This window comes from Nuphar pumila, chromosome 17 (genome assembly GCF_984573655.1).
Source record: "Nuphar pumila chromosome 17, dmNupPumi1.hap1.1, whole genome shotgun sequence".
NCBI lineage: Eukaryota > Viridiplantae > Streptophyta > Magnoliopsida > Nymphaeales > Nymphaeaceae > Nuphar > Nuphar pumila.
In genome coordinates, this window is record NC_143265.1 from 67,987,812 (window position 1) to 68,059,900 (window position 72,089).

General features: G+C 38.5%; 1 protein-coding gene across 1 annotated transcript; it reads left to right on the plus strand.

The window, feature by feature from the left end:
* The first annotated feature begins 10,766 nt into the window (after positions 1–10,766).
* LOC149812108 (uncharacterized) lies at positions 10,767–39,106 on the plus strand. Its single transcript, XM_089992981.1, has 8 exons — positions 10,767–11,069; positions 11,851–12,219; positions 12,352–12,611; positions 19,873–20,014; positions 20,350–20,721; positions 20,874–21,005; positions 36,514–36,642; positions 36,728–39,106. The coding sequence occupies exons 1-8, from the start codon at positions 10,947–10,949 to the stop codon at positions 39,104–39,106; spliced, it is 3,906 nt and encodes a 1,301-aa protein (XP_089849107.1). The 5' UTR covers positions 10,767–10,946.
* Positions 39,107–72,089: the final 32,983 nt, after the last annotated feature.

A 72,089-nucleotide genomic window follows, 5' to 3' on the forward strand; every position in this document is an offset into this window, starting at 1 on the left:
TACAAATGTTTTTGGCTTCTTTTTTGAGCTTCCTGGGATTTTTGATCCTTGGTATCCCTTGTTTACTTCAAGGATGGTAAGGAACTCGAACGAAGATTCAGCTGATGAATGGTCAAATATTGGAGAAAATTACCCTGGCTTGTATTTTTACTAATGTAGGCCAATGTAATTTCGCGGACGAAATTCTTTTAAGGAGGGTAGGATGTAATAATCGGAAAAAAAAAGTTTGGATCCGGGCCGGATCCGGACTCGGATCCGACCCGGGTAAATCAGTCGGCTGCGTGCTTTTAAAAGCACGCAGCGACTGAGGAAGGAGGTTCTGGAAACCTCCTTCCCGCTCTCGCCCTCTCGTCTCTTCCTGACTCTCTCTCTCTCTTCTCTCCCGTCTCCGCTCCTCCCTGCTCCCTGCATCTCATGACGGCAGGGAGGGTTGAGCCCTCTCTGCTGCCTCTTTTGGTCAGAGAAGGGGTCGAGCCCCCTCCCTGTACCATCGTCTTCTTCTCTCCTCCTTTTCAGTCGGCAGGCTGGCAGGGGCAACGCCTTCTATCGCCTGTATCTGACTGGTTGGCAGGGGGTGATGTCTCCCTACCGCCTGTTGTTGATCGACTGGCAGGGGTTTCCAGCCCCTGCCCCTCACTCTCTCTCTGTTATCGTTGGCGGGTAGGGGTTGTGGCCCCTACCTAACGTCTTTTGACAGGACGAAGAGGCATAGACCCTGTCGCCTGAAACTTTTGGATCGGCAGGGGCTAAAGCCCCTGCCTGTCGTTTCTGGGAGGTCGGCAGAGGCTGGAGCCCTGCCTATCCTTTGTCGACAGGGGCGACGTCTCCTGTCGCCTGCATCTGTTCTTCGATAGTAAGGGTCGTTGGACCCTGCCTCGTATTTCTTCAAGGTTGGCGGGGACCGTTGCTCCCTGTACCTTGTTTGTTTTCCGGTAGGGGGTTTCGCCCCTCTGCCTTGATCTTGCTGCCTCTGTTGCTCTTCTGCATTCTGCAGGGAGTTGAGCTCCCTGCCTAACCTCGTATCGGGGTCCGGTACTGCTGCAGGTCTTACCGGACCCACTTCTCATTTGTATTTTGGCATGCTAACCTTTTTAGCATCACTGGTTGAACGATGGATCCTGCTCGCTCTTTATGGCTTGAGCTCGTGCTTACCTACGCAGCTGACATACGAGGACCGTCACCCCTTAAGGTAGGGAAAGATTGCACAGAAGACTTGCAAAATTGAATTAAGTTTAATTAACTAAAAAGGGACCATTAAATAAATATATATATTTATACGAGTACGCATTTAACTCAATGGTGCAGTTTCGCGATCCTTGTCTTTTACTTTATCGTCGTGCATCACACAAAGGTTCTGCGTTGCACTCCTGCTTACAGTTCCTTTACTTTGTCGTCGTGCATCGCACAAAGGTTTTGCGTTGCACTCTTGCTTACGGTCTTTACTTTGCCGTTGCGCATCGCGCAAAGGTTTGGCGTTGCACTCCTGTTTACACTCTTTACTTGCCGTTGCGTATTGTGCCGAGGGTTTGCGTTGCACTTTTGCTTACCGCCTTTACTTTGTCGTCGCGCTTTGCGCCTAGGCTCTTGCTTTTGCATATGTGTTGGTATTGCCTTGCTACTGCAGATGACGTGTAGGTTCTTGCTCTTTGCGTATGCCTTAAAGGCATGCTCGTGGAGGATGCAAGAGGCATTTACCACTCTCCCTCTTGCGACAAGAGTTCAGTCGGGAGCGAGCGACACATCCTCGTCTAAGGAGAGGAATACCTCGCAAGGATCTTGGCTATTCGTGTGCGCAGTCCTGCAGAGTCGACTTGAGATTTTAGGGAGCTGCGCAAAAGCATCAAAGACTGCTCCAAATTGAAGCATTTGGAAGGATGTGACTGACTGGTTTTGCTCGCCTTCTTGGCTTATCTCGGGTAATCCCGAATTGGGGGTTCGAGCGAACTTCTTAGCAGGTGTTCTGTTGAGAAACCCGTGTCTCGTCTATCGAGGCCGATATCGAGTCATGCGAGACATGTAGATACCCCTATAGCGGATGTGATTCGAGATAATCACGTGCATAATGTTGGCAGAAGGTACTGCTGTTTCAAAAGATAAAGTAAAGTTGATAAACTTTACATCTTTGTGAAACACTATTGTTGAGGCTTCTATTGAAGAGCTGTACCCCCTTCATCCTAGAGTACTTGTAGTCGTGCACGACACGTCTAGTACTGTGATGATCGGATGAGACGGTCTTGCGACCTCGAACAACGCTAAATGCAAAATGTTGTAATCACATAAATGGCCTCACATTCGCCTTCACAGGCAAGATGCTCGAGTGGTTTAAAGACCACAACATAGAATGGGTCATTAGTTAAGCAACCCCTAACGTACCTATTCGCTTCTATGTGTCTGTCAAGGGAGAGGACAAAGCGGTACAAACTCCAATGGACAGGTTGTTAACAACCACCCTACGGGCAACGATCCGGCCTCCCCAGTCATTGGAGTTAGGGGAAAGGGGCTATATTAGTTAGCTCAACACTTCTGCAGAAGTTGGATGCGTCAGTGGCACAACCTCCTTTGAGAAATCCTCTCTCGGCTAAAGTCATCCCTTTAGAGCGAACTCAACTAGCTATTCGGGTTACTGAAAATACATAGAATAACAGATGCCCGAACTAGTCTCAATTGGTTCTACGTTTTTGCTTGCGCGTACCCGCAGGTTCGTAATTATCGAAACATAAGGTCTGTTCACACTGGTCGTCGGGTCGTGAGATTCGCTTGCACTACGAATTCGCTTGCATTACTGATTCGCTTGCACTACTGCTTCGCTTGCACTACTCATTCGCTTGCACTACTGCTTTGCTTGCACTATGGATTCGCTTACACTACTAATTCGCTTGCTTGCTCGATAGTTCAGTATGCTACTCGTTGAGCTGTGCATGCCTGTCAAGGAGTTACTCTAGTTGGTTAAACTGCTTACGCAGTTCTTTGCGGAGTAATAAGGAGCTTCTCATACTAGTTAAATGCTTATAATAATAGCATTATGCCAGTTGCTACATATTAGCATGTGACTTGCTTTACCCTTTGGTCGAACTGTTTGGTGCTTATTGTAGCGTAACACTTGTTGGCTTGCATCTCTTATGATTGATGTGATTGCATACAACTCGTATGCTACGAACTAGTGGCAACTAGGATTGATGTGGCTGCTTGTCTTATAAGCTGCTTACATATTGTGATATAACTGCTGCCGTATGATTCCTTATGAATGGCTTGTGATGCAATGATTTATGCCTTACGATTAATTTAATTACTTATTGATGAACTGAGACATTTTTGGTAATTATATGTTTTACGAGCATGGTTATGAGTGCTTGTTTTATTCAGTTGTTTTGTTTGGCTGACGAGTAGAGTTAGTTACCCTTCGCCTATAGAATCAACTGGATTGTCATATCTGCGCGTTCGCATGTGTCGTTTACACATGCTTTGAGGGCCTATTTGAGGATTGCAATATTCCTTGTGGCAATAACACAATGCGTAGGATTATATGCTTCTATGTGAGGTGATACGATGCATATTGCTAATATGCATGCTTGTGCCCATATTGTGGCTACCGACTCCGAGGCGGTCAATGGTTCAGAGCAGTCGATTATTGATGCATGTATGACTGAGTGGGGTGTCTGTCGAGCACCTGATCTCCAAGGGATTATCTGCGGGGGCGTGTATGATCAAGACCAGGTACCCGGCTAGAGTGGTAGATTCTTTGTGAGGATATACACTGTCCACAAACCGGTAGCCGCAAAGGCGGTGAACTCCTGTGAGGATGTGTATGGTCCAAGACCAGGTATACCATCTAGGGCGGAATTCCTTGTGAGGTTATACATTTCCCAGACGAGGTGATCCGACGTTGATCTTGTTGTTTGTATTAGTGGCTATCGACCCTTAGAGCGGTCATTTGTGTGGATGCGTGTATCACAATGATTTTCATTGGATATGGCATTTGTTAGGGACCAGTCTCCCAAAGGCTTCGCTGTGAGGTTATACATTTCCCAGATCAGGTGATCCGGCTAGAGTGAGAGTTTTCTGTGAGGATGTACACTGTCCACGAACGGGTATCCGCAAAGACGGTGAATTCCTGTGAGAAAGTGTAGGGTCCAAGATCAGGTATACCCTCTAGGACAGTAATTCCTTGTCTAGTCGTATATCTCTCGGATCGAACGATCCGACGTGGATCTTGTGCTTTTGCTTACCATAAAAAGTTATGGTAAGCTATGACGATCTTCTGGGATTGCTTGTGATAGCCAACTATGAATTCATAGTTTCGGCTTTCTGTTTTAGCATGATTACATGCATGACTCAGATGTGAGAATCAGATCGTTAGTGATTTGAGTTAGTGATCATGTTTTGGACCTTCTACGGAAGGGTGAGCTTCTCAGAGGAAGTATGATGCCTTAGTGCATCATAACTGGTGACAGTTAGCCGCGTAAGACTTTGAGAGATGAGAATAGATTAAGGTTGTTCAGGACAAAGCGTTTGTTAGAAGTAGTGAGCGACAAACGATGCCCTGATGGTGATTAGATGCAGAGACCTCGTTCTAGGAACGAGAACAAGCTAGTTGTGTGGTGGTTCATAGCCTACGATCAATTGAATCATAGGCTGCGTTTGTCAGTTGCACTGCTTGCTTGCTTTGAACTGCTTACTTGTTGTGAACTGCTTACGCGTTTGCACTGCTGACTAGCTTGCACTACTTGCTCACACTATTTATTTGCTTGTACTACTTACACGTTTGCACTATTTACCTGCTTACATTGCTTACCTGTTTAACTGCATATCTGCTTTAAACTGCGTAACCTACTGAATTAAATGTACTTAATTCAGTTTCTTTTAGTCTCTCTTGTGCACCTACTAGTTTTTCGCGAAACTAACCCATTCTATGGGTACATGTGATGATTAGGTACACTACGGGTGATGACGCGATTGCAAGATGATTTCAAGAATTCTTTTTTCTACTCTTAGCTTGTATCTAGGATGCTTGGGTTTGTATCGGATTTTCCTTGGGATATCTGAATCTTGCGAGTTTTGGTTCTTTTAGCTAACGTGCCCAAAGTTGTCAGCTTGCCTTATGATTTATTAAAAGAAAAATCTTCCGCTGATTTCATAATCAAACTTTGAAGGAAAGAGATATTTCTAGTCTCTTGCCTGTTTTTCTGAAAAGGTTCGCAAGTTTGAAATTTGGGGCATTACACCGTAAACCATTGTGGCCACAAATGGCCCTGACTTTGGCGGGAGGGGAAGAGCGATGGATATAAAAAAAGTTCCTATGTCAACCTGATATAAGTCTAGAGAGTGCTTCCCAAGGATGAGTAGACCTCCCGCATAGTTAATCGCAGGCTTGAAGAAAAAATTTGCACCACGTCAGATTTCAGAGACGATAGAGCATGAAATATCCTCTATCTTTGTTTCACAAAGGGCAATGAGATCGGGCTTTTCTTGACGAATCCAACTTGCCAGGAAAAGACGCTTAGAGGGGCAATTCAGGCTCTGAATATTCCAACACAAGATCTTCATAACTGATAATCTGGAAATTCTCTCGGAGTGCGAATCCTCTCAAACCGCCTCGGAGAAACCCCCAACTCGCCAGATGAAGAATGCAGAGGCCGCCGACGTCTTATAATTGAAAGACCACCCTGCCTAGTAGGAGATTGCCCTCGACCAAATTAGGAGCTAGGCTGACGTCACGGCTATGCCACTCAGTCGTGACCAAGGATGGTAAGACATCTGCAATAGCGCCGAAGGTTTTACGCATAACTGATTCGACGCTTAGTAGTTGTGGTAGAGGAAGCGATAAGTCTAGACACTGAGCAACTTCGCCCACAGACATACCCATATAGGAAGAGATGAGACTGCTTGGTTCTGCCGTAGCCGCAAGAGAAGGAGAGACTGAGGAGTGGTCGCTCTCTTGGCTATCAAAGGGGCACTCCCCGAAGGAAGATGAATAATCCACAGTAGTCAGAGCCCTGCAACTCATAGATAATGGAGGAGGATTGACAATACTGCAGGAGACCAGGCGAAGCGGACAAACTATGCCTTTGACAGAGAATGACGAAACCAAGGCTGCAATGCCATCCATGAGCCTGCAGAAAAAGTGATTCCGGACCGAGACTCCAAAAAAAGGCAACATATTGGTCCATGCAACAAATAAAGCCTCCGCTGAATATAACCTCTGCTATGTGAAAGGCCCAAACTCAGACCCCCATAAGACAGCGCATGCGAAATTGAAGATGTGCATCGAAAAACATGCTGCCAGAGCCGCCTCGCGCACCGATCCTGATCACCAAAAAGGAAAAAGGCGTTCCCTAAAAAAGAAGAGAATCTTCGAACGACAAGCTCCGAAAGGAGGAGACGACATTGGGTGATGACGACGATGAGCTCTCACCCAGAGACAAAATATCCGCATGCAGACTCAACAACACAACGACCGCCAAGTTGCCGAGCATGCCCGTACGCCACCGCTTCCAAAGGAGAGCAAAAGGTCGACAAAGGATGTTGAAAAACCTCGCACACCCATGTGGACCCCGCGACGTCGGACAAGGGCCCCACCCTGGCCATAGAAGGTCGACGAGCACATAAACCGAGGGGCCAGTGCATCCACCAAAGCAAAGAAAGTTGATGACACAACCTAGGCAACGTGAGGAGACTGTCTGCCTTACCTATATCCTTAACACCACCTCAGAAAATGAAAAATGAGAAAGAACCAAAAAAGTACCTCCACCGAATAGAAAAAGGAGACTCTATCACAGCCACCCTAGAGCACGCAACCTGCAACCCTGACCTGCCATAATCACCGAAAGATGCGCCCTCAGATACAGTGCCAACACAAAGATGGGGGGGGGGGGGGAAACCGACAAAGTGGAGCAGGATCCGACCTGACCCAAAAGTTTGAGCGAACCACCGGGACGGTCGCGACTAAGAAGGTTACGATCGAAACACTTTCCTGAGAATGACATCAGTGCAGCCGGCGACGAAAGTGTCTTCACCCAAAAAGAGCCGATCTTGATACCCACAAACGACGATGAAGGATCTTGCAAATTGCCTATCTGGACCCAAGGCGAGAACGAGGTTTTGCGAGGGAGTTGCGAACTTCGCGATGAGGCCCGACCGCAGGAAGAAGGAGAGGAAGCCGTCGCAGAGCGCCTGGATACCGGCTGCCTCCTAGACATGAACGGCGCAAAACAATGGAAGCAAGCACGACGCCTACGAAAGTTGAGAGACAGACAGTCCACGCACCACCAGTCACCCTGCAAAGCCCGGTGAAGATGCAACCTATAGAGTTTTTTGGAGAAAGAGCGCTGCCAGGATGCGATCACCTCCTGTCAGCCCGACCGACAACCGAACTCGGAGAGATGCGGTAGAAAAAAGGAGCCTGAAGCATAGCGCCAACAAAGCACGCCTGAAGGGATTCAACCCTAACGGCCCGCAAGAAACACCCGACGTCGCTTGGGAGCAACGATCCGGAGGAGATACAGGACACGAAGGCCTTCGAGAGGGAGAAAAACACCCAGAAGGATAAGCGAAACGGAAGGGCAACAAAAGCGCCTTGTCGACGAAGAGCGAAAGCGAGCCCCCAATCGTTCAAAACCTTCTTGATCGAAGAAAGTGCGAGCTGATTGACACGTAGGGGATGTGATGGGCATAAGCCCCAAAAGAAAGGGGAAGAGGGAGGCATTGGTCAAATAGAGGAGAGAGAGAGAGAGGCGAAGGTGATTGTTGAACGAAAGCTCAAATCAACATTGGAGAAAGGTCTGTGGAGGCAAAGTTGGAGCCGAATCTTGCTACAAACTCATACGCTGAATCACTAGATGTCTGCCCTGTGTGTTGAACCAAACCTGCTCTACTGTCTTTCTCTGCATCCTGAGTTGCCTAAATTGCAGAGATTTGAGGCTGTTGAGAGAGGGAGAAAGAGTGTTGATCTGGCCATGCTCTTCACGTTGCGATGGATTGATCGGACAACAGCACCACGACAGAATCTGCACGACTGTGTGCTGATGATGCCTCAATCACCCATTTAACACACGGTTTAGCACAAACAGGTTTCTCTCTCTCTCTCTCTCTATATATATATATATATATATATATATATATTTTGCACGGACCCAATAAAAAAAGTGCAGATGCTAGGAATTTGATCCATGTTTTAAACTTTTGATGGAAAAGGCATCAAGTGATCTGGGCAATCACCCTGATCACTTATTCAACAAATTCGGTCAAATAATGTTGGGCCTCCCCTGGTATCGGCTGGTCTTTGATCTCTTGTAATTTGCTTTATTCTCTATGCTATCAGGCTTACCTATTAATTAACAAAAAACGGTGCCTACTACAAGGATACCCTTGCACGCGATTGTTTGAACAAGTAATTGTGTGATCTGTGGTAAAAAAAGGGCATTTTGTGATCACCCCAATCGCTTGATGCTCTTTCGTTTTCACGTTGCGTCCGAGACCAACCAAGGGTGAGGAGACGCATGGTTGCCATGACCAAATCACAATTCATAGGGCACACTAACCAAACAAGTGGAGCACCAGACCACAGTTCAAAACACAATTTTTTTTCATTTGCCTAAAAGAAAGCCACAAACTAATCCATGCCTTACTTGATCTTTAAGTCCCTTTATTTCAAACAAGTTTGGTACCAGAAACCGTGAGCCATAAGAAGAATCCAGTGAGACCAATATCACGTTAGGCTGCACCCAGCTGTATAGCTACACGGACCCACCATTCGACCTTACCCACGCAGAGTTGTAAAACAACAAAACCGCCGGTCCATGTTACCGTAGTCTATTGTCTCAAAGACAACTTGTCTGGCTCATACCACCGAGGTGGTATCCCATGTGGTAAGCGGGGTCGGTCCTGTGTCAAGCTGAAGGCCCACTGGCCCAGGATCGAATTTCTCTGTCACATGGGGCGGCTGTTGTTCTGGTAGGGGTCGGCTTGACTGGCTCACATAATTTTTTTGATAGGCAAGCTGGGGTTAGGCAGACCCTTACCAATTGTACAACTATACTATTGGGTTTTGAACCTGCAAAGGCCCAACACTGACGTGCATTAGCTGCTCCTACCAGACAAGCTGATCCCCTTGGCTCGCATAATTTAAAGTAGGGGTGGCAATTTCTGACACGACCCGCCAACCCGCCTCTTAGGCGGGTTCGGGTTGGGCTTAAGCCAACCCGTTTAATAAACGGGTCGACCCGCATAACCCGTTTATTAAACAGGTCGGGTTCGGGTTGGGGGTATGCCAACCCGCCAACCCGGCTGACCCGTTTAATAAACGGGTTAGGCGGGTGGATCAACCCGCCAACCCGACCCGCCAACCCGTCTGCCCGACCCGTCTGCCCGACCCGTCAACCTGCCAACCCGATCCGTCAACCCGCAAACCTGAAAACCCGTTTACCCGACCCAACCCATTTATTAAATGGGTTGGCGGGTCGTGTCGGGTTACTCGTTTATTAAACGGGCCGGGTTCGTGTTTGCCACAGCCGACCCGTTTAATAAATGGGTCGGGTTCTTGAGGTATGCTGACACGCCAACCCGCCAACCTGACCCTATTGCCACCCCTAATTTAAAGGAGCCAAGATCAGGTGTCATCACATGGCACACTTTAAAGTGTACCGCTGCACCCCGATGCCCTTCATCTTTGACTGACGGTCTACCAGTTGTAGGGCCCAAAAGCAGATGAAGGGCAGTCAGGTGGAGAGGCACACTCAAAGTGTGCCATGTGATCAGGCTCAATTCTAAGTAATGTCAAACATGAAATTCAAAGGTCGGACTCATGGTTACCGGAATCGCGCTTCCCAAACCAAAAGCGCCACACCTCTCCCAAAGAGGGGGTGAATGGTAGTTGTAATGTTGGGGAACTGAGGTGGGCATAAGAAGGATGAACTATATCGGCTTTAATTGCTAACCATGTGACCGTGTCTCTCTTGTCCTTTTGAGAAGAAAACCATTTGGACTTGACCGCGCGCGTGCGTACGCGCTGATAACGTGGTGCTTCACATCCACTGGAGCCAACTCTCTTTTTACCATTCGGGTATTTTCTTTTAAACCGCGTGCTCCGCAAGAGATTATTCAGAACGATAGTATAAGGAAAAAGTCATCAAAAGGGTTATTTCTGCTGTCGACTGTACACACTATCTAGTAGAACATATTATATTGATTTTTCTTGGGCAAATCCAATCTCAAAAATACAATCTGTCTAATAGAAAAAGGGGTTGGATTATGAGACTGTAATGCATACACAGTTACAAAAACAACAGCTTATAATGTACAAAAACGTTACAATTCAATCAGAAAAAGAAAAAGTGAAACCCCAATTCATAACCAGCCAACCATGCTTAGATGATCGAGTCAATACAGCCGTAGTGACAAAATCTTAAAAGGGGAAAATATTGCCAATTACCTTTTTCCCACGAAAAAATTGAAAAATTTGCCAATTTCAATTTTGATAAAGAAAAAAAACAGGACAGTATTTTCTGCTGACATGTACATTTTATCGGATATATATATATATATATATATATATATATATATATATATATATATTTCTTTTTTAGCAAAAAAAAAGTGCAGATATTTGCCACGAAAACAGCTTGTACCCTTGAATTGTTCTAAATAAACTGTACGTAATGTCAATAGTACAAAATAGACATAAAAATTAAGGAACGAGATAGCGACCTGTCTTCCCAGACATGTAACGACATAGTTACATCATCGCCACCACTATCGGCCCAAATAGAAGAAACCTCTCCTCTCCTCTCCTCCTCCTTCGATCTCCGTCGATAGTTTTCCGACCTGCGGCCTTGCGTATCCCGACTGACCGATCCGATCCTTCGAACGAAGCTCAGACGGCGGGGGATCGGTTTGAGTCGTTCCGGGGATTAATCTGGCGGGGGATGGAAGCGATCCTGACCGATTGAAAGATGCCGGGAATTGCGCGGAAGAATGCTCAATTCGGCAATCCGTCGAGCGTATCCGGATCGGCGTCGTCTAATGGTATCTGGTCGAAGCTTCGAGACCACGTCTCTTACGATAATCTCCAGAAGGTAAGTGAAAAAAGCAGAATCGCCATCGGTCTCTCTTTTCTTTTCTCTCAAGCTCCTTTTTTGATACATATTGACGTGATCGAATCGCTGCCATTGATTTGGTTGCGTTTCGTATTCAGAATCGTTCGGAGTTTCGATGGGAATCAATCTTTTGAATCGCGTGTTTGATCTGAGTTAATGCGTGTAACGATTTCGGATTAGCCGATCGAGTTCTGGTTAATCATTTGCACTCGTCTGTGATTTATAATTCTTTTAAATGGATGCGAATTTGATCAGTTTCTGGGAGATTTAGATCCAATTTGACGATAGACTGAAAGTATGTAGTGAAATTTATGTCCGTATTGACTATTTCATTAGTTGCTTCAGAGTCATTGATCTGTGACGAGCTTTTTAAAAGATACTTTATTTTCTTTTGGATACTTCTATTTTTAGAGCTCTAGAGCAAGCTAGTGTAATATGAATCGTGAGTTTCCTTTTGGCTTGACACACAGCCTTCGTTCCGTGGAATGAGATCAGCTTAATCAATCGCTAGGCACTAGCGCATTGTTGTTCTATTGCGCCTTTTTACTTATTGAATTTACTCCTTCCCCCACATTTTCTAAATTGGAGTCGTACGGTAGAGTTAGGGCAATAGAATCATAAAATTTGTTAAGTTCTAACATTGTGGCTTTTGAATTAGTTCTGGAGTCTTACTATGGAGTTAGCTTAACAGGCTATTAGACTCATCAAATTCTATAAGTTCTAACATTGTTGCTTTCTTGAAATGATTCTTTCGAATTAGTTCTGGAGTGAGCTCTCGCCTGTGGCACGGCGTGAGCTGTTGAGAATCGACAAGCAGGCGCTCTTTGAGCAGGCAAGGAAGAACCTCTACTGTTCTCGTTGCCATGGTTTGCTTCTTGAAGGCTTTCAACAGATTGTCATGTATGGAAAGTCATTACAACAGGAAAATGGAAGGGGGAATTTCACAAGCCAGTCTGGAAGCTGTAGAAACCAGAGTTGCAGCGGACCTAATATAGCATCTATGCGCTGCCACGATGATGCCCATGACCCACTGGTTCATCCATGGGGAGGCTTGGGCACGACTCGGGATGGGATGCTGACTCTATCAGATTGCTTTCTTGATGGAACATCACTTGATGCACTTCAAAATGTATGTGAAACACTTTTATATTTTGATACCGTATGCGTGCATTACTCCACAGAAAAGATTGACCTGACTGGTTTAACCCTATATTTCTCTTCTTTGGCTAAGTTATTACATAATAAATATTTGAGTTTTCAGGTTTTTGATTGTGCACGAGCAAGGGAACGTGAGAGGGAATTGCTTTATCCTGATGCTTGCGGTGGTGGAGTCCGAGGTTGGTTAAGCCAAGGGATGATAAACTATGGGAGAGGACATGGGACGAGGGAAACATGTGCTTTGCATACAGCCAGGCTTTCTTGTGAAGCTCTTGTGGATTTTTGGTCTGCACTGGGTGATGAAACACGGTTTTCTCTCTTGCGCATGAAGGAGGAGGATTTTATTGAAAGACTTATATATAGGTTAGTGTCGGTGTGGATGCATATTTCTACCATTTTTGGTATATTTTTTTGTTTTTTATGGAATTGCTTCCATGTTAGGAACCTATTAGTACAATATTTTAAAAGGAAAAAATAAAGCTAAGTCATGGATATCTAAATTGAGATTTGCATCTTGTTTATTTCAAATTCCAATTCTGAACATAGATAAAAACTGAAGTCTTGGGAAAACCCAAGAAGAATTATGTTGTTGCTTCATTTCTGTTGGGTTGTTAGACATTGTGGGAGGTTCTCAATGTCAAAATGTAGTACTTGAGATGGAGAAAATTGCCATATACAGTTTCAGAACTTTGAGGTGTTTTGCTGGTTCATGGCTTTGCCAAATCCAGGAGTTGGTTGACTGACTTAACAAATTGAAGTATACAAGTTTGAAGTACTAATGGGTCGATTAGAGGCCATAGATTTGTATTGTTCAAAGAAACAGGGACGTTGTGACTTGTGACATGAAATTTTACAAGTGGACGAGTGCTTAATGAAGACTGGGTTACTAATGCTCATTACACAAACACAATACATCACTAAAAAAAGTTGTATATGTCTCTGAGATTTCAAGAACCTAAAGAAACGAGTGTAGTGGCTGTTGATTATAACCAAAAGGACACTTTCTTCCTTTTTAAGCTTACTGTAAAACCAATTCCATGGCCATTGTTCTATTATCCATTATTTTGGCCAAGATTGGTCTATCTTTTTTAGTGGAGTTTAGATAAAAGTTTTATACTTTTATTTGATGCATAAAATCATGATTAGATCTGATTTAGAACATGTGGTTAGAGAACTTTTCCTTTACTATCATACAGAATTTCTAGTACATTCACAACATCAATGAATAGAGTAAGGAGTTTGAGTGTGTCAACTTCTAAGATGGCATCATAGTTTAAATGATGATTATGTTGTGAAGCATGGTTTTCTGAGCTTGTATTTCTCCTTGAGTACACAAAATTGCTATCTTTAACACTCAAAATGTATATTTCTTGATAGTGTCAATTTACAGAAACACTCGGAAAGGATGACATGCATAACTAATTTTACATCTGTAACTGCCTCTCGAAGACTTACAACTAAAACTATCTCCTACATAGACTACTAGAGATAGGAATGACAGCCGGTTTCATCCAATCCTGGTCAGGCTTGATCATAGATTACTGTATCAAGTGGGATTTTGAAGAGTAAAGAGATTAACATTGTTGGTGGAACACTGATAACTGGACACTGTTCTGCAGTTTTTGCTGCCCTTCAATATTGTGCACACATCAGAATCTGATGCCTCCGGTTCCTCATGAACTTAGGGGACAGCTTGATGATCTGCAATCACTCTTGTCAACCATGCTTTTGATTACAAATTGCAGTTACAATTTCCCATTAATTATCGGCTGTTATATCTGGATTTTTTTCTTGTCATTGGCTCCACATATTGTAATGTTTTTCAACCTCAAATTGGCCTTTGCGCAGGGGCATGTGACCACTGACCAGTTTCACATGCATGACCTTTAGTGATTTTTTTCTCCCCCCTCTCTATTCTTCAGGGTTCCCAATAGTTTGATGTAAATTTTTTATCACTTCGATATTTCTGTTACAATTTCCCATTAATTATCAGCTGTTATGTCTGTTTTTTTTCTTGTCATTGGCTCCACATATTGTAACGTAAATATCAGAGGTAATAACTGTCTAGGTCTGACATTATTAACAAATTTGGAACAGCCAATATCTTTAATATTCTAGTGAAAAGATCAACCCTGAACTGTTTCCCTTCTTGTGGAGAATAAAGCATATTGTTGTAGCTGGTGTTTCATAAACTGGTCTTCAGAATTGGATTTCTGCCTGAGTCATCATGATGAAGTAATTGGCTGGAAATGAGGACAATTTCCAGGGATAGATTGTATTGTTTCACAAAAATGGCTGTAGATTATGTGGCTAGTGATTTCTGTGATGGTTGTAATATAGTTCTCATCTCCAAGTAGTCAGTTCTTGTAACATTTGTGAACCATGCTCCCGACACCTATGCATTTTTTTTAGTTTATACATTATTAATTGAAACGTCAATGCAATGGATGGCAAGGCATCATCCCAAAGCCATAATGGTTACCATAGATTAGAATTACCTATGTTGCTGCTGAGCTATGTCACATGGGTGCGGGTGTGGGCGTGTGGCAAAAATAAATAAATAAATAAATATATTTATATATAAATATATAGAAGGGGGGTCCGGGGGTTCCCCCCGGTGTGGGTCCCGCTGCGCGATCAGTGGGCGGGGGGTTATATGGGCGAAACGCCCCTCCCCCCCCCCCCCCCCCCCCCCGACGATTTTTTTTTTTTAAATTCCACACCCCATTTCATAGGGCAAATTTAAAAAAAAAAATCCAAAAATGGACCAAAATGATCCTGGGTGCGTTGATCGCACCCAGGGTCGGGTTGACCGCACCGGGTGCCGCACCCGCGTTGCGTCGACGTGGGTGTGGCACCTGTCTGGCCAAATCCCTGTGACATAGCTGCTGAGCTAGTCTAAGACAACATTTTGATTGTGCATCAAAAAATGTTAAATTTTGGACTCACGCATGACACTTTGCCTTCCTTCAAGGGTTTGCTGATTTCTATCCTTCCATGTAAACCACCAATTTCAAGGAGCCACCACTCTATAGCATCCCCAATTTCTTATCTTTAACCCTAGAGCAGTGAGACACAGTGAGGCCCCTTATATTATTGACTGCTCATTCATGTGTACTCCTGTCCATCCAAGACACTCTTGTGAACTCCTTGAAGAATGAATGCCAAAAGAGATGCATGGAGGGCTTCTCTTCATGACGGCACAATGCTTGGAAGGTCACATCCTCTAAGCTTAAACAGTTAGATGCTGCAATACAGTCCAAAGAGAGTAACCATCCAAATAATATAAGCTTGAGATTTGTGCCCACACACCTGTGAAAATGTCTATAAAGAAAATATGTGCATACAAGCACAAAACCCTTGATATAAGAAGTGTGCACAAAGGCAAAAGGAGAACACTCACAAGTGCACAAAGGCACAAATACACATGCACAAAGGCATAAAAAATAAACTCTTTCTTATTGAATCACCAAAGAGAGCTTTACAAAAGCTTGAAAAAAACAAAGGGGAAGACCCCTATTTATACACCTTAGGAGTCCAAAGAGGGGCTCCAATATAGACTTGGAGCCTTCTAACAGTTGGAGGGGCCCCAACGTCTATGTTGGCCCCCCCTCTTTGGCTGAAAAAAAAAATAAAAAAAATAAAAAAAATAAAAATAAAAAAATAAAAAGGTATAAAATTACATGCATATTCATAAAGTAGAATATGTGTAAAATAGAGGAAAAAGATAGATTTACCCTTATTGGGTATATATATATATATATGAGTAGATAGATACACATATATATATATATATATGTATATGTATCTCTCTTTCTCTCTATATAAATATATATAGGAGATACAATTTAACACCCCTCTCAAACCTAGGGTGTGATGACCGAAAGTTTGCCAAGAAGAAAGTTAAATCTTGGAAAAAAGAGCGCCTTGGTGAAGAAGTCTACCAGTTGATATTCTGATGTTACATAAGGAATATCTATAATTCTTTTCAGATATTCTTCTCTAACATAGTTACAGTCCATCTCAATATGCTTTGTTCGCTCATGAAATGTGTGATTTTTGGCAATATAGATTGCACTTTTATTATCACAACACAGTTTTGTGGGCCCTTGAACATATATTCCCATATCTTCCAGCAACCTCCAAATCTAAATAATTTCCATGGTAGTGGTTGTCATGGCTCGGTACTCAGCTTCGATAGATGAGAGAGACACCTTCTGTTGTTTCTTGTATCTTCAAGAAACTAATGATTCACCTAGAAAAATACAAAAATCAGTGGTGGAGTCACGGTTATTAGGGTCACCTTCTCAGTCAGAGTCAGTATAAGCAATTAAACTTAATTCAGAGGAGGAAGATATAAATAGTCTCTTATTTATGGTTCCCTTTATATATCTGATAATTCGAAGAATGATGCTCATATGTACTGTTGTAGGGGCATGTTGAAATTGGCTAGCAACATATACTGCATGAGAGATATCAGGTCTAGTAATGCTGAGATATGTTAATGATCCAACCAGTTGTCTGTAAGGAGTGAGATCTTGTAGAGGAATTTCATCATCAATCTTCATCTTCGATCCTACTATTTCAGGAGTTTCACAAACCTTGTCATTTGTGATTCTTGACCTGTCAATGACCTCACAGGCAAATTTAGTTTGAGATAAAAAATAGTCTTTGTGAGAATAAAAAACTTTAATACCTAAAAAATATGTCAGAAAACCTAAGTTTGACATTTCGGGTCCTGTATCCAACACTTATCAGATGAGAATTTTATATCACATCCATGGTCCGAGAGTTGAGAGACCGAAAGAAAATTTAAATTCAATTTTGGTATAAACCTAATTTTGGGAATAAAAAATCCTTATCTTTCAAAGTTTCCAATTCCTTTGATTTAAAGAGAAGTGCCATCCGCGGTTGAAACAAAAGATGGTGATACATTTTTTGAATATTCGAAAAGAGAAAAAATATTTGGAGTCATGTGAAAGGAGGCACCCGAATCTAAAAGCCAAGAAGTCTTATCGTGAGGAGAGAATGTTAACACGACGACTTCGAAAATAGCTCATTTGAGAAAAGGTTGAAGTGCATCCACGATTTGATTTAGGGAGAGAGCTCCATTGGTGGAAGTAAATGGACTTTCTTCTTTTTGTGGTTAAAATGTGGTGGACATAGCCAACAACTTCTTCCATTTTGGACATATCAGTTTGATGTGCCCCAGTTCTTTACAAAAATGACATATAATTTTGCCATATTCTCTTCTATCTCCATTGGTGGAAGTAGATGAACTTTCTTCTTTTTGTGGTTGAAATGTGGTGAACATAGCCAACAACTTCTTCCATTTTAGACATACTGGTTTGATGTGCCCCGGTTCTTTACAAAAATGACATAATTTTGCTATATTCTCTTTTTCTGCCTTACTCATCGTTTTCTCTTACTCATTGATTTTGATTTTTAAAATGAGGAGGTTTGCATGTTCTTAAGTTGTTACCCAGTCTAGAAACAACATTTACTTCATCATTTTCTTCTTGATTGGAAGGCGTTGTAAGAACACTTGGATTATTCTTGCTTGTGCCCATACGAGTTTCTTCCCCACTTAATTTGGTAATGACATCTTTAAGAGAAGGAGAAATAAAAGAAGATAGGAGAGAAGATCTAATTTGTTCAAATCCGGGTCTAAGCCCATTTAAGAAGTTGAAAAACCGATATTCTTTTAATTGTTTGTGTTGAAGTTCAATGGTTTCTTCACTCCATTTGGGTTTAAGCATGACAAGTTCATCTCAAATAGAAGATAGATCGACGAAATACTCTCTAATAGTCATTTCGCCTTGTTGGAGGGTCAAGACCCTCTTTTGAAGGTAATATTTGTGAGACAAATCCCTTGAGGTGTAAATCTTTTCAAGGTATTGCCATGCTTGAGATGTTTTTTTGAACTTTATAATGTTAGCATTGATTCTAGTTTCAACGGACGAAAAAATTCATGATAGGATTTTAAAATTTCTCATCTCCCATTCTTCATGTTTCTTGCTATATTCTTCAGAGCTTTGGTTCTTTCTTCCCCCTCAAGAATTTCTCTTTTTTTTCTACCAATGTGATTTTGGCCTCTGGTTCCGGTATTGAGCCTTGGACATACCCCCAAATCCCCTTATCTTTGATATGAGCTTCCATGTTGCCAGCCCAAACATGGTAATTCGATCCATTGAGTTTGAAACCAAGAGAAAAATGAGTCTTTTTTCACCATTTGAGAAAAGAGAGGATTTTAAGTGTAGAGATACTTACCACAGTAAGTCTTTAAGGCTTATTTGAAGTGGTATGCTTCTCAGGAATTGTATTGCAAGGGTTTTCCATGCCAAAAACCAAGGATGAGGTAGGAGCACGTTCTTCGAGACACACACCGGAATGAGATAGCACACAATCCACTCTTTTGATGACCGAGCTCTGATACCATGTGAAAATGTCTATAGAGAAAATATGTGCATAAAAGCACAAAACCCTTGATATAAGAAGTGTGCACGAAGGCCCAAGGAGAACACTCACAAGTGCACAAAGGCATGAATACACATGCACAAAGGCATAAAAAATAAACTCTTTCTTATTGAATCACCAAAGAAAGCTTTACAAAAGCTTGAAAAAAATAAAAGGGGAAGACCCCTATTTATACACCTTAGGAGACCAAAGAGGGGCTCCAATATAGACTTGGAGCCCCTCCAACGGTTAGAATTCTAACGGTTGGAGGGGCCCCAACGTCTTTCTGTTCGGAGCCCCTCTTTGGCTGAAAAAAAAACCAAATAAAAGAGAAAAAAAAAGAAAAAAGTATAAAATTACATAAATAGAATGTGTAAAATAGAGGGAGAAGACCGATTTACCCTTATTGGGTATAAATATATTTATATATATGAGTATATATATATATATATATATATATATATATATATATATATATATATATATATATATATATATATATATATATATATATATATATAGGAGATACAATTTAACAACACCATGTGACCCTTTTGGGGAATGGTTCCACCAAAGGTTCCATCATGAGTTGCTAGTTGAATACACCCTCTTTAGAAGGGCTGTGTATTGCTATCATTTTGATGATCTATGCTCAATCTATGGCATCTTTCAGCAGGACCTCTCCTCATATTCACCTGTCAATAAACTGTGCCTTCTCATCAATCAGGTTCAGTGCATAATCTTGGAGCAGCTAACACCTATGTATTTTCCATTTGCTATGTATAATGGGTGACCTAGGTGCTGGGGGGACTGCTCTAATTGATGCTGCAGGAGCCTATAGCGCAACATGCTCATATAAGATGGCATTGTTATCTGGTTGTGGAACCATTTTGTTCCAGGCAGATGCAAATTTCATTTTGAATTGAATAATTTATTAAGAGCCAGGTTACTTCTTAATTCTTTTAACATTTGCCACTTCATCTCTTTTCTGGAGAAATATATAATAGCATACAAAGTCTCCGGCTAGCAATCACCAGCCTTGTCTTGCTAAAATACTTGTATTTGGTGGTTTTGACATGTATAGGACCTATAGGTGAACCGATGGTCTGTTAATCAGTACAATAGTTTGTCTTGTTACTGATCTTTAAGAATCACTTTGGTGTCACAGGTTTGACAACAAGAGATTTTGCAGAGATTGTAGAAGAAATGTTATTCGTGAGTTCAAAGAGTTGAAGGAACTGAAGCGGATGAGAAGAGAACCCTGTTGCACCAATTGGTTTTGTGTAGCAGATACGGCTTTTCAATATGAGGTGTGTTTGGAAATCATTGGTTGGTTATTGTACAGTTTCTGAGGAAGATAAATCTTTCCTATATTTCTAATATTTGTTGTTTTATCACAGAGCTTTCTTTTCATGAGCTCTTAATAGCTTTTGTAGTTATCATTTATTGACTTTTTTTATAGTTAATATAGCAGCACCTCCCATGCCTTTTATTGAAATTTTGATGGGTTTTTTATATTCATGGGATTCAATAAATGTACGCTCTTGACAACATGCACAAATTTGAGACATCATGAGAATTAGTCAATCCATGATTATTTCCTATAGTAGGATTGCTTTAACATTAGCTAAGCTTTTATTTCCAGGTATCAAATGCCTCGATTCATGCTGACTGGCACCAGTCCTTCAGTGAAACTGCTGACACTTATCATCACTTTGAATGGGCTGTTGGAACAACGGAGGGAAAATCAGACATTTTGGGGTTTGAAGATGTTGGTATGAATGGGAGTGCCCAAGCAGATGGACTGAATTTGTCTGGTTTAAGTGCATGCTTCATTACATTGCGAGCTTGGAGGCTAGATGGTCGTTGCATTGAGCTTATTGTAAAAGCACATGCATTGAAGGGCAGACCATGTGTTCATCGCAGACTCATGGTGGGAGATGGTTTTGTCACTATTAACAAAGGAGATAACATTAGAGGATTTTTTGAGCATGCTGAAGAAGCTGAAGATGAAGAGGTAGTCTATTTTCCATTTGTTTCCAATCGATCATATTCTAAACTTCTTCTGGATGTCACAATGAGAAATTGTGTCAAAGTTGTGAATATGAAGCACCTGGTTTCTGCTGATTGTACTCTTTGTTTACATTTATTCAATTATCTAAGTTTCAGGATGATGATTTTGTTGACAAGGATGGCAATGATGTGGATGGTGATGGTTCTCGACCTCAAAAACATGCAAAGAGTCCTGAACTTGCTAGGGAATTCCTGTTGGATGCTGCAACTGTTATTTTTAAAGAACAGGTATGCTTTAGCCTTGGTAATTGATTCCCTATTTCTGTATGTTGCCAATGTTAAGTTTATTCCTGTTGATGGAGGCATATTTGATTGTTCATTGCTGTGATTTGGAGTTCATGAGCCTCAAAAGAATGCTAGGAAACAAGTCATCATTGATGAAATTGATCAATGTCCTGGAACCAGAGACAAGTTACAAACTTTCTGTTGCTAGGAAACCTACACCACCGGTATTCCTTGCTTCATTATTTCCCATTTTTAGATTTTTTTTACTAAAGAGGTACTTGAAATTCTCGAACAAGGTCCAGATTGACTATTTTATCATTGAGAAGTTTTGAGGTCTTTGAGGACTTCACAAACTAGATAATTTCATTGAATGTTTTAGAATCAAATCTTGATGTTATATTTTTCAGATAAAGGTTATACGATTTTGAGGCTTCTATTATAATCTCACCTACTTATAATAATATCGGAGTAACTAGAATTTGATATAGAGAGAAAATGACAAGCTTGATATGCCTTAAAAGTGAGGAATTTGTATGGATTGCCTAGATATTTATCTGGATTTATAGCGTATTTTCTTGGATAATATTTAGGGCAATTGTGAACCACGAATGAGTTCCAGGTCAAGTAGTGTTGTAAAGATTGTTTAAGTAGGGCAATGCTAGGAAATTGTGATAAAAGCCTTTTCAGTTTCTATTTCTAAGAATAAGTTCTTCAAAAAAGATCTAAAGTAGCTAATTCATAACCAAACAATCTGTAATTTCTAGATTTCATAAGATACAGCTGGAAAGTAGAAAAACATAGATGTTGCTTCTGTTCAAGTTGAAAACAAGACATAATTTCAATTACTTCTTCTAATAAAAAAGAATAAAGTCATTTCACCTATCCAAAATCAGAGAATCTATATGGTTTGATGGTCATTTCCATAAAATAGGCATTTGAGCACGTGAATTTCTCATGCTGTGAAGACAGTGGTTATCATTTAAGAAAATTTTGAAAGATAATTAGTAAGACATTGCTTAGTGCAATGTATAGTGTTCTTGCCATCAGTGCAGAAACATGGGTTTGAATCTGGAGAGCAGCCATTGCATGCAGGAGCGAGAAGGTCAAGACCATGTCTGGCCTACTCTGCAGAACCCCAGAATACAGGACTGCACTGGGCTATGTCACAGGGATGCTCTTATTAGAATATGATATGTGTTCCATTGTACATATATATATGTATATATATTTTTGTTTGTATATATATGTCCATATATATGTATATAAGTATATTTTTTGTGGCTGTAATTTGTTGTACCCTCTAGGGGTATTTTGGCTTTTTCACCCTTGTAATAGGAACAACCCATTAGGGGCTAAACTGTTAGTGGATTTTGTGATTGTGCACTTGTAGTCCTTTAGTGGCATTGTATTTGTGCACACCTTGTTTCATTACATGGTATCAAAGCCATCGGTATTGACATTCGTATAAAGCTTGTTCATGTGGACATGAGATCGTGGTCTCGTGGTATCCTAAAAAACCTTGCTTCTATTATTTGTTTCTCTCTTTCTCACTCTCCCCCTCTCTATCTCTCTCTTCTTCTATTATATCAATGGAGGATGAACGAGAAGTCATCGTCTCTTTTCCCATAAGACTCAATGACACTAACTATGTGATATGGGCTTCTATAGTAAAACATAAAATTTGGGAAAAGGGTCTGTGGGGTTTGGTGGATGGCTCCGAGAAAAAAACCAAAACTTGTTCTCTCAAAGAATAAAAATGGCAAAGAGGTGGTGCTTCAAAGATAAGAAATGAATAAATTTGTTGCTGATTATGAAAGAAAATAGAAAGAGTAAAAAATGGGTCATTCCAAAATCCTGAGATGACTAATTAATAGTGTTGACATAAAAAAATATTCTATTTTGGAAAAATTCGCTTTTGCTAGTGATGCTTGGAAGTATCTCCAAGATATGTATTGTCTTAAAGACATATCCCATATTTATAACCTCCAAAATAAAGTGAGGACCATGACCCAAAGAGACATAAGCATAAGAGAATACTATAATGCTCTTTCTCTTCTTTGTGATGAATTGATTCTTTTAGATCCTAATTGGCATTGTCTCCATGACATAGAGCTCCGTGAAAAGCAAATCAAAATAGAGCATTTCTACCAATTCGTCAATGAGCTTAGACTCGAGTTTGAGGAGACCAAATCGGCTCTCCTCCATAGAGGGGTGTTCCTACCATAGCTAAAACTCTAGAAGAATTAATTATAGAAGAAAATTGGTTTAAGAAACCCACTTCTTCTATAGATGAAAAATCATTTTTTGCTATGTCAAGACCCGAAAATCACAGAAGAACTTACAAGCCTCATCATTTCGGAAGAAACTCAAATGACTATGAATACAAGAAGAGGAATAAGATAATGTCATTTTTGCAATGAGCTGGGTTACATTAGGCCATTTTGCCCAAAGATGAGAAGAGAAGATCAAAGATATGAAAAGAAAATGGCCTCCGTAGGGCCATCTTTTTGAAAGAAATGGTGTAGACGAAAGCTTCAAAAGAATTGGCTCAATGTCACTAGCACAACTCATGGAGGCACTACAACCAATGTTCAAAAATTAATCATCTTCCCTCTGTGTTGCGGCTGTATCTACATGCATTGATCCTGGAAAGACTTCTTGGATTCTTGATTCCAGTGCTTCCTTTTATATGACTCCAAATGAGTTCATACTATTCGAATGCCATATTAATCCAAATAATTCTTATGTTTCAACTGCCGATGAAACTTCTTTGAAAATCGAAGTTTTGGAACTTTGCAAAAACATCAAACTTTTTATGTACCAAAATGTTAAAATGATGCTGCAATTAAATTTAAACCTTTTATCTATTTTCCAAATTGCGGACCATGGGTGCAATATTTTTTTTTTATCTAATGGTTGTTTGGTACAGGATCTCCAGTTCGAGAAGCCGATTGGGTGAGGCCATAAAAGTGGAGATCTCTATTTATGGACAATCTTGAATTATCAAAACATGTTTTTTGTAATTTTGTGGAAAAGAATGATATTGAAAATTTGCATAGGAGATTAGGACATCCAAGTATGTCCAAAATGTATTTATTCGATTTTATTGAAAATTATAATGAAAGGGATTTGATTTGTGAAGTTTGTATTCTTGAAAAAAATAAAATATCTACCTTTTGGTCCTAGCCATTTTGTATCTAAAGAATCATTTGAATTAATACATTCAGATGTATTAGGACTAGGGTTACCGGAAGTGCCATAGGGCATGGGGAAGCATGCTTCCCCAAAATACATTTCAGAAGCACGAAATGTGTCACTTCCAAAATGTGTTGGGAAGCGCTAAAAAAAAACTGCGAAGTGCGCTTCCCAATTTTGTATTTTTATTTTTATTATTTTTTTCGCATTCCCCTCTCTTCCGGTTCTTTTCCTAGGTCGCTTCTGGTTTGCTTCGTAGGTCACTTTTGGTTCACTTCTTAGGTCACTTTTGAGATGATTCCTGGTTCACTTCTAAGTTGTCCCGCGTTTTCTGCTTCTTAAAATTTTGAAAGTGCCTCACTTCTCGCTTTCACTTCCCAAATCGCTTCCTGCTCCCGCTTTCCCAACTGACAACTCTGATCGGGACCGACATCGATTATGTCTAAAGGAGGAGTATCTTACTATGTTATATTTGTAGATGATTATAGTAGGCACACATGAATTTATTTTCTTAGACTCAAATATAAAGTATTTGATTGTTTTAAAAAATTTCATAGTTATGTAAAAAATCAATTTAAAGCCTCCATTAAAATATTTAGATATGATTCTGGATAAAATTTCTATCAAATGATTTAAAAAATTACTTTGATCAACAAGGGATTATTCATCAAAGATCTTTCTCTTATACTCCACAACAAAATGGGTTCGCCGAAAAAAAGCATCAACACATTATTGAAACCACTAGAACTCTTCTAATATCCAAAAATGTTCCCAAAAGGATTTGAGCCCAAACCGCTCTTACGATGGTCTATTTGATTAATAGAATGCATTTTGCAGTTCTTGAAAATATTTCTTCTATTGAAAAATCATTTAAAATTCTTCCTAATTATAAAAGATTGAGAATCTTTGGTTGTAAATGTTTTATCCTTTCTAACAAAAATGATAAGCTTTCCGCCAAAGCCTTTCCTTGTGTTTTTCTAGGCTATGCCGAAAACTAAAAAAGATTTAGGTGTTATGATATTGAAAATGACAAACTTTATAACTTTTCTTGAAAAAGAAAATTAATTTTGGAAAAATTGAGTCTTAACCATGTGAGCACTCCTTTTTACTCGATTTAGTGCATGATAATGATATTGTTAATGATTATGTGAATGAAAGTAATGATATTCATGATAGGCATGAGAGTGACAATGATGACACTCATGAAAGTGATATTTCTATTATTGAACCTCACAATGAAATACAAATTTATTTTCGTCGTGCTCAAGACCATCCACCATGTGCATTAGAGAGGTATTCTCAAAGTCAAGATATATATCAATTTAGTGTTAGAAGATCTATGAGAATATCCCAAACACCTAGTAGGTTAGTATCCTGTGAGTCATTTAAACCCAACTATAGAGCTTGTCTTATGGCCATTCACTCATATATCGAATCATCCTCCTATAATGAGGCCAAAAATCATCATGAATAGATTGAAACTATGAATAATGAATTAGAAACTCTAGAAAAGGCTAAAACTTGAGAGATTCAACCCTTATTGAAAAGAAAACCATAGGGTGTAGATGGGTATACAAAATCAAAACCAAAAGTAATGAAATACTAGAAAGATACAAAGTTGGGCTAGTAGCTAAAGAGTTTAGTAAATAATATGGAATAAACTATGAAGAAATCATTGCCCCAGCAGCTAGGATGACCACAATTAGAATTTTCATCACCATAGCATCTATTAGAAAATAACCTATCTTTCAAATAGATGTTAAAAATGTTTTTTTAATGGAACTCTTAATGAAAAAGTCTATATGAAACCTCCTCTTGGGTTAGGTTTGACACATGGGAAAGTTCTTCGTCTGCGAAAGATTTATATGGTCTAAAACAAGCTCCTAAGGCTTGATATGATCATTTTAGCAATGCGATTGTTCAACTAGGATTTAGATCTTGTTATACTAGTACTGCATTATTTTTTAATTCTTCTGATGTAGGTATAATTATTTTACTCCTCTTTGTGGACGATATGATTATCACAATAGGTGATAAACAAGGAGTTAGTCAGATCAAAGCTGTTCTAAAAAACAACTTTGAAATGATTTTTTTTATTTTATATTTTCTTGGAATTAAAGTTTTTTATTCACCCTGTGGGTATTTTTTATTTTAGACTAAGTTTGTAGTTGAGATAATTGAAAGGTTAGGTCTCATGAAAAGAGAGTTGATACACTAGATGTCATCAATGCAAAAATGAAGAAAGATGATGGATAACCTCTAAAAGATCCAACTCTATATCACCAAAATTGATTGGAGTTATAACTTACCTTTCTATTACTCGTCCTGATATTGCCTCTGCCATTCATACTGCTAGTCAGTTACAACATTCTCCCACTACATTACATATGAGTTCTGTAACGAGGATAGTTAGATATGTTAAAAATACCATTAATCATGGTTTATTTTTATCATTTTCATCTCCATTAGATGCTATTGCATATTTTGACTCTGATTGGGGAGGAGATGTAAATGATCGTCCCTCAACCACAAGATTTTGTATTTTTATAGGCAATTCTTTGATATTTTGGAGATGCAAAAAGAAACAAAAGGTGTCCCTATCCTATATCGAAGCTGAATATTGTGCCATGACTACTACAACTTCTGAATTGGTGTAGTTGCAACAAATACTAAAAGACTTACGAGAAATGAACCCTCAAGATTATACTATGATAACAAGAGCGTCATCTATATTGCAAGCAATCATACATTTTATGACCGAACAAAACATATTGAAATAGATTGCCATTATATTCGTGAAGAATTCTTGAAGAAGACCATCACTTCACCATATATACCATCTGAGTATCAATTGGTGAATTTCTTCAATGAGGTGCTGCCTTCTCCCATATTCCACTTTCTACTAAGCAAAATCTTGATTGTGATTCCGTGAATTTGAGGGGGTGTTAGAATATGATATAAGTGTTCCTTTGTACATATATATACATATATTTTTGTATGTATATATATGTCCATATCATGGTTGCCAGTTGAGGAAGCGGGAGCGGGAAGTGAGGCACTTTCAAAATTTTAGGAAGCGGGAAGCGTGGGACCACTTAGGAGCTATTCGGAAATCGTCTAGGAAGCGACCTAGGAAGCGAGGGGGAAGCAAAAAAAATAAAAATAAAAAATAAAAAATACAAAAAAAATGGAAAAAATGGGGGAAGCATGGGGGAAGCGTGAAGGGAAGCGCGCTTCCCCGCACGCTTCGGAAGTGCGACATTTCGCACTTCCGAAGCGCGCTTCCCCTTTTACTTAGGCGCTTCCGGTAACTCTGGTCCATATATATATAGGTATATTTTTTGTGGCTGTAATTTGTTGTACCCTCTAGGGGTATTTTGGTCTTTTGACCCTTGTAATAAGAACAACCCATTAGAGGTTAAACTATTTTTTTTATTTTTATTATTGTTGTCCTTTGTTATATAACAAAGCATTATTGTCCTTGACAATATATAACTGTTGGGGGCTCCTCAACGGCTACAACTATATTGGGACTTGGGAGCTCCTCACTCCCCACTTTGTGTATAAATATGGGACTTTAAGTCCCATGTATTCTAATGCATTTTGTGTGCATTTAATCTTAAATAAAGATTATATTTTGTATCTTTTGTGTGTTAGCCCTTTGTGACTTAATATATTTTGCCCATAAGTGGCTTTTGTAATTGTGCACCTTGTAGCCTTTAGTGGCATTGTATTTGTGTACACCTTGTTTCATTACAGCTCCACCATTTTTCATTGTGTGATATACCACTCTTAGTGGAAAAGCACATCAAAATACTGAATACAGTGTCCTTTTAGGCATAGTCACTGTGTATGGCTCTAATAAGCTAGTAAATCATGCCATGAATATATAGATACAACGATCAATGACTTGACAAAAGATCAAATAAAGCATATTGAAAGGCAACGAGAACTGTTTCCACAAATAAATATCATGCAGAAAAATAGAGTCATGGGCATCCTAGAATAATTTTGAAGTGATATTCAATGTGAACATTTTATACTTTCACAATGTCAACTAGTGTCATCCACCACTGATGGCTATGCTATTTCTTCATGGAGAGATCGAGCTATATAAAAGTTTTACAATTCAAGTAATATTTTAGTGTGACAAAAAAACATTAACATGGAGGAGAATGACCTTTCTATTCATTAAAAAAAAGAGTTGACCTTTCTATAACAGTCAGACGCCCCAATTGCCAGACACAACATTTCTCTCTCTCTCTCTCTCTCTCTCTCTATATATATATATATATATATATATATATATATATATAGGAATGCACACAAGCCGAGCTTGGCATGCACAAGCTCGGCTTGCTCAAGCAAGTATGTGTATAGGCTTGGTCCGAGCTTGAACCATTGATGTTTCGGCTTGTGTAGAGCCCGAGCCAAGCTCGGCTCAGCTTGATCTTGACCCGATCAGTGTTTAGTAGGATGCATACAGTGGGCTCGAGTCGGGCTTGGCATGTACATGCTCGGCCTCCCCCAAAAACAGGGTGTACAGACTCGTCCTGAGCCTGAACCAAGCCGAGCTAAGCTTGTACATGCTGAGCCTGTGTCATTGTTTTATACTGAGCACAATGGACTGAGCTGGCCCAGACTCAATTCGTGGCTCGATCCGGGCTCAACAGGTACAAAGAGAGAGAGAGGAAGGGAGAGAGAGAGCATACCCAGCACCAGCACTAGCCATTGGCGTGGCGGCGTCACCGCCTTTCTTTTACTTCTTCCTTCTCCTTGTTCTTCATCTTCCTCCCCGACCCCGAGTGAGAAAGGGAAAAGGGGAAAGGGAAAGGGAAAGGGAAAGGGAAAGGGAAAGGGAAAGAGAGAGAGTGTGAGAAAGGGGAGACAAAGTGTAACGCCCCAAAATCCAGGACTTGTAACTTTTTATGAAAAGTTTGAAAGCTTTGAAATCAATCATTTATCAGAGTTTGAAATAGAAGTTTAGCGGAAAAATCTTGTTTGAAATAGCCAGTCAAGGGACCTTGGGCGCTTTATAGCACAAACTTTCTCTTACACAACGGATTTGCAACACCGCACATTTAAGAAATCAAATAGATTATGAAAATGTGATTTTTTTTTAATAATTAAGACTTGTGCAAAGAAGAGATTTTCAGGAAAACTTTTATGCAAATTTACCGAACTATCATCAGGAACGAAACGTCACAGAAAGGGTCTCATCTTGAACTCATGTCATTGTGCCATCGCAAGCTGCCTCAACCTGCCCAGCACCTGCCCATGAAATGGGTCAGTTTTGCGAAAAACTAGTAGGGGTCTAAAAGACAAGGAAGAACAAAGACTGCAATAAGCAAGATAATTGCTCAACTAAACAGGATAAACAAAACAGAGCTAACCATACATGTTGTCGAGTATGGCAAGCAAAACTCCAGTAAAACAAATAGCTAAATACAAGAGCAATAAGGAACAAAGTGTTGAGCAAGTAAAATATGCATTTATAGCAATCCAACTGTTCTATAGGCAGGGAGTAACTAACCCCACCAAGCAGTCAAGCATAGTAAGCATAGAAACTGAATAAGCATTTATAACGAAGCTCACAATGCATGTAATTACCACTGAATTCTTAAGTTCACCGACAAGTAACTATATTAATTGTAAAGTGCAAGTCACATGCTAATATATTGCAACTAGCGTAATGCTATTATCATAAGCATTTAACTAGTACGCGCATCTATCACTAGCAAAGAACTGCGTAAGCAGTTCAACCAACAAGAGTAGCGCCACAACAGGCGTGCATAGTTCAATGAGTAGAAAGCTGAACTACAGAGCAAACAAGCAATTCACATCACAGTACGCACATTTCATAATAATGTGAATAATTTACATTTTGTTTTGATTATTAGCTGGCCGTTGTGGGTACGCACAATGCACGAAACGTAGAAACAACCGAGATCGATTCGGGGCTTTATTATGTTATGTATTTTATGATACTCCGAATGACTGACTGAGTCCGCTTCTAAGGGGACAACCAATGACCAAGAGAGTAAATCCCCAAAGGCATAAGTGACCTGTGGATGCATCCAAACTTCTGCAGAAGTGGCCTGAAGGCTATCTTTGTAGCATTTTCCCTAACTCTGATGACTGGAGAATCCGAGTCTTTTGCCCGTAACTGCCATTAAAGGACCTATCCATCGGAGTTTTGTATCATCCTATCTTTTGATTAACCGTGTCGAATGAGCACGACGGGGGTTTCTTAACCGTCGTCCCATTTTACATGCTCTGGTCTTTTGACCCACTCGAGTATCTTGCCTGTGAAGGCGCATAGTCACTATTTAGTGAATTATACGTGCCAATACACGTTTGAGGCAACCACACACCTCTCATCCTACTCACCGAAGTACGTAACGTACCTATTCAAAAGTACAACCGCGATGAGAGGGGTCAACTCATAGTGAGGGTAACAACATCACTATTTTATGATCTCAAACACGTGACATAACACGTTCGAGGTAAACATAGACCTCTCATCCTACTTATCGTAGTGCGCAAAGTAACTGTTCAGAAGTACAACTACGATGAGAGGGGCATGGATTTCTCAAAAAGAAATCCCCACAATAATGCTTTACTGATAATATATGGTGTAACCATTCAAGTTCAAACTTGTCATGCTCAGGTCCTTTAAACCGTCACGAGCCTCTTGCCTGTTAGGCGAACATCGATATTACATGATTAATAGAAAGTGTCAAAACACGCCTCGAGGTTACTACAAACCTCTCATCCTGCTCCTCGTAGTTCAAACATATCGTACATGACTAAGGGTACGACTATGAGGAGAGGGGCATGGATTTCTCAGAAGAAATCTATCAACAATCGTCTCGTGAAGGAAAGAAAAACGACAACTATCTTAGTTGGCCAGAAAACCCAATAACTAGGTCTCGCACTGGTCTAGCGATGGCGCATGTTCCTCAGTAGAACCTTCACCCACCTTATGCACATGCCCTTAAACAGGGTTATCCGAGTTGTATCGGATACACGAACTGAAGTTGTAAACACTTCTCCCAAACACATCAATTTGGGAGATGCAGTCGCTATCTCGCAAAAGGCCTTCGAAATTTGCTTTATGAAACAATACGTTTCGAAAATAGGTTGGTGCCTAAAAGTTATCCTTCTTGGAGAACCAAGTGCATAAGTGTGCATCATGTCTTTTAAGACAAATAAACAAGTTGAAATACGCTCGAAGCTACACTCAGTGACTGCAAGCTAACAAAGAACATACACATGCACATTATAATACAACGATAAAGTACAATTGATCCCTAAAGTACAAGACTGCATGTCGAGCGCAAAACCTCGTAAGCAATACACAAAGTACAAAATCATACCTCAGCTTAACAGTCGAGCAAATACGTGAATACTCAAAGCAATGCACGAGGTACAAAACCGTACCTTGGCCAATCAAACACGCAAGCAAATGAGTACACAAGATCGTGCACAAAGTACAAAATTGTACCTCAACTAAACATACATACAAGCAAGTAATAGTCAAGGCAAACGAGCATCAACAACATAGAGAGCAGAGAGAACAGGAGAAAAGCCTTGGCACATATAGCGCGACATCAATAGAAAAGGAAAATGCAAGGAAAGTAAAGAGGACAAGGATTGCACAACCGCGTTCTTGAGTTAAAACACATACGTATATATTTTATACATATACGTATATCATCATCCTCTTTCATTTGTAATTATCTTTCCTTATTTTAGCATTTATCCGTTTATTGTCCTTTTACGCAAGAATTCCCTACCTTGAGGGGTTGTGGGTCCTTTTACGCCTGCAGCGTAGGTAAGCACGAGCTCGACCACAGGGCGCGAGCGAGATCCATCGTTCAACCTGCGATGCTTAGTATGTTAGTGATATGCCATTAAAAGAAGAAACACAATAAGCACAAGCTGAACCCTAACCTATTATCATAAGATCACGAGGGGCTCGGTTCCTCGCTTGCAGGCAGCAGAGGCTTCTTGCTTGCAGGCTGCAGAGGCAGAGACTCTGCACCTTGCAGAGGCAGGGGCCTCACCCCTGGCTGGCAAAAAGCAGTAGAGGCAGGGACTCCCTGCCTGCTAGGACAGAGAAGGCAGGGGAGGGAGTAGAGGCTTCTTACCGAACCTGCCACAACAGGACAGGGGGTGACACCCCCTGTCAGAACACGAATCAGGATAGGGTGGCGCAGCCCCCTACTGTAAACGAGACAGGCAGGCAACGACAAGATCAAGGCAGGGGGTGAAGCCCCCTATCGAAAAACAAACGAGATGCAGGGGGCGAGCCCGGAAAACCAAAGGCGGCAGGGGAGGTAGATCCCCCCCACTGAAAATTGAGAGATAGGGGGCAAAGCCTCTCACCAGGAAGAGCATGAAGAGACAGGCCCCCTGTTGGGAACACCCTGTTGGGTCGCCCCCTGCCAGGAAACAAGAAGAAGGCAAGGGAGGCTTTGCCCCCTGCTGGAAAACCAAAGGAGGCAGGGGCTTTGTCCCCTGTCGGAAAAAACAAAAGCAGGGGGAGCCTCGCCCCATACTGGCAAACCACAGGAGGCAGGGGGGCGAAACCCCCTGCTGGAAAACAATCACGAGGCAGGGGGCTTCGGCCCCTGCCGAGGAACAATAGAGGGCAGGGGGGTCCTCACCCTCTGTCAGGAATATAAAAAGAGGCAAGGGGGCGGAGCCCCCTACCGGGAACAGGATGGGGGCAAGGGGCAGAGCCCCTGTCGGAAAACCCATTAGAGGCAGGGGACGGAGCCCCCTGGACGTCGGCCAACGGCTGGCGATGGTCGATGGCAAACAGAAGAAGAGGACAAAGGAGCGGGAAGCAGTGGTGGTAGCGTTGTCGCCTGGCGGTGGTGCTCGCCGACGACGGCGGGTCGGGAAAGGCTACGAGAGGTAGAGTGCTCGGGTGTCATCGGGGGTTGCTCAGGTGAATGTCGGGGGACACATAGAGAGGGGAGCAAAGGTCGCCGACAACTTTGGTCATCGATGGCCGCAGAGGAAGGGGAGGAGATGGAGACGGGAGGCAGAGAGGAGAGAGAGAAGAAGGGGCGAGGGTTTTGCCCCTCGTCTCACAGCTTACGCCTTTAAAAAGGCGCAGGCTTTCGATCCTTCGAGAAGCCGGGTCAGCTCGGGTCCGGGTCAGACTCGGATCCGACACAGCGGACCAACCCCCGACACATGTTTGACACGTGCCCTACACGTGTCTGACACAATTTTTTTTTTAACGGGATTTACAGGACGAGGAGGAGAGAGTGTGAGAAAGGAGAGAGAGAGAGAGAGAGAGAGAGAGAGAGAGAGAGAGAGAGAGAGAGAGAGAGAGAGTCGGTGATGGATCACATCACAGGGTGGGGATCAAGAGGAGAAGAGAGAGATGGAGAAAGTGGAAGAGGAAAGGGGAGAGAGAGAGGGGCTTGAGAAAGGGGTGTGTCGGGGCAGGAAGAATCTAAAATGCTCATAAAATCGAGACTTATAGGGCCTATCGAGCTTGGTAGGCCGATTAGGCTCAGCTCGTTTGCTCGATCTGAGCTTCAGAGCTAGTACAAGCTCGACTCATTTACGACCTGAGCCGAGCATAACCGAGCCGAGCTCGAGCTGGCTCGGTTCTTTGTGCATCCCTATATATATAGTGATTTGTAAGTGAAATCATGCGTGCATTCATTGTGCAATGGCATAAAAAACTTCTCTCACCTATGGGTGTGTTAAGCATAGTTTGTTTGCCAGGACTCATAGCTTTGATCATGTTTTTCCAAAATAAAATCATGATTTCTTGTCATGATTTTTTTTGCATATTGTAGTCCATTGATTTTTAATGCCCTTGAAATCTTTCTTACACATCACAATGATATGATCCAAATCCTTTTCTTTATTACACAAACCATGTACATCACATCCATAGGGCTTTTTTGACCATCTGATCATTTGATTGGACGGTTCAAGGTGGGTGCACATGGGGACACTTACCAATTTCTCGTGTGTGTGTGTGTGGTCTCTCTCCATCTCCCCCCCCCTCTCTCTCTATATATATATATTTATACAATGTAACATGGACACTTTTAAAGGGGAAACACACCCGTATTGATGTAGGTGATATCTGAAGACGGCTTCCTTTGTGTTAGGTGAAGTCAACCGCACTGACATCCATTTTTGTCCGAAAGTAGTTTGGGTTAATCCTAACAAAGTTCAGTTTTATCTATATTATATAGATAAATACATAAATGCACACACACACACACACACACACACACACACACACACACACACACACATATATATATATATATTTGTGTGTGTGCAAGAAAGATTTCAAGAGCATACAAAATCAACTTACTGGTGGATGTATTCAGACCAGGTAAACCAACTCGGCTGATTTGAGGGGTGGGGGAGAGTATGTGTGTCTCTCTCTCTCTCTCTCTCTCTCTCTCTCTCTCTCTCTATATATATATATATATATATATATATATATATATATATATATAGAATGGGGATTGTGCTGCCCCCTTTTTCATTAGGTCACTGTTAGGACCCCTCCAAAAATCGTAGTTTTAGGTGTTTTATGCTAGATCTGAACCATTTTTTATTGTTTATAATTGTTTATTTAATAGAAAACATGTTTTTGATTAAGCATCTTTATGCTCAGCTGTGTATTTTAAAGAGGTAAAAAAAATCAATGGTTGATATTGTACTAAAATTTGATGATAAAATATTCACATTTTTACATCAAATCAATTCGAAACAAGCTTGATTCTTAATAAATAAACACTGATAAACACATCTAATGGTTCAGATCTAGCATAAGACACCTAAAACTATGGTTTTTGGTGGGCCCCAACAGTGACCTTACAAACCTAATGAAAAAGGGGGCAGCATATATATATATAATATGTAATTTGGACCGTCTCAGACTCCTTTAGAAAACATACTTATATATATATAATATGTAATTTGGACCGTCTCAGACTCCTTTAGAATGCATACTTGCATGTGTTTTTTGTTTAATCTAAACCCATAAATGTGATCTCTACACTTTATTTAGTAGAAAAACATGTATTAGTTTAAACCTTTTTTTATGTTTAAATGTGTTTCTAGCTCAATGAAAGAATGAACGGTATATATTGCACCAAAAACTTGATTAACTAAAAATCAAGAATTTTAGTTAAATTGATTCGCGATCCAAAGCATGTTTTTTAATAAGTAAGCAAGCAATGCTAAACACATCTACAGGTTTGGTAAGCAAAAGACTTGTGCAACTGGGTCGGTCTGGGAGATAAATGGTCTAGAAGATACACATTATTTTATCTCTTATATATATATATATATAGTGATTAGTAGCTGCTTAACCAAAATGCAAGCACGTTGAGCGTCCATCGCGCACGTGATGCTCAGCATGCAAAAAAGCTTTTTGCGGCACTTTTGAAGCACCGCTAAAAACAAACATTTTAATGCCAGGCGCACCCCTGTTGAGGTATTTAGCAATGCTTTGAAGTGTCACTAAAGGTCCCAGCAGAACTGGGACCTTTAGTGGCGCTCCAAAATGCCGCTAAATTGTATTTTTATGCAGAAAATGCGCTGAGTGTCCATCACGCATGAGTGCGTTTTCATTTAGCACATATGGGATTAACCAGCTACCACTTTTCCTATATATATATATATATATATATATATATATATATATATATATATATATATATATATATATATATATATATATATATATATATATATATATATATATATATATATATATATATATATATATATATGGGGAAGTGGGCGGCCAGTAATCTGGGTTGCCTTGGATGAACCATGGTTTTTAAGCTAGGCACATGGGCATTTCCCTAATAAATTGTTTTTCTATCTTGTCTGGATGTATTCAGACCAGGTCAACCAACCGGGCTGACCCCACTTGGGGGAGAAGGGTTGATTTGGGTTTCCTCTGATGAACCACTGGCTCAACCCACTGGGCTTATAAACTATTGCACGAGCATTTCCTTATGTAGTTGTTTCTCTCTTGTGGTCTTTTCTTACGAAACATCTTTTTTTGTGTTTTCGAGTCATATTGCCAGCATCATACATTATAGGAGATTTGATAGCACATAACAGATAGTTTGCTGGGCTTGTTTCTGGTGAGCAGAAAAATTTGATGTCAAAATGTAAATGTTGAGGATGTCAATGGAGATGATCTTAATTAACGTCTATATATCTGGAGAATCTTTCTTATCATGCTGATTTCATGCTTCCTGCATCTGAAATTATGCAAACTGGGATTTATAGAAATTTCTTTCAGGTTGAGAAGGCATTTCGTGAGGGTACTGCTCGGCAAAATGCACATAGCATATTCATCTGCCTTGCATCAAAGTTGCTGGAAGATCGTGTTCATGTAGCTTGCAAAGAGATTATTACATTACAAAAGCAGGTAAGAATCTGCTAAATTGCTTACTTTTGTAGGAAATTATTCCGACTGCTAGGTATCTCATGCATTGTTTATTTCCCATTCACAGATCAGGTTACTTGAAGAAGAAGAAAAAGAAAAGCATGATGAAGAACAACGTAAAGAGAAGAGGAGAACAAAGGAAAGAGAGAAAAAGTTGCGAAGAAAGGAAAAACTGAGGGGAAAAGAAAAGGCATGTAATGACATTGATCTGACAGAAAAGGTTCCCTCTTCGACAATGTCTTCAAACAATTGCTCCTTAGGTGCTGAAGATGAGCCACTTCCTATGTTTTGTTCAATTGATTCAATAGAGGAAAAAGGAGATACTACACCAGCCACCTCTCATTCTCCTGAGGTCATAGATGGAAACAATCCAATGGAAAATATCAACATGGATGATGTATATGTGAATGATGAAGTGCTCAATGTGAGAGATAATAATAGTGTTTATATGGCTGAACAATTTAAATCTTCACAGAGGAAGATAAAGTCTAGGGGCCAGGCCCTTGTGGATCTTGCATCAAAATGGTATGATAGGCACGACCCTGAGATAGGGAATAGTACTGATTACATTGAAGAATCAGATGCAAAATTGCACGGCTACAGAGGAACTTCTTCCAGGTATGCTAATGGAATTCAAAGACAATCAAGATGCCAACTTTCAAAGCCCATCATCAGAAGTGCTCCAAAATTCATTGATAACTTACAACATTCTAGTTTCAAGGTAGATGATCGATATAAGGGGAATTCCTGCAGTCGTAACCTTCAGAATGGATATAGGGTGAAAAGCAGCCAAATTTCTTTCATGAGATCAAATCGGGGAACCAATACTGCAAATCAGAATGACAGACTTGTGGATATAGCTGAGCCATTTTGTAGGGTTGGAAAATTTAGCAGTAGTAGCGTCTCACATGATTGTGGAGTTTCAAGAGGCAAGGGGGTATCAGGGCATACTTATGCTGGTCGTGGAGTTCCCCATACCAAAAAGGTATGGGAGCGTATAGAATTCAGGAGAAAATTTACCAGAAGCAACTCAAACTCTAATATTACTTCGAAGTGTGCAGATTCTCAGAATGATGATAGAAACGAGGAGCAGACTCTTTGTGTTAGAAATGCGAATGATCATCAGTCAAATGATTCAGCAAAGTCCTCATATGATGAGCATTCCTCTGAAGTCTCAACAATTTCAGCTGAATCTGATTCTGTTAATAATTCCGATTGCCACGAGAGCATGAATAGCTTCAGAAATTTGAGCTTAGAGATGTACAATTGTGGGCAGGATGATTTTGGATACGATTCATCTCGTCAGCACCTGGAAAACTCTGTTCATGGAGAATCTTCTTGTTCGACACATTGTGCACGTTCCATGGATGATGCTTCTGATCCTTTGATGATCACCTCTGGCTCGGATAATGGTTTGTCATATCTCAGTGAAGGAAACCTCAGCGCTGCCAACTCATGCATCCAGAATGCAGAATTCTCCTCTGCATCTGATTCTGAATACACTAGCCCATCACAAGCAAGAGAAAACTCCAGTTTATACGAAAATGACACTTTCCATTTCTGCCCTGATGTGACTGATGGTAATAGCAAAACAAATGGTGACTCACTTCAAAGCATGGCAGCTGCACCTTTGGTCTTGGATGACTGTGATAGGTTCTCAGCTAAACAGCCAACAAAAACTTGTTACCAGGAAGGCAATGGAATGCCAATGTGCTCTGCAGAAAGTATCATTGACATGGAATCTCAGCAACATACAGTGCCTACTCATTGCAACCCTTTCCCTGTATTTCCTGCACATGGTATGGGCTACTATCAGACTTCAGTTTCTTGGCCAGCTGCTGCTACCAATGGACTAACACCATTTTCTCAGCCTCATCATTTCTTAATGTCTGGACATTTGGGGCTCAATTTATCAACTGATGGATCACCTGGCTTTTGCATGAAGTATGGAGCTTTACAACCTTTGACCCCAATGTTCAATGTTGGCAACTTTCCTTTTTATCCATTTAAAGCCAATGTCATGATCTCAAAGGAACATGGTAGGCCATCAAAGCCAGTGATGCATGAAGCAAATGATACAAGGTTGTCCTACAAATCCAATGCACTTCAAAAGGTAGATGAGCATTTTGAAAGGCCCTTTTCCAAGAGCCAGATCCATAATTCAGTGGAAGCTCTGCCGCATGCACAAGATGGTAATCTTGGGAATGTCTCATGCCACGATGGCCAAGACTTTTCACTATTCCACTTTGATGGCCAAGATGCAGGGTCTGCTAGATTTCCCCTGAGTGCACTCTCTTTAAAAGACAAAGTTATTGGTGATTTTCATTCACGTTCACAGATTGCTGCTCCTGTGCAAGTTGATGTTGCACAAAGAAAGAAAGAAGGAATTATAGAAGAATATAGCCTGTTTGCAGCAAACAACAGGATTCATTTTGCATTTTTTTGATCACTTTGCATAGATTTGAATAATGCCTTTTCACCAGCCAGAAGTTGCAGCATTGTGGAGACCTATTCCATGAAGTAATTTCAGCTGCATGTTGCCAACCTGTAATTAGGTACAGAATGTTGTCAAAGATATTCAGTTTTCCTGCTTTCTCAGCTGATTTCTATTCAATTTAGTCTTTTTTTACTGTAAAAACTGCGAGATTGTTGATTTTTTTTATATGAGCTTTCCATTATCAATGAAATATTTATTGATATTTAATCAGGATAAACTGATCAGTTGATTGCTATTCAATTTATAAACAGATTAGTTGATTGCTATTCAATTTAGTGTTTTTTTTTCCTCTTTTTAATGTGAAAAATTGTGAGATTGTTGATGTTTTTTGTATGAGCTTTCTATTGTCAGTGAAATATTTATTGATATTTTGTTAGGATAAGCTGATGACATGGAAAATTTGCACATTAATCAAACGTTATGCCTATCGTGACCATTCTTATAGACCAAGCTGATTTTAGTGTTGAATCAATGGACCAAGCACAGTTATCTCAGGCGTTCCAAGTGTTTATGGATGAAATGTAGATGGACCAGATGTTACTCAACGAACGTTGATCTATTGCTTGGCATGATTTTTAAGAGTTTTGGATGGAAAGAAAGGAAAAATTATGCTAGTTTTTTTTCTTTCAAAAATGCTAAACTATTTGCATTTGATGGAAATCACGTTCGTTCCATTTCAATTCCTATGAATTGTCTTAAATATTAATGGATCAATTGATACAATGAAATTGAGTAAACATTTATCTTTAGTTCAAACAGAAAGAGAATGCAGCTTGTATCACCATGTTGTGATACACCTCCCTCGGATAGCCCAGTGGCAGGATGGCGTGGAGTGCATGATCCCCCAACTGTACTAGAGGCGTCGGCGTCAGCGGCTCTTACCGGGGCAGCTCTACCCTATCCATGAATCCATTGGTTTGTCAACATGTCTATCATCTGCTTCCTTATCTGCAATCATGCATGGATAGATGTGTAACACTCATTGTATTTGTCCCCAATGGGCTCTTTGTAAAATTTTGAAAAAAAACACGTGCATAAAAAATTAAAAAGAGCTTAAAAGCATGAAGCTACATCCCTTTTGTGCTAGCCTTGCCTGAAACTCAACATTTTCCCTCTCCTGTACAAATAAAATGGTCACCAAGAGTCAAGAGCAGTAAAAAATAGAATAAAGTTGCAAGTTCATATCGGGTCAGCAATACGGGTAGATAATGCCTCATAAGATGATGCAACCTGCACAACCCTCAAGTCACTAGTATTGAAAGTCTGTAAGAAAGGGGTATACTAGTTATTTTATTATATTTACCTTTATGCTGTACTAAAAAGGATCGACCCTCTTAGAGAGGTGTACTCTCATTTCACTATATCTACAGAGAAACTTTGTTCTCTCCCGTCTTTGTTATCTCTTCTCTAACTATAACCTCTTTTCTCTTATTTATCATATTATTAACATGGTATCAAAGCCATGCCTTCATTTTTAAAGAGAAAATTGAAGGCATTTGTGAGGGGAGGAGGGCTCCATTTTGATGTTGCATAAAGACTGTGTTAATGTCATCCTTGGAGGTGTCGATTAGTACAATCATGTCAGTTTTGTGATTTTTGAGTTAGGGATTTACTAGCTCATGATTTTAGAAGATTTTATTGAAGAAGTATTGGATTTTTGGTGATTTTTCTAAGGATTTCTAGATTGTAGAGGAGTTCCTGACCAGATTTGAGAAATTTCTTGAATCTAACAAGGTTTTTAGTTTTTTAGTCCAAAAATTGCTTGGATTCAGATCATTTTTCTTGTAGGAGGCTGAGAAATCTGCTTGGGTGAGCAGGTTTGGTGTTTTGGAGGAGTTTTGTGGAGTTTTTGGGGTGATACTAGCAGGCGGTAACCCATTTTTTGGGTTTTATTGTGCAAGACTGCCTTGGTATTGCTGAGTTTGGGCAATGTTTGGCTTGGTTTAGTGACTTTAGTCCAAATAGCATATGTATTATGCTTTGAAAGCATGGTTGATGTTTTAGAGGATCTTTGTGGTGTTGCTATCAGGCGGTAACCCATTTTTTGGGTTTTAATTATGCTAATTTTTTTGTTTGGCTCTACAGGAAAGTGAAATTGAAGATGATACTGGACGTAGGTGATGATGTTGATAATTGTTGTTGTCCTGGATCTGTTAGTGAAGGAATGAGATCAAGATTGACCTCTTTACTTTCCTGCTCTTCCACTTGATCTAAAAACAAAATTTCAAATACACATTCATGTCTCCTTGAGTAAGTCTGATCAAACCTATCTCTTTTAGCTAGAACTTTCTCTCCTTGATCCTCCATCATCTCTCTCCCACCTTTCCTTTCTTCAAAGGAAACTAGGAAGGACAAGTCACTCTCATTCTCAATATTCTCTCGATACTGGCTAAAGTATATCACATTCTCATGAAAAACCACATGTCTTCTTTCTAATTTTCTGGTCAGGTATATAAAAGTTCTAGACCTTCTGTACTTCCATCTCATTTTGTGTTTTATGAGTTTTCTGCACCTCATCATCATGCTTTTCTATCCCTAGTTCATTCCTATAGTGAACCTGAGTCCTATCTAAAAGCCGTAGGAAAGGAGTGACAAAGAGCCATGGTTAATGAAATGAATGCATTAGTTCAAATACAATCATGTGAACTAGTAAAACCTTCTCTCAAGAAAAATATTATTAGCAACAAATGAGTGTACAAGGTAAATACAAAGACAGATGGGTCAGTGGAGAGGTATAAAGTCAGAATGGTGGCTAAGGGGTAGAATCAATGGTTTGGAATTGACTTTGCAAAAACCTTTGCTTTTGTGGCTCAAATGACCACGATTCATACTCTTCTAGCAGTAGCAGCCATATAACAGTGGAACCTTTGGTAGTTAGATGTCAAGAATGCATTCATGAATGAGGACTTACAAGAAGTGTATATGAAGCTTCCATAAGAATACTTAGATCCATAAGGCATAGTGTGTAGACTTCGCATAGCTCTATACAATCTCAAACAAGCACCTCTAGCTTGGTTCAAGAAGTTTTATTTAGTAGTGAGGTCACTTGGTTTTGAGCAGCCTTGTTTATATCTTCCTCTATTATTGAAAAATGTATATTGCTTCTTTATGTAGATGATATGGTTTTCACTGGAGATGACATAAAGAATATTGAAATGACCAAAAAGAAACTGACCAATATGTTCGAGATGAAAGATTTATGGTGTTTGAAGTACTTTCTTGGACTTGAGATAGCTTACTCTTCAAGGAGACTGCACTTGTCCCAACATAAGTATATTACAGATTTCGTTGTGAAAACAAGATTGATAGATAACTCAAAACAAGTAAATTCTCCCGTAGAGGCAAATTTGAAGATGAGAGCTACTGATGGTGTTTAGTAGAGGATTCTATTGTATACATACTACTAGTTGGGAGCCTTATATATTTGACTATATCTAAACCAGATATAACACACACAATTCATGTAGTAAGTCAATTTATGAGTGCTTCCCGATCAGTTCACTTGCCAGCAATATTCAAGATCATCAGGTATGTTAGCGATTCTATGCATTATGGTATGTTTTCTCATCTTCGTTGGACAAAGTGTTGAGAGCTTTTTGTGATGCTGATTTTGGAGGCTCTACTAGAGATCACCTTTCTACTACATGATTTTGTATTTTTCTTGGAAGCTCCTTGTTCTCATAGAAGAGCAAAAAAGAATAAAGGGTGGACTTGCAGAATATAGAACAATGACTCAAGTTGTGGCTAAGATTATTTGGATTCGATGGTTATTAGGAAAATTGAGAATTTTATGTGAAAAAAAAACTAAGTTATATTGTGACAATATAAGCGCTATTCATATTGCAAATAACTCAGAGTTTTATTAGCACACTAAACACATTGAAATAGATCACCATTATACAAGAAGAGCTTATGAAGATGAAATTATGACTTTAGAGCATGTTAGCTCAAAGAATCAAATTGCCGATGTGTTTACAAAAAGTCTTTCTCCTTTGCATTTGAGTTCTTTCCTTTCCAAACTTAGAATGATTCTTTTACGTCATTTCAAGTTTGAAGGGGAGTATTAAAAGTCTTTATAATATAGAGTAGCATAATTTTATGTAAAGTAGTCTTGTTTGAGTTAGTATGTACATACCCTATAAAGAAGGGGAGCATACTAGTCATTTTATTTTGTTTACCTTTATGCTGGATTAAAGGGGATCAACACTCTTAGAGAGGTGTACTCTTATTTCACGATATCTATAGAGAAACTACGTTCTCTCCCTTTTTGTTATCTCTCCTCTAACCCTAACCTCTTTTCTCTTATTTCTCATATTATTAATAACTACCTCCTCCTCTTGAGAAAAGACAAGATCAATACCCAATCATTTTCAAAACTGGCTCAACCTCATACGATGAGACCCAAACGATCTCAGCAACCCAGCTGGTTTTCAAACCTAGCCTGACTTCGTTCAGCGAGACCCAAACGGTCTTGACAGCCTAGTTCCTATTTTTAAATTGGCTCAACTGCGTTTGGATCTCGACAACCCAGTTGCCATTTTCAAGCTGGCTCAACCTCGTTCAACAAGACCCAAAATGGTCTCGACAACCTAGTTTTCGTTCTCAAAACTGTCTCGACCTTGTTCAACGAGACCCAAATAGCCTCAACAGCCCAGTTTCTATTTTCAAACTAGACTGACCTTGTTCTGCGAGACCTTAACAGTCTCAATAACCCAGTTTCTATTTTCAAACTGGTCCGACCTTGTTCGACAAGACCCAAACGGTCTCGGTAACCCATTTTCCATTTTCAAAATGCCCAACCTTGTTCAGCGAGACCCAAACGCTCTCAGTAACCCAATTCCCATTTTAAATTGGCCCGACCTCATTTGGCGAGACCTAAATAATCTTGGCAACCCAATTTTCATTTTCAAAATTGGATCGACCTTATTCGTCAAGACCTAAACGACCTCACAATCCAGTTCCTATTTTTAAAACTAGCTTGGGTTTGCCATCTTTTTTTGCGGTTCGGTTTCAGGATGACAAAAGTTTTTCTATCCCCCTTTCTAATTTCCCTGCTTTTTGCTCTGACGGCAAAAACATTTTTCCATCTAGTTGTTGGATGACAAAAAGTTTTGTTGCCCCTTTTTGCTCGGATGACAAAACATTTTGTCGTCCATTGGCAGATGGTAAAATCATTTTGTTATCCATTGCTGGATGACGAAATTGTTTTGTCGTTCGTTACCCCTAATTTAAGGATAAACCTCAGGCATTATCCCTATCATATCATAACCTCACTATGCACATTTCTTGTTCAACTCTCCCCATGGAATGAGCTCTATCCCTTCCTTGGGGATAAACACATATCTATTTGGGTTAGATTTGAATAAGAAAACTTCTTGACCCGTATCTCATTTTTGACCTCTATAAATAGAGGCTGACTAGAACTTGACCCATCAAAGAATTCTATGTCCTAGTGTTGGCACTAGAAAGAACGAATAACCTGACCTTGCCTTCGCTCTGACCCTCTCTTGTCTCGATCCAGGAACCCCAATGCAGAGGTGCTACAATAACCACTGCCTCAACTATCATACCTATACAGAGGTACTGCTGGACCCAGAAGAAGTCGCTCTCGAATCGTTACACATGCCCCAGGAGGGGGCTTTGGGCAAAAAAAGTTTGTCAGTTGATCAAAAAGACTAGTGGACCTAGTATCTGAAAAAGGTAATTTTTAGATCAACTCAGTTGTTTATTCTTTATTTTGGTTTCATATTTATTTTATTTTATTATTTATTGCATAAGTGCTTATACATATTCTTGATTTGAATTGCATATATCATTTTATTTGGAGTTATGAATCTAGATTTTTTCAATAGTGAACTTCAAGCTATGAAGATCAAGCTTGCTTCTGCTTCACCTTCTCATGGAGAAGGACGATTAAGGCTTGAAACGAGCGACTCACATCTTTTAATTTAGAAAAAGGTTTTACGAAGTTAAGGTGAGTACATTTCTTTTGTCGCATTTTTTTGTTAACAACTGCGAGTAATGGTAAAAAGTTAGTTCATGTTAGACAATAGAAAAACATAACTCGCTTTCGAGACTCACTGAAAAATATGAGATAAGGTAAATGCTCTTTGGTAGTTTCATTCCCGCTATCATGTCCTATTTGTGATTCTCAATAATTCTTTTTATGAATATTTCTAGATGCTACATAATCAACATATATAATACATTCATGTTAGATTTAAATAAGTCTATATTCAAAAGTAACAAACAAACAAACTTGCAAACCTAAAACTTATATCACTGCTCAACAAAGTATCCATAAAAAAAATCATGCTCGTTCTCCTCTTTTGCTTGCTACCATCTGACTTGTTCTTATCAGCCCATTTTCATGACAAATTGCAATCGAATATAAGTATGTACATGTAGTACTACTAACTGTATACACACTTAACTTATTTTATTATACATCTTACCATAACTTGATCTATGCATGGGGGTGAAACTTTGGTTTCCTTTCTGCTGCTATGTTTTCTTCTTGGTGGCATGTCACAAAAGACCTAAGATATACATAGAAGATTTAAGACATTTGAGTAATTCATTAAAAAACTCTTGATAAATACATAAAAACAATTCATTCAACAATTCTTTACAAATACACACAAAAACATAGAGAAAAGCACACAAACATTTTACAACAAGAGGTACTCAAACACACTATTATGCGTGCTTTCACTTGTTATGGCCAACCTCATCACATACACTATATATTAGGGAATGGAACTTTGACCTACCGATGGATTGAAGAAACAAGCACAAAAAAAAAAAAAAAAACCACACACGAAAACAAGAATTTTACGTGGTTTGGCAAGAATTGCCCACGTCCATGACTGCATTTAGTCTTCTTCTTTATTGATTGATGTACACAATACAGAGGAAGATGCCTTCTTAAATAGGAGTCTACAAATTTTATATAGAGTCTACTAGTGTTTCTGGATACAACAAAGAGTTTAGGATAAAATGATATAATTACCCTCCAAAAAATCTGCATCGAGGACTATCGCCCCTGAACCCTCATCTTATAGGCAAGGGGCCGATCCCCTTGCACCCCCCCCTAACTTACTGCAAAGTTGAAATTGCAAAAAATATGAATTTATATCGAGGTAGGAAACACGATCTACACTCTAACAATTTCTCACTTGGAGACTAATTTTTTTACAGGAACCACACCTTGTGACTTCTCTCCTTATGTAATTCAAAATCTCAATGCAACACCTTCAACTACTATCCATGAAGGACAACTGAAGTTTTGCATAACCTCAATTTCTTTGCAGTAACTATCTTGGTCAATGTGTCTGTTGAATTTTTTGATCTACGAATCTTCTCAAGTGTTAGTGCCCCATCAACCAACAAATCATGAATGAAGTGATACTTTATCTGAGTGTGCTTCGTTCTAGCATGAAATGTTGAATTCTTTGCTAGATGAATCACACTATCGTAGAAAAGGACATTATTGCTTTGCTTTATGCCAAACTCTTCCAAAAAATTCTTCAACTAGACTATCTCCTTGTTGGCTCTAGTAACAATAATATATTCAACTTCAGTGGTGGAAATAGCCCTAATCTTCTACAATTGAGAGACCCAGCTTATAACAATTCTAACATGAAATGTTGAATTCTTTGCTAGATGAATCACACTATCGTAGAAAAGGACATTATTGCTTTGCTTTATGCCAAACTCTTCCAAAAAATTCTTCAACTAGACTATCTCCTTGTTGGCTCTAGTAACAATAATATATTCAACTTCAGTGGTGGAAATAGCCCTAATCTTCTACAATTGAGAGACCCAGCTTATAACAATGCCACCCAAAATGTAGACATAATCTGTGGTGCTTTTACAATTATCAACATCACCACCTAAATCCACATCAACAAAGCCTTGCAAAATCATGTCACCTTTGTTAAAATAAAGTGCCATGTCTATGGTACCTCTCAAGTAACGAAGGATCCCAATGTTGCTTCCCCTGAATATGCCATGTACCTGCTCACAACTCCCATTGCTTGTGCTATGTCTGGTCTAGTACAAACCATAGCATACATTAGGCTGCCAACTATTGAAGAATACGAAACTTTGGACATATATTCATAGTACTCATATGACTTGTGTGACTGCTCTTTCGATAATTTGAAATGACTTGCCAAAGAAGTACTTACAGGTTTTACATCCTGCATATGAAACCTGCTTAACACCTTTTCAATATAATAATGTTTGAGACAACTTCAAAAAGCTAGCTTCTCGATCTCGAGAAATTCTCATCCCAAATATTTTCTTTATAACTCCTAGATCATTCATTACAAATTCCTTTGATAATTGTTGCTTTAACTTCTTCACCTCTTGAATGTTAGATCCTACAATAAGCATTTTATCTATATACAAGAGAAAAATAATATAGCAATCATCAAACCTATTAAGGTAACAATGATAGTCCATCTGACATCTCATAAATCCATGGTTACACATGAATCCATCAAATTTCTTATATCACTGTACGAGGGCTTGCTTCAAACTATACATGTTTTTATTCAACTTGCACACAAGCTCTTCCTTACCCTGCATTGCAAACCCTTCTGGCTGCATCATGTAGATGTCTTCTTCCAAATCATCATGAAGAAAATCAATTTTCACATCTAATTGCTCTAAGTGCAAGTTTTTAGCTGCATAAATACTCAATACAAGCCTGATTATAGTTAATTTAACAATATGAGAGAAAATTCCAATGTAGTCAATACTTTCTTTTTGTTAAAAATCTTTCACAACCAGCCCAACTTTGTATCTCTACTCACTTGTTATGAAGTGCCCTTTTCCCCCTTAGTAGTTGGGTCAAAACTCATATATTCTGGCTCACCACTATCAACCAGCAAGTAATGCAAAGAAGGAGAATATCACTAAGTAGGTTTAGATGCCCTAGATGATCTACTCAGTTTCATCACATGTGTGCTAGGTTCTGGTTATGGCATAATATTTTCAGGATTCTCCTAGACTCTATTTGCCACATCATGCTCAGAGATCTCCTCCAATTCAACTTGCTCACCCTTTTCTGCATTATCAGATCATGCAACAAATCTATCTTTATACAAGATATTTTCGTTAAATATAACATCTCTCCTTATAATCATTTTGTGATGATTATCCCAAAATCGATATCCAATTTATCATTCCTATATTCAATAAAAAAATACTTCATGAACTTTGGATCTAGGTTATCTCTATCATCGAATCTACATGCATACATGAAACACAACAAAAAACTTTCAAGTGTGACAGATTTACCTCTTTTTCTGTCCACGCCTCCTCTGGTAGTTGAAAGTCTAAAGGAATATAAGGCCCTTAGTTGATCAAGTAAGTTGTGCTCACTGCGTCAGTCCAAAATATTTTAGATAGTCCAATATGTATCCCCATGCTTCTAACTTGTTCATTCAAGGTTCTATTCATGCATTTAACAACTCCATTATGCTGTGATGTTCTTGGAACTCTCTTTTCCATATGAATCACATTTATCACAAAGAACTCCTTGAATTCGTTGCTATTATACCCGTCATTATCAGACTTCAAACACTTTATCTTTATTCTGACTCATTTTCAACTTGACTTTTCTACTTCTCACTCATTTATTTGAGTATACAATATTATATTTCAGAGTCAAAGGATGAATCAATAATTGTCACAGTGTTTCTCGTATCTGTAGTCATGTAAAAGGTGCCCATCTTATTGCCTCTTGCTACAACTATAACACCTTTGATGATTTTTGAAGATCCACTCTCAAAGGTCGTAACATATTCTTAATCATCAAGTTGTGCCACAAAGATTAAATTTCTCTTTAATCCTGAAATATGCTTGACGTTATGCAATTTCCATAGATTACCATTAGTAGTTTTAATTCAAATATCACAATTTCTTACAATATCTAAAGGTTTATCATCAGCAAGATAAATCTTTTCAAAATTTCTAACATAATTATCCTGCAATTCTAAGATCCACTAAAATCCAAGATCCAAGATTTAATGGACTATCAATACTCAAGATTAGGGCATCGAGAGCTGCCTTAATTGTTGTTGTATTGGCAGATTCTTTATTCTTCATTCTTCTTCTGATTTTGTTTCTTAGGCACTACAATTTCTCTTTAAGTATCCTTTCTTTCTGTAGTTCCAACAACTGAGACCCTCCTGCTTATTTCAAGATCTAGACAGACTCCTTTTCGTAGACTTAGACATGCCATGATCTTGACATCACTGATTTGTTCTTTCTTTGCCTTCAATGTTCAAGGTAGATCTCAAGGTTTTACCTGATTCTCTGATCTCGAACTTCATCTAACTTTAACTTGTTTGAATCAGAAGAACTGCTCACAACAGTCATAGTTGCACCCCAACTATTTGGCAGAGTGGACAAAAAATCAATGCTCGAACCTCATCTTCAAAGTTGATATCAACCAAACTCAATTGGCTCGTAATGACGTTGAATTTGTTGATATGGTTCACGACAAAGCCACCTCCAACCATCTTTAGATAAACAAATGACACACTAGAAATACCTTAATCGATATTGATGGCTTTTCGTACATGTTTGAGAGTGCCTTCATCAGACCAGTCCTGGTTTTCTCATTCTTGATGTTGAACATGACATTTTGAGCTAATGTTAATCGTGAAACTCCCAATGTCTGTCTATCCAACCGATCTCATTCTTCTCATTTCATATCCACTGACTTGATTCCAAGAAAGGGTTGATGCAACTTTTGATACATATAATCTTCAATTTGCATCTTCCAAAAACTGAAGTCCTTGCCATCAAACTTGTCAATCTTCACCTTTTCTTCGTTTACTGCCATTGCTTTCACTCTTCCCTCTGAACCGAAGCTCTGGTACCTATTGTTAGGGAATAAAACTTTGACCTATCGATGGATCGAAGAAACAAGCATGAAAAAATAAAAGGAGAAAAAACGACACATGAAAATAAGGATTTTACATGGTTCAACAAGAAATGCTTACATTCACGACCTCAACGAGCCTTCTTTTTTATTGATTGGGATATATAATACAGAGGAGAAGGCCTTTTTAAATAGGAGTCTACGAATTTTACATAGAGTCTACTAGTGTTGTTGGATACAACAAGGAATCTAGTTGGATCTACAAAAATTATGAATTTATATACAGGTAGAAAACATGATCCACACTGCTCAAAAACTACACTTGTATGACACAACATCCTTTGGTGATGTTTTTCGTCTCTTTACCTTAAGTCATCCTAGTGGATGTGTCACCTTTGTTGGATAGACTAAAATAAGAGTCAATGGAGCGTTGTATGAGACATTATTCAACATCAAAAGTAATTAAAATGTTTGATATGCAGCTAGATACGATTCAACTTTGAAGTACTTGTCGCAATAATCCTCTGGTAGCTTGCCCTTATACAAAATGCATACAATCACATATTCACTTAGAATTTCATTCATCTACAACTCTTCACAAGAGCATCATATCTTCTTAAGGTCAACATTATAGTCGTAAGATCGATCGCATATAACACTCCAAATATTTAACTCAAAAATTTTAGAATATTTTTTTTCTTAAATCACAACAAAAATATTTTATTAATCCCTCGATCAAATAATTTGGGCGGGTTACAGTAGATAAGACAAACTCAATAACATTAGGCAAATTAAAATTTTGCCTTAAAAGATTACAAGTCGTAAATAATACAATTAATGAATCTTTTAAAGTCATAGTTCTTTGGGACATCCATAGAAGATATGGTCTCATGGCACTCTCCACAACGACGATCGCAATTGCCTCAATATCTTTATTTATTTCCTGAAAAATAATAATTCAGATGGGGTCAGACTACATTCCGTCTGAGTAAGAAACATAATATCAATATGAATGTGCCCAGTGTCATGTGTACAAGTATATGTGAAACACCTTGATATCAGAAATGTCAAACATTCAAACAAGTTTTGAATGTACAGTTCATCTAATGCAAACATTTCATGGTTTAATACATAACGCAAAAATATTAATGAACGACACATCATATGAATGAATCATATTTATGTTATAACAATTTTGAATGCAAAGGAAAGCATTACTAAGCTATGCATCACATAAATGAATCACAATCATACTATAACAAATGCAACATCAAGCATTGTGTGTATACTTGAAGACTCTCGAATGTGTTCTGACTTTATGTTTTTCTTGTTAATTACTCTGTGGGTACGTACAGACATTCAACATGGTAGCGGACCGAGACCACACGGGGGTCTATTATGCTTTTCAAATTAATACCCCGTATGACTAGCCGTACGGATATCCAAAGGGGACAGTTCATGACTGAGAGTGTACTCCTTAGTGGCTAGAACTAGAATTAGGATGCACTCTGTAACTTCTGCAGAAGACTTGAATCTACCACCTAGGACGCATTGGTAGTCCTGCCCCTAACTCCGAGGACTGGGGACTGAGTGAGACGCTTAGCTCTCACAAAACATAACTATTCCACGGATCTTGTACCACCTACCCTCTCCAAGGTATACCATGTGTCCGATAACATATACACCGTCTTTCAGGTGTACCCAAAACCCTAGAAAACCGGTAACATATACCATTTTTAGGTATACCTAGAATCTTGAGAAACTAGTAACATATATCGTCTTTCAGGTATACCCAGAATCCTGCATTTAAGTTATATGTGCATATATTACATTTTGTTTGTTGCTTTGTGTGAGTCATTGCACCACAAAGGATTTCCAAAATCCCAACCCACACTCGGGGTGATCTCAGTGTATGCATATTACCTATTGAATGCCCAATAGGCACCAACCATAATTTCTGAGAATTTTGGCTCAACTTTGAGCCGAGTACTTATACTTATAGCATTTTAAAGTTTTATTTCTGAGCTCGGGTGTATGTTTCGTACCCCACTGACCATGCACTCATAATGCATGTCTCAAGTACAACTTTTCATAAGTGCTCGTATGACACTACAATGGTCTCACAAGACCGCAAGCTCAGTTTTGAGCTTTCACATGATCATGTCATGAAAAACATTTTTTTATTATGCAATTTTTTGCAGAACAAGCATATATCAACCAGTACAAGATATGTCATAATATTTACATGCAATCATGATGCAATTATATGCAAATCAATTAATATCATAAGTGCCCATATGGCACCACAAGGATTTGGCATGCTCAGTTTCAATCTTGTACTACCGTGCCCTTATAGTTTTTCTTATTTGTGCAATTATAACAAAATTATGCATTTAACAACAAGCAGTTCATGCATTGAAACATTGGTTGTGACCTTCATATGTCAATCACATATAAAACCATGTGCAACATGAATATGTCATTGACATCTCATTCATTTGCCACCTTAATCAACATATGACATTCTTTTCATAAGCATATAATAAAATCATCATGCTATCTAAACATGTGCACTAAAGTGAGCTTTTGCCATAGCCAATGTATCTGCGTATCAGTGCGTTTCAGACCTACTCTGAGTATGTGCCCAATAGTGAATATCAAATGTAACACATATTTCATTTGTAGGGAAAATAACTAGTACGATTTTCATTTTCTACATTCCATAATTTCAAGAATGAGATAGACATTCATTTCGAAAACAAATAGTACAATGTGCAACTTTCGCAAAAGTGTGTCTGTGTACACTATGATGGCAAAAAACAATCCATTTTTTTATATTTTTTCTTTAGATTGTCAAATAGAACAAGATCACATATACGCTTGACGTTTTCTGAATTCAAGTATTTTATCATTTATAAGATCGCACTGAACCCTTTTGTCTCACAAAATATTATATTATATATATATATTCTCTTTAGACTGTAATTGGGCTGCCCTGAGTCCTAGACAAGCCGATCGTCGGTGGCAACCACAACTAGGCATATTGACTAATAAGATCACGTTGTACCAGTTATGAACAAAAAGGCTATTAAACATACTATTTAGGAAGATCGTTATCTGATAGGCTGGGGTGGGACAAACCCCAACCTGTTATCATGCCACAAGGTGACATGTTTGCAGGGTGCTTATAAGATGATAACTAATAATTGGACTAGGGTCGGACATACCCCTATCGGTTCACATTTGGAAATACCAAATCAACAACACAACAACAACAACAACTACGCCTTCATCCCAAAACAATTGGGGTCGGCGATATGAATAAAAAAAAATCATTTTTGGTCTTCCACATGAATCCTTCTCCTCCAATCATTTCTATACAATGCCATGTCCTCGGTGAGGTTTAAAGCATTCATATCCTTTCCTATCATCTCCATCCAAGTCTTCCTAGGCCTACCCCAACCTCTTTTAACTAATATATTTCCCCATTTTTTCATCCTTCTAACTAGAGCATCATTAGGCCTTCGCCGAATATGTCACCGTAAACGATTCTCTCTCATCTTATTTTCAATGGGTGCAACGCCTACCTTCTTACGTATCTCCTCATTCTGAATCTTATCTTTTATTGTATTTTCACACATCCATCTAAGCATACACATCTTGGCTACACTCATTTTTTGAATATGATGTCTCTTGGCAGCCCAACATTCTGTACCATATAGTAAAGCGAGCCTAATAGTCATCCTATAAAACTTTCCCTTCAACCGCAATGGCATTCTACGATCGCACAATACTTCAGTTGTATTTTTCTATTTCATCCACCCAACCTTTATCCTATGATTTACATCTCTATCAATTTCTCCATACTTTTGAATGATAGATCCTAAATATTTGAAACAATCATCCACCAATATTTCTTGCTCACCAAGCTTCATTACACTCCCATCACTACTTCGTTACTTACTAAACCGACATTCCATATATTCTGTCTTACTCTTACTCAACTTAAAACCTCTTGCTTCCAATGTCTGTCTCCATAATTCTAACTTAGCATTAACCCCAGCTCTAGACTCATCAATCAAAACAATATCATCACTATGTTTATAGTCAGTCAGCCAAAGAACGTGCTTCATGGATCAGACACTGTGTATGTTGCCCCCTTTTTTATTATTATTTTTTTAACTTCCCATTTCTTGACAAAAATTTCTTAAGGCAACCATCACATGTATTTTAAGTTTTTAAGAATTGAATTTGTAAAGAAAAGCTATTGCATACTAATGTATGTTCTTTTTTTAAAGGCAAGATGGGGTTGTGGCAGACCCCGATTAAGACAACAATGTAGTGTTGTCAGGATTGCAGCACCCAGCCAACATGTCCTACACTGGTGGTGCATGAACGACAATGCAGTACACAACCATTGTAGGGTCGATAGACCCTGTCAGGTCAGCCAGGATGACCAGACATGGATGGCCCACCAATCTAACTCTCAATATTAATAGTCATGAATTGGAGTTCGTGCATACGGGAGGATAATTTTAAAAAAATTGGTGGGTTCATCCAAAACCGTTTTTCTCAAATAGTGATATTTTTTTTGAAACTTTTCATCAAATTTTCATCTCAGATTAGCCCTGGCAATTACCTATTGCTGAGAGCATGTGTATATGTCTGAAACATGCATCAAGATCTTCACACATGTATACTACATAACGGTGGGAAACATGTATGCCCCCTTTCTTTTTTTGAATCTAAATGGAAGAAATCAAAACAGGTGATTGCAACTTAGAATATGTTAAATGATTAACCAACCAGCATACTATGTAGATGAAGTTGTACATCGTATATAGTTATCAATGTATATACACATATTTTGAACTCAAATGAGAGATATCTAGGGAGGTGATAGTTCCAGCCGTGAGTGTATGTTTATGTGATTGAACTACAAGCATACCACATAGACAAAACCGTATTCATATAATTTCATAACTTGTATGGGGGAAATCAATACACAATTCCACATGTCATGACAGCAGACCATATACACAATATATCAAGGATCGGTTGGATGTTCGATCCGGCGTGGTTAAATATGATGACTGAGAAAGTATATATATTTTCAAATATACTTTCAAACAATATGCTGGATACATGTACTCCATGTCACTAAGCATAACATAAAGATAAAATGCTCTTACCCTTATTCGGAGAATCGAATTGCAAAACTACGTTGCTTCCTTTCTTTCTGGTTGTGGCTCTACGTAAGGTGAAAAAAGAGAATCTCACAACAACAATGAGGGGTCGTTGGAGACTTAGAGAGTAGAGAGAGATGAAAATGGTGGAGCCAAAATGAGTTCACATTTTTTTTCTCAAGGCCTACCTTTCCCTACTTAATCTCCCAAAAAAACCGGTTTTCAAAACTTTTTAAAACTCATGAAATGCCCCCCCCCCCCCCCCCCCCAATCCCACGATTTTGGTGGATTTCATTTCACTTCTATTGATGCCCTTCTCCACTTTGAACATTTTCTCATATAACTACTTTTCTTTTTGTTTTTTTGGTACCCCTCCACCACTTGTGGTAGGATTCCCCTAAAAATTTGGAAAAGTGAGAGAAGTAGTAACCTCTCACTTTTTTTTTTTATTTCATTCCACTCACGTTTTTCGTGGAGAGATTGCTAAAAGATAAGGATTCTTTAGACTCCATGTTTTTTTTTACTTTTTTCAAAAAGGTAAAAATGCAAGTAATTCATGCAAAAAGCCAGGTGCACAGAAGGTTTCAAACTGAGGTCCGTTCCCAAAGGGGCAACAAACCCCACCACTGTGCTATTTTGCATTTTGTTGTAAGTAGTGCGAAATTTATTTTATTTAAACCTGTTTGAGCCTATTTTCATTTTTATATATAAAAAGGAACAATGTTTTTCGTTGCAAGTGCGCACGGTGGTTTTGAACCTACGTCAAACCCCAGGAGGTAACAAGCCTCACCATTACACCACACTCTCTCTTGTTGTTTGTTTCGACAGAAATAAGCTTTCATTTTACGTTTCCCTTTGACGACTTCCATGTTTCCAAGTGGATCCTCTCGACTCCTCTTACACACCTACGAAATTTCATTAATCGCTTTCCGGGTATTGAATAAGGTTCCACAAGATATTTGGATCTATCAAGATCCAATTGCAATCGGGTTGGGATTCAGATCTCAAATCCGAGTTGGGTCTAAAATATACTTTAGATCTTCTGAACTCTCTAACTAGATTTTTGGATTTTAATTAAGATTCGATCGTATTTGGATCCATTGAGATCCAATTGCAATCGGGTTGGGATTCAGATCTCAAATCCGAGTTGGGTTTAAAATATACTTTAGATTTTCTAAACTCTCTAACTAGATTTTTGGATCTTAATTGAGATTCGATCGTATTTGGATCCATTGAGATCCAATTAGATTCAAATTGGATTTCGAATCCATCAAGGATCCGAATTCACTTGCCCTAACTGAATCCAATTACTGGATTCATTTGATCTTATTTGGATTCAAGATCCATTTAGATTAAATCTATATCATACTATCATATTCATTTTAAAGAATTTTAATATTTATTTATTTCGATAATTACCGAAATTTTGTAGGTTTTACATCGCATGCCTCATATAACTATCGGTGGCAATATGCGACAACCACATATAGTTGTTATGCTTTTATCTTCTACGCCTCTGCCTTTTCTTTTACCTCAGACATAACAAATACCTAACATTTTTTCTTTGATATTCTTTTTTTTCTCAAACATTATCATCAACATGAGACGAAGTTTCTTTAAAAAAAGGCACTAAGGGCTTGTCATATATGGGGAGAATCCGTGACTTGAAGAACTCTGCTATATTATATGTCAGACACCCATATCTTTTTCTAAAAAATGAGATACAACCCAAAACTGTAGTTTCACATCGGTGGTAATATAATCATATGCAACTATATCTTGCTCTTGGATTTTATCAAGAAAATATATGCATTGTAGTTTCATGGCTGCTCGAGCTGCACTCCACCAAAGTGCACTAAGTGATGAACCAAATTTCTTAAAAAAGTTCTTTGTCAAGTGCTTTATGCAATATTCAACATAACATATAGGAAAGGTATAAGGGACGATATACAACAACCCTTGGTGCCTATCTGAGATAACCGTCAATTTTATTCCCTCTCTAAACTTGTCGAAGTGTATGAATTTGTACTTAAGACGCTCCAAAAAGTACACCATAATTCTTTGGACTCCTTATCTATATCTGCAATCACTATAAAAAAACATCTCACCACAAGAATCAATACTATGAGCCGACAATAATATACTTATGTATTTTTCTTTTAGGAATGTGCTATCTACCATAAGAACTTAATGACACCCTTTCAAAAAATCGTCGATGTATGGACAAAATGATAAAAATATATACTTAAATTGATTTATCTTATCAATCTTAATGAACCTCAATATTTCTAGGTTTGTTGTCATCAATTGATCCAAATAAGCAGAAATTATCTTGAAGGAGTCTTCATATGACCTATATAGCTCTTTCTTCGTGTGTTCATATCCATGCCATGCTTGTTTATAATTAAGCTCTGCATCTTCCTCATGACTGATGTCATTGATAGTTTCTCTTAGAGTCATCTTTAGATTATCGTGCAAACATTTGCGAATAACATGTGCAATCCATGTGGCATATGATCTCTCTCATATTTCTTCACTTGAAAGAATATAACTTCTCGCACATTTGTGCAATGGATCTTTCAGGGGCAATCACACATAGTTTGGGGTTTTTTCTCGTGCATACGACAATTACTCTATTACTATAACTCCTTATAAATTTTGTTTTATAGTTATTTCTGATTATATGAACTTTCAAAAACTTATGACAATACTTTAAATCATTAAACCTTTGACCGACAACAATGTTTTTATCATTTAACTTTGTTGTTAGACACTAAAAAGATTCTTCATAATTAAGTTTTATATTTTTCAACTCGTCAATCAACTGAGATGCCTTTGCTTCAATGATTTTCAATTGCTCTTCATTGTATGCAAATCTATTAAACGAGAATCTATTCAACTACACCTCATTAGTATAAAAACATAAAACAATTCTACTACCTAATAAATGCTCATGTAACTTATACAACATGCTAATGGTTCAACTTTTCAATTACCATTTGTGCATTATTTGCATTTACCATTAATTATCCCTTGTCATCAGTGTCTTGACCTTCTCTTATCCTTCTTTGAGTCATCCTTATCCAATATAGTATAATCATCATCATCATCTGATTCTCCATTGTTACTATGACTAACTGGTTGTTCAAGTGCATAAACTAAATCAAAAGTCACCATATTTAACACTTTATTTGCTTTCATGCAACATTTCTTTATTTTTAAATTTTATGATTAACCATAAAAATAATACCTTCATCATGACACCTATATCTCATGCATAAATTACAATGTCCAACAACTTACACCTGGTTATTTCATTTGCCCTGCAAGGCTGGATGTTATCCAAATTACTGTGGTGAAGATCAATAACACTGATTTGTTGACGTAGTTTCATATCTTCTACAGTGATCCTCTGATCATATACAACATCAATTGTTCGTATGAGTTCTTCATTGATTGCATATTGAACATCTATATCCCTAATTGGTTCAAGCGACTACATGCCCTCTGTATGCATGCCAAAAACATCAATATCACCCATTGTTTGAGATAGTTGGTTATTCGCTAAAGGATTGAGCTCAATAGATGATGCTTGTGATATATGCACATTTTCACAAGATTTTCATCATCAACTGCTTCTTGTACATTACTTCTAATTGCTTGTTGTTTAATTTCAAAAGCAACCACTTTTTGTTTAACTTTACGAGCATCCAAATAAAAATTACTACTAAATAACATTGATTCTATATCATCATCATCCAAGACATCTATCCATATTTATTGGTTATTTGCCTTTGGAGAATAACTATACCAACGACTCAATAACTCTTCCACATATCTGATTTTATGAGAAATTAAAGCTATAAATTTCTTAAAGCTACTATTTTTGAAGACTAATATAGATCTTCAATTAGGGTAATAAGTGCTATGGTAATATACTTTAACTATTTTAGAGGTTGTCATTAAGTGCCTACACTAACTACACAACATATCATTCATCTAATGAAAATAGCATGTGACAAAAAGACTATCCATATATCCTTTATATGCTTAGCAAAACTACCTACAACAACCATTCTTAAAACCAACAACTTATAAAAACCCTAATCCCTATTGAATATTTGTGTACAGTCAACCGCAACCCCATCACACTAATTAAATGCTTATACACAATCTACCCTAACCACATTACCCCAAAACAAGACTACCAAATATTAAATAAAAAACAAAAAAAATGTAAATCATCTACAACACTAATAAATATATATACCTATGAAAAACCCTAAATATAGTAAACCCTAAACAAAGATAAATCATCCACGATAACTAAACACAAATACTACAAAGTCATATTAAATATATATATCTATAACAAAAAAACTTAAGAATGCAAGATAACAATATATATATATATATATATATATATATATATATATATATATAACTTACTTTTCAACCTAAGCAGAAGATAGAAAAAATGAGTAAAAGGATGCCGCAACCTCACCAGAATGTTACTAGACATTTTCATACAAATCACCGCAAAGGAAAGAGAAAGAATGGTTAGGGTTCTAACGGAAAACAAAAATAAAAAAGACTACAATGACTTTATATATGAATCACTAAGCATGCAAAGGTACATACATTCATAACAAGTATTTGCGAATGTCCACACATATTTGCAGACGTATGTGAGAAATATTTAATTAAGAGGTTCACAGGTTTTCTTTGTGAAGGTCGTATTGTATTTGCGAGCTCAAATCAAAGTGCGACAACAAATAACTGTGAATGTCGACACACATTTGTGGACCTCATTAAAGAGTATTTATTTAAGAGAGGTTCACATGGTATCTTCACAATCATTGTACTATATTTGTAGAGGTTTGCGGGTTTTTAGTTAAAAAAGGTTCGTATGATATATGCGTGAATTTCGGGACTGCCACAAATGCATGGGGCTAACCAGTTGAGCTACAACATTTCAATTAGAGAAGGTTCACATAGAGGTTACGAACCTCTGGAAATGCACACGTTTGATATGCAAATCTCCTTTATTGGGATAAAAGTTAGCCAAGTTCTTAAATTTATTTATGCAAAATTTATGAGATCTGCGAAATGATTGTGCATATCTTTTTTTTATTAAAAAATTGCAAACTTTGTGCAACACAAAAAGTTCGCTTGTGTAAAGGGAAAAATCATCCTAAAAAAATCGAGACTTGAAGATTTTGGATATGCAAAGGATTTCATCAAATTGGTAGGCAATTTGCGAAGCACACAATTTTATAAGGACACTACAATTATTTTTTATTTTATTTGTAATGGAAAAATGTGATGGTTTTATGTAAGCCATTTCACATGGCCAGGCCGTTTTGGCCAAGTGTCCCTGGTGACACGACCAGACGATGACATACAGCCATTATTTTAATTTTTAAATAAATTTTAGTACTTTTTAATATTATTTAATAAAAATGCATCTTTTTATATTAAAAATCATAACATAGTTTTTTAAGTTGAAAAAAATCTCTGCTGTCTTATTTTCTCAAAAATGTTCAAACTTGAGAATCGAATCATTGTTGTGCGTCTTCGTATCCACGTATCTTTGTGACGTAGGTAGGTGAATCGATTCCACCCATCGAGGGCTGGGTCAAAATTAATGTATATAGTATGATGCGTGCACATTGATTTCACCATTAGAGGCCACTTTATGAAGTTAGGATACATTGGCTTTTTCAGCATACATGATGTCAAGAATGAAACTGGTGAGATATTCTGAACATAATAACAGCAGAGAACTAAGCAATCCTTATAAGAGAAAGTGAAAAATCTTAAAAATACAATTGGTAGGTTAGGCTTGAAAATGGAAAAATAAACCGTCAGAGTGATTTCAAACCACAGTAACTTGTAAATTAACCAACTGTAATTGGTAATCAACGGGGTCTCCTGTTTGATAAGAGCAGTTTGTGCAAGTCACCGTGTGATGGGATGTTGCAAGTTCGAACCCACTGGTATGGGCAGGTTAAATAACTGCCTAGTTGTATAGCCACCAATAGGGCCTGTATACTGGAAAGGAGTGGGGCCTTAATCCCCAGCTTGATAATTAAAAAATGACTAATTGGTAAGTGTCTGCCTCACCCCCTACTGAGATGAGCTTAACATCGAACTCCTAATGCATCGAACAAGTCTGATGCATGGTGTCTGCCTCACCCCAACTTATATGAGCGTAACATCGAATGCCAAATGCATTAAACAACAGTCGGATGCATGCTTGCATGACATGTGTCCACTCAGGCGTCCTTAAAATAGAAAAAAATATTCTAATGATGCATCAAAAACATTAGTAAAGGTCTCGAGATCTTTACTGGAGCTTTTCGCATGCCATTATTAATGACACACAAAAAGCGTCAGTAAAAGTCTGGAGACCTTTAGTGTCACCGACACCCAGTTAACAGGCATTCCCATACATTTCCCCACTATAAAGATACCATTGTAGTGAAATGGGCATTGCTAAGAGCATGAACAAAACCAGTGATGGAAAAAAAGATAACCAAATTTCTCGTATCAAATAGGTCAGGGAATAGGTTTCTGCAAGCTAAGGGCATGATTAGATTGTCAAGGCATCATTACTAATTCGAATGGTCCTTTTCACAGCATTTGGGAAAATGAACCAAAATGACCTTTGGTTGCTATTTTTTTTTTCCTTTTCCGGGCAACAAGGAGAAGCCACTGACATGCTCTTGCGTACTGAAAGGTGCCACATTGTCCATGACATTGTTTTCGGTGTCCACGGTATAAAACTCCATGAGTATTCCCTCTGCCACAAAAATAGTTTCTTATTGGTTTCAACCTTGTAGCAAGATACATACCTAGAAATGAAACTCGCAACATCCTTCAACTTGAACGTCTTAAACAAACCTACCCAGTAAGGTGTGCAAAGCCCTTGTGGGTCTTAGATTGCTAAACCTGCTGACTGAAATGGCCAAATAATGATGAGCCTTGTGATAGAGATGGTCAAATGGCTAGTTGAGCTTGCTTTAGTTATTACTCGACAATCAGTTAAAAAGCAATGATCCTAATGGTATTTTTAAAGCAAACTTGATCAACGATTTTCTTTGCCCCCACCTAGGTCCCACCAAGAACGATCAGTGGGTGCCTAGTGTAGAACATGAAGTTTCTCATCAGACTGCCCTTACAACCGCACACAAGCACATCAGTTCTTATGCATAACAATTTTCATGATACCGAGCTGGGCTCCCAATTACCACTGTGAAGATGGCTCCTTGTTGGGATTCGGATCGAGGTGTGTATGATGCGAGTTAGCACCCTGTTGATAGGGGAGAAGAAAATAGGGTTTTGATTAATGGCCTACTTCGAGGGTTTCTTCTCTGTTCATTTTTGCAGTGCACGGGGGGCTGAGAATATATAATCTGGCCCTGAGTAGCCGTTATCCTAGCCTTGAATGTAGATTTTTAATCTCATTCAATATAATATTTAACTCACACGTTGCATGAGTTATCAATCCACCATTGTGTAACTCTTCGAATCCTGGTGTGAGACCCTATGGCTACATTGGATCTATTATTTCGATCCAACATCTCCCACATGGTCATATGAGGTGAACACTCACATTGTATCATAACTTGTGCATCATGTATTGCATATAGCACTTCTTGATAATATATACACCAAATAACCATGCACAACCCTTGGGTTATATCAATGATGTTTTTTTCACACGTTATGGGTTATTTCCCATATAATCATGTAATTTTTTATCATTCAATTTAAAGTATAAGATTTTCACACATGCTATGGGTCATTTTCTACATAGTCATGTAGATTTTCTTCGTCATTATATTCAATTATGAGGTTTTTCACATATACTATGAATTATTTTTCACATATTTATATGAATCTTTTCATCATTTTCAAGTATGATGCTTTTCACACATGCTATGGGTTATTTTTCATAGTCATGTAATTTTTCATTATATGAACTATGATATTTTTCCCGATATAGTATGGTTTAGCCATGAAATCATTCTTTCATGCACACCTTTCACGTAACTATATAAGTTTTTTATAATGTCAATTTTTTTTATCATAACCCTTAAGGTACAATAATTTATTTTTAGTATTTACCATTCATTGCATACTCAACTATGCAATCCATAGTTTTAGAGAAAAGTGAATATATCATAATGTGAGTCTCACATGGTCATGAAGTTTCATATTGCTCTTTTATGATCATACCATAGGACATCATAATATGCTAATAACCTTGTACAAAGTTCACATGCACAATAGTGAAATACTATGGATTTTTATCAATTCATGGATCCATAATTAAAGTATGATTTGCCAAACATAGCAAATACTTTCACTGTTCAAAACTTTCACCATAGTCAATACTTCAATTATCCATGTGCATTATTACATGCAACATGCTTAAATTCTCATAAAGTTAATCACCACCTGATCATTTTGGATTGATATATATATATATAATTTATTGAACACCAATGTTATTAATATGTATATTTCAGTTTAAATACATTATGATTGAAATTAGTCGTATTTTTTATCTTCCCTTTTGCTATTGGAGACCACCAAAACAACAGTTGAAGCAAACAGTGAGATAGTGCAGCTAAAGAATAAAAAGAAAATTTAGAACTAAATTTTGAAGGCTTTTCGGCCTGCCCATTTTAAATAAAGCTTAACATGAAGCTTTGAGAATACTAAAAAGAATTTCAATTTTTTCTTGTTTTAATTTTATTTCAACAGTTTGTTGTGAATAAGTGAGTAATTTCAACTTATTTGTGAATATTAGTATTGTAAACTCAGAATCAGGTTTCTACTATTAAAAAAAGTTTTTAACTCCGCCATTGGCATGTTGACCAATGCCAATCCCCAGCCTAAAAAATGGAGGGAAAACTATTGATTTTTTGAGAGAGAATTCAACCTAAACAAATCTAGGATGAACTGTTTCTGCCATTTAGTCGACCCCATTAATAGCCCTAGGATCAACATGACACAATTGGAGTAGTGTTTTCTTTATTGACATCATTTAACATTGATGGCCTGCCCTTTTGTTTAATTTTTACTGATTTCACTTGATTATGTTGTTTGCAATTTTTTCCTATGATAATTCAAATGCAAAAAATTAGTTGAAAATTTCACTTTTAATAATATCTTATATCCTTTTTTTAGGAATAACTGAACTTAGAGAAAAGTTCAGGAGCATCAAGCAGAGGTTGCATATCTTGCTTGATTTCTCTAGGTATGTCTAGTATGACAGACCAATATCCCATATTCAAGAATTATACTATCCACATCCATCATTAGATTCATTTAATAAGAAGACCTAATAATGAATTATCCAAATAATCATACACATCAAACATAACTGGGTTCATATTATACTATAAGTTTTGAGTCAACTAATTCTAAACCGGATCTTAACACTTGATCCATGTTGAGTTATTTGCTCAACATACAAATAACTACAAAATACTTATAAAATATCCCATTCATGTATAATAATAGTACAAGTATGTTCAATGATATTTTTTGGATCTAAAACTTATGAACTGGATATATTTGGATTCATTCAAATTCAACAAGATCTAATAGCATTGCTTGAGTCCAAACTAATTCAGCTAGATATAAACTCATTCAACTAGATCAATGTAAATCCATTTAGGTTCAACCAAATCTAAAATATTTTACTGATTCAAACAAAGTCAGTTACCTTACTAGATCCAAATATTTGATCAAATACTAATCAGATCCAAACATTATATCTAATCGATCCTAATTTAATTAAACTTGATTCATATAAAAATTGGATCAATACTAACCATACCAGATCTAGATTCATATATATTAGGATCCAAACATGAACAAAATATATAGCGTATAAAAATAATATGTAAATACATAGTATTTTAGGATCTAACACAGATGCATGCTAAAAATCTAACCTCTTCCATATCAGGGTAGAGATCCAATCCATATCATAATTCAGTTTAATTTTTTTTTATCGAATTCAACAAAGTTTATAAGAAACTATCTTTATCAACTTGATTCAATCTAGATTCAAACCTGTCTAAATAAAGCTCTTGGAGGTATTTTGCAAATTAAAAGAACTTTTCTACAAAATAAAAAAGGTTAAAACATATTTCTGGCAAAACAACAAACATGAATACTAAAACAAAATATTAAAAAAAAATTGAGTTAAACAAAAAATTTAAAGTTTTCTGAAAATTCAAAAAAATTGACATTGGTTTTGAAAAACTAAAAAATATAACTGTCTTAAGTATTTTTCATAGAACATATCTGTTTTTTAAAATATCATATAAAACAAAGCCTCTGTTCTGTAAAATAAAGGAGTGTCAAAGAAATTAACTAAAAAGATCAAAGATAATATCATAATTTTATTTCAAACGATTCCAACCTTAGAACCTAAATCCCCTTTTTCTCATTTTTTTTCTTTTTCTTTCCTTTTTTTCTCATCCTCTTCCGCAAATCCCTTTTACAAACGGGTAAAAAACCCAGAAGAAGAAGTGGGGTGGCTGCCGTTGCCTTCATTACGGGTTCTGATAGGCCCGTCCGTCCGGTGGAGGGGATTCCACCACCAGCTGCCTCTACCGCTCCCATCTTCGAAAACCACCACCATTGCCCCTGAAGCCGCCTCCATTGATGTCGACAGCAACTATCCCATAGAGACCTTGACTCCGGCACTGATTCTTGCGCACTCCAGTGAAAACCTTTGTAGAAGCAGAATGTTGTGTTTCGTGACCGTCCACCACCACCTCCTTGTCAGTGGTGATGCAATAGCAAGCCAAAGATCTTCTGGCTGAGGAGGCGCCTCAGCACCTTTTCATAGGGGACGGCCCCTGGCACGATGTCGAGGTAGAGCAGCAACCACATCAGCTCCTCATTCAGGCGGAGCTGCTCTCTTGGCTGGCTTCGCACCCTGTCCACCATCTCCTGCGTTTGGAGCTCGCTCTCGAGCCGGTTCGCCTCCCTCTTCACCTTGCCCACAACCCACACCAGATTTCGGACCAGGTGGGCTTTGTAGGCGGTCTGGATCTCGATGGTTGCCTTCTTCTGGTGGGCTCAAGAGCGGGTGAAGGACATGACCATGGGGTTGGGGAAGGCGGTCCCCGAGGACTCGATGGGGATTTTGGTGGTTGGCCATTCGATCCCCTGAATCTTCGGTTGCGGTGGGGCTTCCTCGCCAGAATCTCGAAGGGGGCGTCAGAGATGCCGTTCTTGGTTTTGTTTGGTTCACCTCTCTCCGGCTGGGGGCCACTGATAGGAGCGGCGCATCCTTCCATGTTGTGAAGCATACGGGGCACGATGTAGTGGTTTCTGGCGAGTTATCACCACTGGCCGGTTGGCTATGTTTAGATGTCGCACAGGAGCTCAGGCGGAGGGCGATGCTTCCCATGTGGTAGCTGATGGCCCTGACGCTGACAGGAAAAACCCGACGGAGAAGGGGGTTCTCCTTCGCTCCTCTTTTATTTATTTATTTATTTTCCACTGCCTCACGACGGCAGCGAGAACCACCGGCCTGCTATCCGGGAGAACATGCCCTTCCAACATCGGGCTCCTCTCCGTGCGTCGATTCCCGCAGGCAGCAGCACCACCCGTCGATCCCGACGATTCTTAGGTTTTTCGACGAAGGCTAAATCCTCATAGATCTTTGAGCGACGATCCATCGATTCTTTCCGTACACCATGAACCGAGCGGTAATACCAATATTGGGGTGTGTGTAGTGCGGTTACCCATCAAAGAGAAGAAGAGAATGGGATTTTGATTAACGACTCACTTCGGAAGCAAATCAGGTCATGTTGCTGAACATCCGACATCGTGGCCATCCGATTTGCATTTTAAAAAGCTCAAAAGTCAACAAAATCTCGTTGCATTCATCCAGAATTGCAAACAGACGGCCATGATGTCGGCATGAGCAAAAATACTCATGTTCAGCATGACCTGATCTGCTTCCGCTCACTTCAAGGTACAGTGCGCGAGAATATATAATCTTCCCTCAAGTAGCCGTTATCCCACCCTTAATAAGGTTTTTAATCCTATTCTATAGGATATTTAACTCACACTTATCAGCCCACCATTGTGTCTCTCGCTACCTAAGTTATCAGCCCACTATTGTGTGGTTCTTTCGATTGTAGCGTCAGACCGTATGGCTATCTAGATCCAACAACCTTCCTGTCTTCCCCATCCCTCTCGTCTATGCCCCCCCTCTGTCTCTCAAACCTCCCCTCCCTTTCATCCCATTCGCCTTCCCTTATAAATTCATCACTTTCGGCCTCTTTCTTTCTTCCCACCAATAGCACTCTTGGAATTTTCTCCCACAGAGTTCGTTGAAGACCATGGTCTGAACCAGATTCTGCTTGATGACCTTAGCAAATCTTTGAACATCCCTTCACCTTACGAACACAAAGTCATATCTAAGCTCCCATTCTGGTTTTCCCGTGACTTCTTTTTAAGGCTCTCCACCATCTTTTGTTCTTGTGTTTCTTTTGGTGCACTCACCATCTCCATCATTGCCGACTTTATTCGATCCATTAAACAAGAGGCATTGGTTCATTTTGGAATTTTGGCCTCCCCTTGCCTGCCTTTTTTCTCATACCTAAAGTCTGACTTGCATGAGGGATGGACTACAGTGGTTTCTTGTAAGGAAGCTCAAATCTTGAGGATGTTTCATCGAATTTCTGAATCAAAATTCGCTCAACAAGGTGACTGGATTTGCTAGAGGTGTGCAGTCATCAACTTTTGGTGCCAGAAAAACTGTTTCAAGTGTAGCTTGGCCCTTCATCAAAATAACCTGAATCTAACAATCACATTTTCTCTGCCTTCTCCTTATCTTTCCCTATCTCTCTTCCCTATCCTCAGACAGTCTCCTTCATCCTTTTTGGGTCCACATTCTTGTCTGCCTTTCCCCACTTCCCCTTGACTTACCTTCCACCGCATCACTTGTGACAGGATCAATGTCTACTTCACCTTGGGACGATAGAGCTTCACCTTCAGCCCACATTGCGCCTTGTGGAACTACCTCTACCACTGTCCTTTCGAAGGACATTAGAGCAACAACTTCTCTCTATTCTCACTTGGGTTGCTCCATTCATCAAGATTTGAATGCTTTGGTCATCGTCCTCCCCCATGACCAAGTTAATAATATCAATGTAACGAATACGAGACTTTCCCTACTTACCCGTATTCACTGGATATTCGAGATCACAAGATGATCTCTTCACGTTGTATCAAGATGTACATTCTATATTTTGCTTTTTTGGTTATACTTGTATTCCTACAATTATGAGATTGATATACAATTACCTGTAACCAACGTCAAAGGAAATTAATCACATTATCATTCTCTGCTCACCTGTTCTCGCACCAGCTTCCCAAGTTCACATGGTATCAGAGCACTAATCCCTCGATCGTGGGAACAATACATTTGTGATCAGAAGGACTTGATCGATCATCCTGCCGAACCACCTTGTTTGATCTGCTGTATCGCATATGGTCTGCTGATCACTGCGGCATCATTGACCGTCGCATGGTCACGAAGGACTTCATAATTCATCAACATCTCATCGGTTACTCTGCAGTATCGTATTAGAATTTTTTTTCTTCTACTAGACTTCTTGTTCATTCAGCTGCGTCACAACAATAATTATTTTATTGATTTTATTTCACTGCTCAAAAGTTTTTAGCAGTATGGCTAGCGATGGAGGGATAATAATCAAAGTCCGACTGACTGAGTTGAATCTCCTTCACCATTCTTTCTTCACCACTCTGACAATCTGGGTGTCGTCCTCATTTCCACCTTGCTGAATGAAGACAACTACTGAGTTCATCGATGGGTCATCAACCCAACCAACACCATCACCATCTGGTGTGCAAATAATATGATTTTGTCATGGCTATTAAACGCTTTAACTAAAGACCTTGCAAATAACATGATTTACACTCACACTTCTAGAGAGGTATGACTGGATCTCGAACAACGATTCTCCCAAGGAAGAGCCATACATATTTTTTAACTTAAGAAACTGATCAATGAACATCTGCAAGAACAATCATCATTGGAAACATATTTCACCAGCCTTAAGGGGCTTTGGGATGAACTTGACTTGTACTCATTCGTTCCTGAATGTACCTAGGACACCTTCAAAGAGCTCAACAAACATCTTCAACAGAAAAGTGTATCAGTTCCTTATGGGACTGAACCACTCCTTCTCGGCCATGGGAAGCCAAATCTTGACAATGCAACCTCTACATCATGTTGGAAAGGTATATGCTACTCTTGTGCAGGAAGAAAAAAACATACGTTGCATCTCACCAATAGTTCTGATTCATCAGCATTTCAAGTGAGGTACAAAGCCAATTTCAATCAACAAAATATGAACAATCAGAACCCCAAAAATTGTCCAAGGCCAAAATGTGATCACTGTGGCATGATCTGCCACATCAAGGCCCACTGTTATGCCTTACATGGCTATCCAGCAAATCACCCACTAAAGAACTCAAACCAGCCACGAAATGTGGAAGCGCCAAATTCGGCATCCAATGCCGGATGCCGCATCCTTACAGCGACCCCTTTTCCTCAACTGACTGATGCACAATGTAATCAGCTGATTTCTTTTCTCAATATGAATGATGCAACAACTTCTCCAGATCTTGCAGGTAATGCCCTTATTAGTCTTCCTTAATATTCCCATTCTTGGATCATAGACAGTGGGGTGTCTGATCATATGATATTGATGTCCCAGTTGGAAGTCTAGTGAAATATGAATTCTTCTCCAGACCTTAAATTCGTCGGTCTCCCTAATGGTCAAAGATTAGACATTATGCATATATCGTCCAATCTCACATTATCCAAAGTGCTTCATGTTTCCTCTTTTCAATTCAATCTACTTTTTGTTAGTCAACTAACCACAAGTTTCAATTGTGCTGCAATTTTTTTTCTTTTTTTTGCTTATTTTAGGACCTTTCGTCGAGGAAGTTGATTGGAGCGGGTAAGCTTGTGGTCGGTCTGGAAAATCCTCGCTCACTATTCCAGAAGGAGTAAAGGGGTAGTCCATGTCCAAAATACCCGTAAAAGGAATTGAGCTTTATTGATTTGGTTTGAGCTTGAGAGCTAGTACAAGCTTGGCTCATTTATGAAACGAACCGAGCTGAGCCAAGCTGAGCCCGAGATGGCTCAATTTATTGTGCATCCCTACCCATGATAGTGCTCCTCCTTGGGATTTCATTGATGCATGTCATTGTGATCAAATCAGACTCAAAGATGTGATCTACATGATTTATTTAATAAAGATAAATCATCTTTATTAAGTGAAGATCAACATTTATATCACCTAAATCTGACATGCATATGATTTTTTGACCATTGTATATGGCTCTACTACTGGTTCCAAGAAGCACTACAAGAAAACAGGTCATTGCCGATGATATTTATTGTCGGCAATATATGATTTATGGTAGCCAATAACATAAACAACGATAAATATCATCGCCAGTATCATCAGCTTTTTATGATTGTTTATATTACTATTTTTTATGATATTTATATATCATTGTGTATCTAAAAATAAATTCAACGATATGATATAGTCGATATAAAACAACTGACTCTAGAATGTCATCATTAATAGTAATTAAAAGTGACGATATTTATCGTCAATTATACTAAATAAAATCGATGATAAATGTCATCACTTATATATTAAAAGTCGATGATAATTATCATCATATATATATTGAAAAGTTATATATGTTCAAATAGCCGACGATAAATATCGTCAGTTATATTAAGAAAACTGCTGATAAATATTATTGCTATTAACTTTGATGTAGTCGACGATAAATATCATCGGCAAAAGTCTTTTTTTTTTAATTATATTTTTATTGATGCAGTTTTTGCATGAAATTGTGCAAATTTGCATAAAACTTTCACATAGTTTAATGAAAATTATCTCAATTAGAAAGAAAATAACATAAAATCGTGTGAATTTGTATAGAACTTTTGCATAGTTTGATGAAAATTCACTCAATTAGAATGAAAATTATATCAAAACGTGCAAATTTATGTAGAACCTCCGTATAGTTTGATGAAAATTTGTTCAATTAAAAGGAAAATCACATGAAATCATGCAAATTTGCATAGAACTTTTACATAGTTTGATGAAAATTCTCACAATTAGAAGGAAAATCGCATGGATTTGTGAGAATTTGCATAGAACTTCCTCCTAGTTTGATGAGAATTCACTCAATTAGAAGAAAATACATAATTATTAAAATTAAAAATAATCTATAACAACAATTAATACAGTAATTTTAATAATGCACAATAAAAAGTTCTATCGATAATCAATAAAATGTAAGAATGTGCACTATATCCTTAGATACAAACATATTATGTTTACTCAACAAAATAATTTATTTTTGCTCAACCTAAATAGTAGAAACAAAAAATAAACTTCAATTGTTACAAACCCTAAATCATTAATCAAACACCAAAATACATTACAAATCTTTTTTCATTCACTTTCTTTTCGTTGAAGAAAAAATAAGGACAAAGCAAATGCATCCAAATCCAGATAGAAGATCTCCATGCACATGTCCAGACATGCATAAAAAAAATTGAACATCAGAATCTCAATGCAATGTTGCAGGTTATCTCTATTTTTTGTGGTATAATGATGTGTATTAAAATCCATGTTTCTCTATTCAGTCTACAGAGATTCAGAGTATAGGTGACCTTAAAATATCCAATGAACATAGAACAATGAAAGAAAAATATAGATATCACATATTCCTTGGC

Coding starts and splice junctions, on each gene's coding strand:
- LOC149812108 (XM_089992981.1), top strand. CDS start 10,947: ATGCCGGGAATTGCGCGGAAGAATGCTCAATTCGGCAATCCGTCGAGC. Junction 12,612..19,872: donor ATTGAAAGACTTATATATAG/GTTAGTGTCGGT, acceptor TTGGTGTCACAG/GTTTGACAACAAGAGATTTT. Junction 20,015..20,349: donor ATACGGCTTTTCAATATGAG/GTGTGTTTGGAA, acceptor TTTTATTTCCAG/GTATCAAATGCCTCGATTCA.